Here is a 72,089-nt window from a genome sequence, read left to right as displayed (position 1 = left end):
AGTAGAATAGATACATCGCCACCCGACCCCACCCCCACGCACCATGGCCCCCTCCACTTCTTTCCCCCTTTTCTTCATAATGTAACACTAATGTCTCAACAAATGAAACTGATCTGTAGAAAATGTAACTTGAAAAAAGACATTGCACATACTTTTGTATACCGAGAAATCTTTAATAAAAAAAATATGATTTTTAAAAACAAACAAACTCATTAAAGCTTCAAATGCGAAAGAAGTAATAAATAAATGAAATAATTATAAACAACAAATCTGCAATGGGAAAAAAATGTGTCGGTCGATTTTGGGAAACTCAGGAAAGCGTCGTCATGAGCAGGAAGACATTTCGGAAGCAACATTCATAACTTTTGGCTCAGCTAGCATCCAGCTTTGTTTCTGACACGCAACACATAATCTCCCAAACAGAGCGCTGTGTCTCTTGTCAATAAGCAGTGTCTTATCCTAAACTTATCCTAAACTGTTTAGCTAAGAACTAGACATCACCATATACCAGCCAAAGTTAAAAGCTACCTTATACTCAGTCAGAATATGGGTCCAGTTAACCCAGCCTTGTGTACTCTGTGGTAGTCAACACGGTGCCCTCCATATGTTGCACCTGAACTGCCAACAGCACCAGCCATCATGGCCAGGGATGATTAGAGTTGGAGTCCAACGACAACATCACATTTGCTTTCCCTGATCTCCACTGACTGGTAGTGGCCTTGGGTGTGTGGGTGTGCGTTTTATTGATTTATTGTGCTCAGGGCAAGAGTGTTTTATAACCTACTTTAATCACACAAAACCTAAATTCCCCACTATGCACTTCACTCCCTCCTACAAAATTTTGACAGCCCGGAGGTAACCTAAAACTGACAACTTTTGCTATCTTACAAACCTGATCGAAATCTTGGTCTCCTCCCCCCCCCCCCATCTTGAAGAATGTGGCAATACAGTCAAATTAAATGATTAAATGAGGGGTGGGGGTGGGGAGAATAATGTGTGCCACCACCTTGAGTTCTTTGGAGAAAAATGTAGCATATGCCAAGCTTCGAATATATTGTGCCCTTACACCCGCTTACATCCTTTACTTGAATATTCTGTAAAACAAAAATGGGCCAATCGTGTGTGGGAGGGCTGCTGATGTAGAATCATAGCTGTCAACTTTTCCCTTTTCTTGCGAGGAATCCTATTCAGAATAAGGGAATTTCGCTTAAAAAAAGGGAAACATTGACAGCTATGTGTAGAATGGCAGCCTGGGATCCCCACATGGTAAACAGCATGTGCAGGAAGGGAAACATGGTGGGAAATGAATCGTGACCTTTGTTTTTCATTTACTTTCTATTTTGAGATCTGTAGATGCAGCCAAGATAACTGATCCAAAATAGCAGCTGCTTTTAATTTGGATTACATTATTTTTTTTTACACCTAGCAATTCTTAAAGCGTTGAATAAATTGTGCCTGGAATGTATTAGAAAAGTTTGAGCTCATGACATCCTCAGGTGCTTAACTGGGAACAATAATTTTGAATGGCCAATGAAGAGAGTTTATGGGAAAAGATCTATAAATATTTTGCCATTTGCCTCTATATATTATTTTCTCATACATATATAGTACATGTATAGTGCAATCCTATACTTGCCTACTCAAAAGTAAGCCCCACCAATGGGACTTACTCCCAGGTAAGTGTTCATAGGATTGTAGCATTACTGACCTTTTTAAACTGTTGAGTATCCTTAATTCTACCTGATGCCACTGAAAATTATAGGCACATTTTACTCTTGGTCATGAAACATTTGCATTTTACACCCAGATATACCTTGATACCACAAATTCAACAAATGTTATGACTGGAGAGTTGGAGTTGAAAGCCTGTCCTTGACTCTGTTTCTTCCCTTTAATGCTCTGACTTTTGGTGGTGGTTTACTACAGGAAGTAATAGCCTAATCAGACTATAAAAGCAGCCAGAAGGAGACGGTGATTTCAGCCACAGACTGTAGCCGATAAAGTCCTTTGCCTCACTCGACGTGAGAGATAAAAAAGGCGGCATTTTCTTCCTCATTATTCAACCACTCCTGAAAAGCGTTTGCCTCCACTTTCTTCTTCTCCTTTGCTCTGCTGAAGTTACATAAACAGTGTAAAGTGTCGTGACAAGATGGGGGATGCTGTCAGGGACAACCTATAACTAGAACATTTCCACACCTCAGTCCTAAAAAGGGGAGGGTGGGTGTCCTTATGCAACTGATCTGTCTTTATAAATCAGAAGATCAAGTCAGTTTCACCTGTCATGAGGGCAGGACTGCAGGCACTAAAACAACCGAGGATGTGTTGATGTTTTCCATTGCTACAAAGATGCTCTGCTTCATGTCTAATGTTGTCTCTGGGGCAGCTCCACTAGGGCAAAGGAGGCACTGCCCCAGTTCCCCACCAATACCAGTCTGCACTTAACCAGCCACACCTCCTTACCGTTGAAGCAGTCCAGGTGGTGGCAGTGGCAGTCAGCTTCCTCTTCCCCAAGGTTGCCCCACTGTAGAACTTAGCAGGGAGGAAGATGGGGTCCAAACCAGAATGACATTGGCTCTGTTTGTCATTGGCTTTTGGATCAACCTGTTGCAGATGATTAATATTGCACAGTTTGAAGCAACTGGAAGCATATGAATGGACTCCTTTGGGAAGAAATCATTGCCCAGGCCCATAAAAGTATTATTCAAACTTTTACAGGCTGAGCTCTTCAAAATAAAACAGAACACAGTAAACGATGCATCCAAAAAACCCATACAATGTCTTGTGCTGTTCAGGATCTTAGAAAAGATGAAATAATCCAAGCAGACCTAGAAACAGAGATCTGTCTCTCCCTACAACCTGCTTTCCAGCCTCCGTTGTCCTTCGGTTGTTTACTCTCCCTTCCGGAGAGCTTCCTTTGCATCCTTACTCCACGGAGTTTGGGAGACAAAGACTCAAAGGCAACTCTTTTCAAAATGGAATTTTGCAACTCAATACCTTCATCACATGATCAAAGGTTCGCTCTCAGCACAGAGTAGAAAACAATCGACAGTTATTCATTAACCCATCAAGCAGCTTTGGATCCCTTAGAAAACTGGTTGGGGGCGGAGAAATCCACAATGTTAGCAATACACATTGAGCCAGTTCTCCCCCTTTTAAACCTTCATTAATACACATACGTTTCCCATTTCTGTGTCAATTAAATCAATATTCCTTCTGCTGATCTCCCTGGCTCCTGCCCTGCCAGTCTGAAGAGGCACCAGCCACTCCCCTGTGGCAGATGAGACTATAAATGGCCCCAATGACTAACAGACTATATCCTCCCTCCACTGTGAGAGGCAATATGTCTCTGTATAACAGTTGGTGGGAATCAGAAGTGGGGACAGTGCTGTTTCTCTCAGGTCTTGCTTATGGGCTTCCCGAAAGCATCTGCTTGGCTACTGTGAGAACTGGAGGTTGACCGAATCCATAGGGGTTCCCACTGGTTCTTACATACTGAATTAGCATGCACGCATGATGTCGATGACTAGATGTCATGAACTGGCAAGACGATGGGGAGGAAGAAGAGGAAGAAGAGGATCCCAGCAAGGGGAGTAGCCAGGACTGGGACACACTGGGGCAAGCAGGGGGTGGAGAAGGAAGTACTTGCAGGGTGACGGAGGATGGCGAGGGAATGGGGGGTCAGTGCACAGGAACCAGAGCAGCAGGACCCATCACCAGAGACAGAGGGGCCCCTGTCTCCACGAACAAGATGGCCTCTAAGGTATAGGGAGCAGCAGAAGGCACGCTCTAGGAGGCTGAGGCAGGCAAGGGCCCACAGTCCAGCTCCCTAGTTGGCCAGGTAGGGCTCGCTAGCTCTGGGAGGAGGTGTGTGATTCCTCAGCTGGAGTAGACTTAGAACAGGTAGGGTCACATAACCCATTAAGCCCAGATGCTGCAATCAGCATGCAAAAGGGAAGCAGAGCTGAGGTGCCTTGTCTGCTCAACTGCCCATGTTGATGGACATGGACTTGGTTGTTCCCAGATCTCTGCAGGACTGTGCTTTGGGTTTTACTCTGGACTGACTGCCGGACTTGACTACTGGAATTGATCTTGGACTGCGTTTCCTGAACTTTGGACTTTTCTTGTGCGGATTGCCTTTGGGTTTTGTATAATGACTTTCTGCCAATTAGGCTAGGGGTTCAGAACACTTTTCTTTGCCTACTCTCTAAGAAAGGTTGGCTGCTGCAAGTCTGAAGTTTCAGCTTGTTTTACTCTCGCGCTGTTACAATAATAAATACGTGAGTACAACATGGTGTACCTGGAGAACATCAACTTGTTAAGTGACTAAGAAGGCTGTGTGAAATCTTTGTTTCTTTCTTTAGCTTGGGAACAGATATGGGCTGTAGTCTTTGGGTGGAGGAAATATTGGCTCTGTCTCGCTGAAAACATGAACTCCTTAAGGATGCAAGAACCCTTTCTAATTATGGAAGCCAGAAGCTGAGAGTCTGTGTTTAGTGGAAATGAGCATCTCAGACTTGGCACAAGTGATATGATTCAAAAGATACATGAGGAACTTTGTTGTTGTTTAAATGGGGCTGGGGAAGTAAGGGGGCAGGAGGGGGAGATGGGAGAAGAGAACGTTTGAGGAATGTTGCATTGAGTAAATATAGGGAGACATTTTGAAGTAAATAATAATAATAAATAATAATATTTATACTCTGCCCATCTCGCTGGGTGTTCCCCAGTCACTCTTTAAAAACAAAATTGTGGGCATGAAAAGGCGAATAGAAACTGACAATATATCCACACACCCCAAAACACCAAAACAAATTGTCTGCAACCCACAGGGGGAAAGCATCAAGATTGATGTATTGACTGTGCCAGTTAGATAAGAATGTGAACATTTACAAACTGCAGTAAACCCTAGTGTGGACAAGCCCCCAGTTTATTTGGATTTATTCCATCCATTTCTATGCCCAAGCCTTGATTCATGACATCCACAGTCTCACCCACATCTGATGGAAAAGAGAGAGAGGAGGAGTAAAGGTAAAGGTAAAGGGTCCCCTGACCATTAGGTCCAGTTGTGCACGACTCTGGGGTTGCAGCACTCATCTCGCTTTATTGGCCGAGGGAGCTGGCATACAGCTTCTGGGTCATGTGACCAGCATGACTAAGCCACTTCTGGCAAACCAGAGCAATGGACGAAAGCACTGTTTACCTTCCCGCTGGAGCAGTACCTATTTATCTACTTGCACTGCGTTGGCTTTCGAACTGCTAGGAGGAGTACTAGGTGACAAAGGGAGAAAAGAAGCTGGCAAGAAGCAGATGAAAAGAGACCTGAATAAGTAAATTAATCATTATAGCTGTTAATTAACTGATTGCATCAAGTGCCTTTATGGGTAATAAATGCTCCTACATATAACACAAAAGGGACTTGAGGCTTAAGGTCTTGTGAACTGCTGAAGAAATTGTTACAAGTAGTTTACTATTGCTGCCATAATTTCCAATGGAAGGCATTCCATTTTAGCCTTTGACATTTTCCGGTGTATCTCCCCTGATCCAATGCTTCTGCATATAGAAATATGTCACCCAAACCTTACAGGATATGAAGTAAGAGTTTTGGATGTTTCTCACACAAGCCCTAACTTTCTATATTGTATCCCTAGGATGGAAACTCACAAAGCAATAGTTAGTTCCTTCTCTAGTGCATTCATGTGACCAGGATAAGCAAATTTCTCAGCAAAAAAGAATCCACTATTTCATATTTCTTCTTAAAAATAGGAATAGCTTGTGCTGAAGTATGAATCTGGTCATAAAACTGTGATTATAAAAAGGGTACCAGCCCTAATTTACTTCGAATGGGAAGTCTAAATCCATTTTCCGCAGGTGCATCTCAGAAAGACCAGATTTCAAATAGTATTTCTCTGTGCAACTCTGCCCTGAGAGGCACATTTTAGACATTTTTTTTTTTAAAAAAGATGGTCCTGAATTTTAACTGATTTTGTATCTACTACTTTTTGGATTTTTTATGTTGCTATGATAATTACTTTTGTTTCTGATGTTTTTGATCTGTTTTATATTTGGTTTGTTTTTTTGTTCTCTTTTGTAGACTGCCTTGAAAATCTAGATTAATAAAATTATATTCCAAAAAACAAACAAAAAAACCATTTCTCTAAATAGCCTCTGGCCAATCCACAGTTTGTCTCAAGACAAAAATGTCTCAAAATGATTGCTGTTCAATCTAACCTAACATAGGGGTTGAGCTACCTTGACTCACTGTTTTCCTTAACACACTTTTCTTTGCTGCAAGGCGGTAGGAAAAAGCTACTCTTGGTTGGATAAAAAAACCCAACAGTTTATGCTCTTCTGAAAGTTTTCCTTGATACTGAGGTCCACGCACACAGAAACATAGAGATTTGTGGAAGCTTTCCATGCTATAGCAAACATCCCCGAGTCAACAAAAATTAACCATGCTGCTTTTGAACAACTGATATTCCAACCTTCAAGCGTTCATTTGACGACAAAAGTTCTCTATGGGTTCTGAACATGCTAAAGTGGTTCTTTGATGTATTTTCATCCCTTAGTTCAACACTTCACCCATTGAAATCTATTTTTCTTCTCCTGAAAGTAAACATAACCTTGTTTCCCTGCACTTGGAAAGTCAAGTCTTGTTTTTCTGTGAAGGAATCCTTTTAGAATACTGAAAGAATCAGAGTCACTAAATTCAAATGATAAATATAGGACTTCATTTATAAGTTTCTTTCAGATGAACAAACGTTTACAATTTGTCAAATGATTTGTTGGTTGCAAACGGCTTTGGTGACCTTTCATTCACACAAAGCAAATACTTGTAGGCTACAGAGAACTACAAACAGAACATATATTATAAGTGGAAGAATGTGTTCTACCTTGCCACTTCAGGTTTGTTGTTGTGTTTTTAGCTGTAAAATTTTAGGCAGCTTTTTTCTTTCTTTCTTTTTGCTGGCCTCTGCTCCACTCCCCAATCTGCCAACGAAACGTGTGCCCCATCCCCAACTCCACCCTTTGATCTACTCCGGATCCTAGAATTTCTGGTTTCATGATCTGGAAGACGTAGGATCCACTGGAAACAACAGTTCCACATCCTTAGCACGACACCATGTTGTACTTGGGGCAGGGGGAATTTCATAGCAAAGTTTCCAGATTTTGTTGTGTCTGCAGGGACCTTTTGAAGTTCTACTGCTATGCTCTACTCACTGTTTTCAGCAACTTACCTGTTAAAGTTACCCTGACTCAGACAGCTGGAGTTCAAAATGATTGTGGTCAAAGAGCATCACACAGCACAGGATGACACCTTTAGAGCCAGCTCTCCAGCTGCTGCCCTTGGAAAAAAAGGCCTCCATCAGCTCTTATAAACTTGCTGAGGTTACCGAATTTTCACTCAACAGGACAGGAAACACCCATACCATCCCCTCCTCTTCCTGTGTTCAAATATCTATTCAAAGGCTTCGCTGTGGTTTGGGCAACACTGGCTATTCTCAGTTTCTCAGATTTCTCAGCTCTTCACATCTCCACATCGGTTTGCTTTTTTAAAAAAAGTCCTCATGAATATTCCTCAATATTTTAGTGTGTTCTGATTTGGTGTGTAATTTGCTCTAATATACATGTTTGTCTAAACCAACATATCCTAATACAGTACAGTGGATTTTTGTATGCTGCTTCCTCTTATATATGCATTTCTACACAGAATTTACATGTATGCATTCTTGGAGAACTGCACTGCAAAATTCAGAGAAGTGTGAATTTTGAAGGATGCTTGTTCTTCAGTTCTGACACTGTTTTGCAAAATGTAAAACAGGTGGATTTGCGTTTAAATGAGAACTAAATTCCGTCCCCTGCCCCGGTTTTGTATATTGTATTTCAAATTTCATAGGCAATTCAAGTACAAAAGTCATTCTGATTTTGTGAGTGTGAGAGAATGAGAGTAGCTTGCCAGGTTAAATCCTCATGTAACTTGTATTTGAGCTTTGTTGGGAAACAGAAATGTTCATTTGGGGGGGGGGGTTATTCTTAAATATTTATCTACATTTTCTGCTCGGATTTTTGGAACATACAGATATACTTGCTCTAGCCACAATGATACTGTAGATTGCTTCATAGAGGTGCCTTTTAATGCACCAGCTTTTATCACATTTGAGGTGGTCCCAGGTAAATTTGGGTTGCAGGTGGCACTGTGGGTTAAACCACAGAGCCTAGGACTTGCCGATCAGAAGGTCGGTGGTTCGAATCCCCGTGACGGGGTGAGCTCCCATTGCTTGGTCCCTGCTCCTGCCAACCTAGCAGTTAGAAAGCACGTCAAAGTGCAAGTAGATAAATAGGTACTGCTCTGGCGGGAAGGTAAACGGCGTTTCTGTGTGATGCTCTGGTTCGCCGGAAACAGCTTAGTCATGCTGGCCACATGACCCGGAAGTTGTACGCTGGCTCCCTTGGTCAATAAAGCAAGATGAGTGCTGCAACCCTAGAGTTGGTCACAACTGGACCTAATGATCAGGGGTCCCTTTACCTTTACCTTTTTATATCGCCCTATACTCAGGGGTAAATTTATCTTAACCTGGCGATACTCTAGAGCTGTTAATCTCTTTAGTAACAGATCTGGATAGATTTCTACCTTTATCTCAGTATGGAGAAGTTAAATCAAATATTGTTTCTTTAAAAGATTAAAGACAGAATGCAGTACAAAGTCTGCAGTCAATATGTTTGCAATACTTCTACCTGGGGTGAAAATCTAATAATGGTGTCCAAGAGAATGGGACTGGTTTTCTAATCAATGTTTTTGGTTTTGAAAAAGTACCCTTCCAACATTTCTTTCAATATTAGTTGTTTTCAGTAGCTTCTCGTTAAAGAGGAGGAGGAGAAGGGGAATTCAGGAAACAAAAGTGAAACAGAAATATCTTCAGATAAGCAGAAGGGTTTAAGACTCCTTTGTCACAGGGTTTCTTTTATGCGTTGTGATATATTTATTAGACCTTGCCTGCTCACTGTGTGAAGGAGCCATTTGAATTGGCGCTCCCTTTAGGGAAATGAGAAAGAGGAGGGAAAGTCGTGTTTACAGAGAAAATGGTGCTTAATCTCTAGGAGTGACAGGGAAAGATTATGCAAGCTATAGATAACTCACCTTATCATAAAAAGTAAACATGCTGAACGTAATGTAAAATAAATACACATTTGTCATTTAAACACTTTCTGCATCAAAGTCCCTCGGAATCCCCAGCGACAGGCATACAATTTTAAACTGCATCCTAATTATTCTAGTCAAGGTGTGTGTGTGTGTCACTTACTCAATCGGGTGAATTTGTGTTTTCCTGGATGTTTTCCTGGTATTTTCAGTGTGGTTAAAGCAGAACCTTAAAGATCTCAATCTTCAAAATACTTTTGTGGGTGTTTCTACAATGGAGTTGCGCACATGGGGCTGCCATGTGTAGTAAACTCTCATGCATTGGACAATGTTTGGATATGTTCCCCATATCCAGAGTTCAGCACATATAAGCTTGATCTGTGGAACTGTTGACTATAGTACAGACCGATACTACCATATCTACGTGCATATATATATATGAAACACCATGAAACACCTATCCACCAGCACATCTAATTGAGTTTGTCCTATTCATTGACATTAGACATAAATTTGCACATTCAACGTTCAAACATATTACTTAATGTAACCTCTCCACTGAGAATATTGAGAGGTTGGTATAGCAAGGTCTTGATTTGTGTCCTTAAAATGGTTCAAGTGTGCTGGCTTGTCCCTATGATTCAGGGGCTGGGAGGGGCTGGCACTGTGTGACATGTGTAGCCGTGCATGCACAATGTGCTGATGTCGCATGATGAGAGCACAATGCATGGCGTGTGCAAATGATGCAAGCATGCTACGTAGTGCACACAGAGGGTGCACATGGTCACCACAATTTTTGGGGGGGCAGACCCCTCCTTGAATTTTTTTGGGGAGGCATGGCCCCCATCCCCCTAAATAGCGCCCCTGATGTAGTTAAAGTAAGAGGTCTATGTTTCTTGGAAATTGATCTATTTGTTATGGCTTTATTTGCCCTTCTGTGTCTGGTGAGAAGCTCAGACACCACTGTATCCCAGATACAATTTTCCCATATGTTCATTTCCACACAACCACCCACTTCTTATAAAGCGCCTACTGGTATTCCTTCCTGCAGACATTAGCACATGAGGAAAGAACACTAATGGTTGTTCCACCATTATGCAACTCTTCTCCTGGAGATTCATGGGTTCATAAAGGTAAAGGGACCCCTGACCATTAGGTCCAGCTGTGACTGACTCTGGGTTCGCGGCGCTCATCTCACTTTATTGGCTGAGGAAGCCAGCGTACAGCTTCTGGGTCATCTGGCCAGCATGACTAAACCACTTTTGGCAAACCAGAGCAGCGCATGGAGATGCCGTTTACCTTCCCGCCGGAGTGGTACCTATTTATCTACTTGCACTTTGATGTGCTTTCGAACTGCTAGGTTGGCAGGAGCTGGAACCGAGCAACGGGAGCTCACCCCGTCGTGGGGATTTGAACCGCCCACCTTCTGATTGGCAAGTCCTAGGCTTTGTGGTTTAACCCACAGCGCCTCCCGCATCCCTCATGGGTTCATACCTGACCATATATGCAGTAGCTGTCAGTGGGACAGGGCAGGTGATACCTATATAAAATGGGTAGCTTTGAGCACTATGCACCTTGTGTTTAGGGGTTGTTGTTGTTGTTTTGAAGGAGGGGATTTGTAGTTCAACATAAGGCAAAATATAAAAGGGATGATTCTAAACATGTGCTAGATTTGCTGAGAGAAGATCATTTTATTTCCAGGCTACTGAAAACCCTAATTCAACTACTTTCAGTTTCTGGACCTTCCCCCCCCCCTTTTTTCCCCTGGCTGCTGACCTTCCTATTTTAATGTGTTTTTTCCCCCATTTCAACTATGAAGGCTAAATGTCTGCTGTTTCTGGGGGTGGGGGGGTGGGGAGAAACTAAAACAAGGCACAAGATGCTGAAAAAGTCTACCAGATGCTGTGCTATAAAGTGCAAGCGTATGATTTGTGACGTGCCCATAGACCTAGACCTGCAGATTACAGCTAATCCACTATCTGGCTGTCTTATCTTAAACCTCTACTTTCTGCTACTGCTCTCCCTCTATGTAAACACAATTAGGGTTTTACAGATTATATAGTTATAAATAAATAAATAAATAAATAAATAAATGTTTTTTGGGGTTTTTTTTTTACTGCAGAGCTGGTGCGCGCTTGACGTAGAGGACATCCTTGGACCATACGCCATGTCTGGCCAACCTAATCAGAATGGGCTTCCACCTATCGAGCTGTGCACATTGTACTTGGAAAGCAATAAATCAGTGTCAGTCTTCAAACAGGGGGTTTATTACAATTTCAGGGGATTTGTCATTTGCAGGCTAAGGAGTCGTGAGCATTAGGGTCTGCTGGGTGGCGGGAGACAGGCTTCTTCCACCAGATATGCATCCTCGCCACAGCTAGCAGGCTGTGTCCGAGCTTTGTCTGGGATCCAGTTCTCACATACAATGGCTTGCATGATAACGGGTTTCCCTCTGCAATACAGTGGACGCTGGCCCGACCTGTGTCTCCGCACATGCAAAAGCGTTTGTGTGCAAGAAAGCGCACAATTATAGCTCAGCCGTTGTGTGCCCAGATTGTACACTCATTGAAGGTTATGAGTATGAGCTTGCAGCTCAATGACGTGTGTGCACAGGCACAAAGATCCCGCACTCACAGAATGTAATGTTGAATGAACTGAGTTGCGCTTGGGAAAATAAGGCAATGGGTGGAGGACGTTTCACACAGAGGCATAGCATGGAGTGGAGGCTGCTGGGGCAATGGCCCCGGGAGCATTTTTGGGGAGGGGAGGCGCTGCTCGTACTGCCAGCCCTGTGCAGCTGGCATCTGACTAGATCCCTCACAAAGTAGTTTGAGGAGGGTAGTGTAAGAAGGATGCCATACGCCCTTTGACCCCAACCTTGTCCTCGATGGGCTGAGGTCAAAGGGCACATGGCTGTTGCGTGCTTCTCACGCCACCCTCCACGAGCTGCTTTGCAAGGCTGGGATCTGATCAGATGCCCGCCTTGCAAAGGGGCTCAGGGCTGGCGTCTCTCCGGTGGCAATGGCAGCACCGAAGGATGGGCTGTGTTTGTCCTCTGCACCCAGCACCTTGTGCCCCCTCTGGTGCATGTGTGTGTGCCCCAGGCACTATGAAAACTCACTCCACTGCTGGTTTCACATCTTACACCAGGGTGGAGAACCTCAGTCTGGGGTAGGGGGCTAATTCCTCTCTATCTGGCTCTCAGAAGTCTTCCCCTCTCGGTCCCTGCTTCACAGCTCAAGTGTTTTTACCTAGCTGGAATGTGTCCTTGAACTCTGACCCTGACCCTTGCTTCCCTGGATGGAAGACAGAGAGGGGTGTGCAACTGTGTATAGATACTAAAATAGGGACGTGGGTGGCGCTGTGGTCTGAGGCTCTTGGGTTAGTGGTTCGAAACCCCGCAATGGAGTGAGCTCCTGTTGCTCTGTCCTAGCTCCTGCCAGCTTAGCAGTTTGAAAGCACACCAGTGCAAGTAGATAAATAGGTACCGCTGCGGCGGGAAGGGAAACGGAATTTCCGTGGGCTCTGGTTTCCATCACAGTGTCCCGTTGCACCAGTAGTGGTTTAGTCATGCTGGCCACATTACTTGGAAAGCTGTCTGCAGAGAAACGCCGGCTCCCTTGGCCTGAAAGCGAGATGAGTGCTTAACCCTCCAGGAGTCCTTTACCTTTTTACCTAGAAATTATCCTACTGCAGAAAGGTAAAATGCCAATTTTTTTGCTCCTCCCCCCCTTTCCCCCTCTGGTCTCACCCACCACTTGAAAGGCTGTCAAGAAGGGAATGTGGTCTTCTGGGTGGAAAAGGTCTCCCACCTCTGTGCCAAGCCATTTGCATGAGAAGTTGCTTCGCAGGAAAAGTCTGCCATGTGAGACTGCCTTCTTTACAGTTCAGGTACCTGCCGCATCATTATTCACTTACATGAACGGACCTTAACTTTATTGTCACTTGACCTGCCCAGCTTTCCCTAGTTATGGCACAGACTTCACCTTTTGCCTGAGCCATGTCCTATTGGTGCCAATGTTACTAGTCAGTGTGCTAAAAATTATTATGCAAATCAAGCCCCAGAGCTCAATTTCACAGGGGCAATGAAAATTTGCACATACGAATGGAGACTGAAATAAAAATGTCCCTGGGTTGAAAAACAAGACCAGTCTGAAACTGCTGGATTCATTTTTTTATTCCTAAAACGCGAAAGCAAACTCATTTTTTGGCCCAGATATTTAGTTCATTTGCATGGGAAGGGCACCACGAGCATCAAGCCCAAGGTGAAGGAACCAGAAATCCAATAAATGCCTGCCTGCTGAATAACCAGAGTAGTCCTGTGTGGTCATTTTTGTTGAAATAACAATTTCTGGACCTGTGACAGGTACAGGACGTTGTAGTGTTGACAGATCTGAAGCGCAGGTGGCAAGCTTCCCTGCTGAAAAAGCCAGCAGGTCAGGAAACATGTGGATCTAATGGGGAGGAAGTGAAAGGAGGGATTCCCAGCTCATTTTCCTGATGACAGGCCTGTTTAAAAAGAAGGCAAGGGGCATTGGAAAACGACTTTCACTGGTTCTGGACATTACACAGTCATGATGGAACTTTAGTTCATTCATGTCTCGGCAGCGGTGGTCTAACCTCAGTTTTCTTCTGTGGTTTATTTCTTTCCTCTCCTTTCCTCTAGAAATCCCGCAAGCCACTAATACATGTTAAATTTACAAAGCAAGGGAGTATACTCATGATCATTTAATTGTTAAAGCATAAGTAATCACTATTAAGTGATCCTATATAATCTTAAGAGTACATAAGCGGCAAGACGCTTGGGGAAATGGCTAAATTTACTTCATACAGTGTAATTCTATACATGTTTACTCAGATGTAAGTCGTACTGTATTGAAAGGGGCTTACATTCAGGTCTGTGCATATAGAATTGTAGCCCCAATTGCCCCATAGCAAACAAACTGCTATCACATCCAAAGGTTACTTGCTATTATGTGAAACCCACCTGCTATATTTCCATTTAATAAACCTGTTTATCCATAGCAGTACAGAAATAACATTCCCCAAACCTTTTTTAGGGCCCATTCCCTTGGGTTGCATAGATTTGTTTTTATTTTTTGCACCATCCTCCAAAGTCAAAATATTTTTGCTGGTTGGACCAGGGGAAAAATAATTACATTATCTCCCTTGAATATTATCGCTGCAGGTTGCAAAGCAGCAGTAAAAATATGCATATCTATACTTTAACCTAAGAGCAGCACAGATGTAAATCCAGGTGGAAGATATGTCAGCACCCGGATAGCGTATGAATCAAACATGTTTCATGTCCTTTTGCAACACCACTTCTCCCTGTATGAAGTTATATGGAAGTCCTCTGGAAGCTGAAGCAAGCAAGCCAAAGTCTTCAAGGCAAAGGGGGGAGGGGGAATCCTATTTTCTGGGGTGAGGGGATGACTAGTATGACCAAAAGCAAATCTCAAAGTCCAAGCAAAACTCAAGCCCTATTGAGTTCCATGGGTTTTACTCCCAAGGAAATGTAAGATGCCAGCTTCAGTGGCTTTCACATTCCTCATGCCTCAACAGTTCTGTAACTTCATTAAGTAGGACAGTTATAAGCACAGTACAGAGGAAAGGGAATGGCTCTACCTTCTTTTCTGAGTTCAGAGGGCTAAACAGGAAGCTGTTCATGTTGCCCACAGATGCCAGAAATGATAACGCAGACGGCAAGCTAGGATCTTCTCTGCCTGGATCTCACTTCTGAACTTGTTGTTTTCAACAATCAAGGAAACAAAAGGCAGCTTGTTGTCCTGGGCTCCTGCTGCCTCCTGTCCTGTCCAGACTCCTTCAACCAGACTCTCCTGCCTGTCTGCACGAGGTGTTTGTGGCAGGTCTGAGGAAGAGAAATCGTGACTGATGCAGAGGAAGGGCACTGGGAATGGCTGGGAGGGGTCCGCTCTCCCCTCATTCCCTGCAGAGCCTTCAGAGCAGAGCTTTTGCAAGTTGCGTCTAATGAGATTTGGGCCACCAGAGTAGCAGAGATTGAGTTTCCAGTGTTAATGGGAGAGGTGCAGGTCTTTCATTTCTTTTTTTTAAACAGACTTAAGTCAAGCTAGAGATCTTGGAAATGAGTCTTAAGTAACAAATCTTAACACACAGGAAGTCACTCCTGATTCCGAGAGCAGGATTAAGATGGTCTCCTCATGCTCAACCAGAGTACAATGCTTCATGCATTTGATGAGCTGGGCTCTAGTCCAAAAAACATTATTTATTATTTTTATTTACAGTGGTACCTTGGGTTACATACGCTTCAGGTTACATACGCTTCAGGTTACAGACTCCGCTAACCCAGAAATAGTGCTTCAGGTTAAGAACTTTGCTTCAGGATGAGAACAGAAATGGTGCTCCGGCGGCACGGCAGCAGCAGGAGGTCCCATTAGCTAAAATGGTGCTTCAGGTTAAGAACAGTTTCAGGTTAAGAACGGACCTCTGGAACGAATTAAGTACTTAACCCGAGGTACCACTGTATTCATTAAAATATTTGTATGCCACAATTTCATTTAAAATATCAAAGCAGGTTACAAGAACCCATACATATATGCAATAAAAAGCAGGCAAAACATTTAAACCAGATATCACCCACTGACTAATGTGCCACAATAATTCTGTTGGGCTTCACTAGATGAGGAATGTTTATTTAGCATTCATCCTAATTCTCTTGCATAAAATGCGCTGGTTAGACTATGTCCGGTCTATATGGAACATTTGTTTTGATTTGCTTTTAGGGTGTTTATACATCTTCCCATGAATTCATCCCATATTTTCAGAATGATTCCCCATCACTTTCTTAACTGCAAAGAGTCCCTTTTTTTAAAATGTGCGCTTTGTAGGGTTACCGTATTTCAAAAGTGAATATCTGGACACACAAAAGTTGTTGCAGGTTCCACTTGTAGTCATTCATATATAGAAATATGCTTTTACTGAAACTAGTTTTAGTCTTTCTCAGGAAGGTATCAAAACTGCCAGGGTACAACCCATCAACCGGACTTTGGCCACACAGTTGCTTGAAAACTTTAAAAATAGGTCAGTTTCACACCTCTCTATCCATCACAACGGGGAAGATGTTTGCAGAAACATGTGGTTGAACTGCAAGCCAGTAACTTTCGATTTAGTTAGAAAGCAGAACTTTGACACACGTGTAGTCCCAGAGGGAGCTAGAAAAGCGTGGAAATGAATCTCAGAAGTACACCTCCCAAAAAGGATTTTTATTTTATTTTATTTTTGCCTCTGGGTCTTGTGACTGAAGCGCCAAGAAATGCACCCCAGAAGAAGAGGGGCGGCATTGGGGAGAAACATTAGGGTCGGAGGCGGGGCTAGCTTGTCAAGCCCCTCCTCCGAAGGAGCGCTGGGCCCGGGGATTGGTCAGCACGGATTTGCAAAACCCCGCCTGGCGGGGAAGATTCTGGCCAGGCTGCTTGGGCATCGGAGCGCCTCGAAGAGAATCCGCAGAAATATTGTTTCTCTGCCCCGCCTAAGGAAGTGCGCTTGTCGCGCCTGCTCCGCGGATCTTCTGGCTAGCTGAAGCGGTCGGATCGAAGGCAAAGCGGCCGAGGCTTTGGCCCCGCAGCTGATGTCTGGGCTATAATAGAGATCACCCGGGGTTGGGTAGCTTCCCCTGGACTTGACCTGCTCTGCCACCCGCGTTTTGTTGTGGTTCTTGTTGCTCCGAGGAGACATGGAGCTGGCGGCGGGACTGGGACTGATCCTGGCGCTGTGGGCTGTCGCGGAGCCCGGGCTGGTTGAGGCGGGTAAGAGGAGCGCATGAGTGTGTGTGTGTGTGTGTGTGTGTGTTGTTGTTGTTGTTGTTTTGTTTTGTTTTGTTTTTATTGTTGGGTTGGTTGGTGGATAACTTAGCCGATCTCCTAGGGGCTCCCCTTCCCCAGGATCCAGGGAATAAGTTCAGCCAAGGTAGATTGGCACAGATCACACTCACCCCACCCGCCGCCTCCCCAGGTGCCGAGGATTTCCCTGGGTTTGGGGGAAGAAATAGCCTGTCGAAGGATAGATGAATTTGGCGCGCGCGGGGGTGGGGTGGGGGGCTTTTTGCACAAAGAAGGGTGGAAAGAACCAGCTGCAAGCGTAGCTCCTTCTACTGGAACTAAGCCCCACCGACTTCAGCTGCACTTACTTCCGAGTAGACGTGGCCGGGATTGCTCTGCTGAGCGCCGATGTTCCGCCTTGTCTTGCGCAGCGCCTGGCGCACGGAGCGAGCCGAATCCAAAATGAGCAGGTGATCTTGGCGACACGCGACCCTTCCGCAACATGTTGGCTTCTCTGGTCATAGGTAAAGGTAAAGGTACCCCTGCCCGTACGGGCCAGTCTTGACAGACTCTGGGGTTGTGCGCCCATCTCACTTAAGAGGCCAGGGGCCAGCGCTGTCCGGAGTCACTTCTGGGTCACGTGGCCAGCGTGACATCGCTGCTCTGGCGAGCCAGAGCCGCACACGGAAACGCCGTTTACCTTCCCGCTGGTAAGCGGTCCCTATTTATCTACTTGCACCCGGAGGTGCTTTCGAACTGCTAGGTTGGCAGGCGCTGGGACCGAGCAGCGGGAGCGCACCCCGCCGCAGGGATTCGAACCGCCGACCTTTCGATCGGCAAGTCCTAGGCGCTGAGGCTTTACCCACAGCGCCACATGCGTCCCTTCTCTGGTCATAGAATCATAGAATTGGAAGGGGTCCCGAGGATCATCTAGTCCAACCCCCTGCTGACCCTGACTCGGGGATCGAACCTGCAACCTTGGCGTTGTCAGCACCGCGCTCTAGCCAACGACGGCCAAGGCGGCGACGCCCCGTACCTGGGAATAAGCCCCATTGAATTCAGGACGAGTGATTTCCGAACAGGCAACGCTTAGCCCTGTGCTGTATGCACCGGGCTGAGAGAGCTGACTTGAAGCTACTTTGGTTATCTGGATGAGCTGGAGTGGCCCTGCCTTGGGGGCTTTCTCTGTCTCGTTCTCTCCCGCCTCCCCTCCGTATTTCAGCTGAGCAAGGATGTGGCTGGCTGAAAGGCTCAAACTTCTTGTTGGGTCTTTTTTAGCAGCAGGGAGAGAGGCTGAGAGTAAGGAAGAGAGGATTTAGGGCCCTGGCTCCAAATCTCCTCCTGCCCCTCCAGAAGGATCACCATGGCTTCTCCAAGAAACCCACTTTCAGGTCCATTTCACACAAGTGTCCCCCTCCCAATCCTTTTTTGTGTAAGGGTTAAAAAAATTGTAATCGATGTTTAGATTCTGTGAACCGCCCTGAGACCTGCAGGTATAGGCCAGTATATAAATTCAACAGATAAATATATCTATTTTAAAATTTTAAATAGATTTTAACTTTTCTGGGACAGGAGCCCGCCCTCTTTGGCCTCCCTAAAGTACCACTCACACTGATGGTGCAATATTGACCATGGCACTACGCCATCATTTGCAAATAATGTGCATGTCTGCACCTGTTCATGTTGGTATGTTAAAAAACAACAACGGACCACAGGGAACCACTGTCAATTACAGGGGCAGGGATGGGCATGCATGCAGTCTTCACACCATCCTTAATAATTGATGCTATTATCACAGGGTTGCCATATTTCAAAAAGTGAAAATCCAGACACAAAAGCTGTTGACCGTTTTTTGGCTAAGTTGGTGAGCTTTTTTCGGAAGGAGGGGGACTAAGTTGGTGAACTTTATCGTTGTTGTTGTTGTTATTATCATCAGTGTGTGTGACGTGCTGCTTTTTATACATCTTTTCCCTGGCTCAGAGGTGACATTCATTTTGTGAAATACCTCCCAAAGTCCTTGCCAGTCTTGCTTTACCTAACCCTTTGGGATTATTAACCCATTGACACTGCAACCAGTGATACCAGTAGTGATACCACTGGGACCGGGGGCGGGGAGCGTGCAAAAGGCAGGGAGCCCACCAGTAGTACAGCAAACGATGCAATGATAAATGGAGCCGGAACCAACGACAGGCTGAGACAATAAATTCTAGATTCACCACCATCCATCTCCCATCTTTAGTTCCACAAAGGGCATCACTGAGACTAAGGATGACAGCAACTAAAACTGATGGACTACGCAGAGATGGCGAAACTTACCAGACGAATAAGTGATCAAGTTCAGAGACTTTTTTTAAAAAAAACAGAAAATGTGTTGAATATATGAAGACAATTAAAAGCATTAGCAGGATTGACATAAACCCAAGCAGTAAGAAATAACTTAAAGGAAGTATAAAGGATACATTTATGAACAGGTTTGAATTGGTGATGCAGTACAAAATATGATATACAGTAAAATAAGAAAAGGGAGGGAGGGAGGTCTCAGAAAAGGTAAGGGAATAATTTCTATTGTTGAAACATTGTAAAATGCAAAAATGCAAAATAAAATTTAAGAAGAGACTTAAGGATGAGGATGCTGACAGGTTGTGCCAATCTCTGGGCTGGTAAGAAGGCAGACAGGTGGGGCAGGCTCAGGGCAGGCTGAGGTTTGTGGCACAACATCCCATTTGCCCTAATGGGCCAGCCTTCACTGAGCGCTACGTCCTATGGCAGCAAAGTCCATGACAAAGGGCATGCACTTGCATATTCTAAACCATTAGCGCCATGCACATGCAAAGGTGACAGTGGTGTGAGTTAAAAGAGAACGCAACAAGGGAAAATTCAGCCAAACAGCAGTATGCTACCTGGGATAGCTCAGTCGGCAGAGCATGAGACTTGTAATTTGAAGGTTGTGGGTTCGAGCCCCATGTTGGGTGAAAGATTCCTGCACTGCAAGGGGGGTTGACTATAGAAGACCCTTGTGGTCAGGGCTGGATTTAGGTTTGATGAGGCCCTAAGCTACTGAAGGTAACGGAGCCCTTTATATAGCAGGGGGGGCCCATTACTTACATCAGAGGAGCCTACACAATACAAAACACTGTTGCTCTATGTAGGTTTTATTTTATTTGTTTTTTATCTTATATTTTGGAAATGTACATCCAGGTTTTTTCCCCTTTAAATTTGTTGGGGGCCCCCAAGAGAGCGGGGCCCTAAGCTATAGCTTGTTTAGCTTATACATAAATTGGGCACTGCTTGTGGTCCCTTCCAATTCTACAATACCAATGACCAAATGCTAATCCAGCAAGTTGGGTTGGCGGAAGGAGATTCTTGGGAGATTTGAACTAATCGTTCGAACTGCAATGAGGTTTGTACAATGACAAAGGAAAGCAGCAGCAAAACAGAAGGACCGTGATTATTTGAAGGAGGTCCCCAAGACACAGCGTCTGTGGCCATAGGTAGATTGAGGTCTACCAAGTGGCATCTAGTTTTAGGTTGTTGGTGCTAATGGTGAGGTGGTGAGCATTGCAGGTAAGGAGCAAACCACTCGTGCTGCTAATGGTCTGAAGGGCTAAAGGCAGTGGCAGACCTTGGCTCCTCAAATGTCAGTGACACCTTGTGCAACACCAAAATCCAGCACCCCTGCCTCTCACCTTCCTTAGGGTGTCATAGTTGCGGTGTCTGCTGCAAAGCCCCAAGAGTTCAGCACTCGGTGCGAACCGACCAATCACGCTCCCCTTGATCTGCCTTTGCTAAAGGACTCTTTTGGCTTGCTTATGGTGCTTTCTTATTGAAAGCTGGATAACTGGAGTGTTATTGTTGCAGTGCTGTTCTATGTGCTGCATAAAGTATGGTATGTGCTGTGCATGAAATAGGTGCTTTCTCATATTGGTGAGCAGAGGATCAAGGCTCTGGGAATATCACCCCCTAATTTTCCCATTAAGCCTGTTTTAAGAAGTTAAGAAAAGACCTGCAGGATCATACCAAAGGTCTATCTCAGGCATAGGCAAACTCGGCCCTCCAGATGTTTTGGGACTACAATTCCCACCATCCCTGCCCACTGGTCCTGTTAGCTAGGGATCATGGGAATTGTAGTCCCAAAACAGCTGGAGGGCCGAGTTTGCCTATGCCTGGTCTATCTAGTCCAGGCTTCTGTTTCACACAGGAACTGATCAGATGCCTTTCAGAAGGCCACAAGCAAAACCATTGGGTCTCTCCTCATGGTTATTCACCAGTGACTGGTATTCAGAGTAAGATCAGAAAGGAAGAGCTAGACTTCTTGACTACTTTGAACAACTTTAGGTTTCATATAATTTACTTTTTCTTTTCAAAGTCCCCCTCCTCCTCCTCCTCCTCCCACACCCATTATTGTTTGTTTGGCTTTCACTGGTGATACCCAACTGGGAAGATAAATCTATGCTTGGCACCATTCCTGTCTTCTCTGAGCTTCTGTGACCCACATAAATATGTGAATTTGGCAGGTTTGCTCCAAGGTTACCTGAGTTGAGGGATACACTTTGAGCACAATCTTAGCAAATGTTTTGTGGAAATCAATGGCAGATAACAGTGCAGAGTCCTATGCCTGTTTACTCAGAAGTAAATCACAGTAAGTGGGCCTAGGGCTGCAGCTGTACAGTTCTTGCTGGATGGCTGCTGAGTTTTAGGGATCAGTGAAACAACAATTAAATAGTTAAGATGATAGATGTAGTGCCAGCAGTCACATGGCTTGGAGAAGAGAAATGCAAGCAGACTTCACCACAGAGCTGATAATTTAGAATGTTTATTAATATATTTACTTTAATGCTAGCAAAAAATAAGTTAATATGAGAGAAGTAATTTCATATTAATAATAAATTTAGGATGAAAGGACAATGTGAGGTTGCAATCTTAGTCGTACACTTACCTGGGAGTAAGTCTTTCTGTGTAGACATGCTAACAATCCTATAGCTGTTTTCTAGCATTCATTTTCCCCTTTGAGCCAGTGGCTGCCAAAACGGATTGTAAAATCTGTCCGAGTGACATACATTCAGATGAAAAGCAACTCATGATTGAAATATTACTGCCATAGCCTAATAATGATAGAATAATGGTTTGCCAGTGGACCTTATGACATTCCATTTTGTCTTTGAATTACAGTCTTTCATAGCAGCGTATTTACATTGCATTTCCCCCTTCCTCTCCTTGTGTTTGAGTGTTTCTTTGGTATTGCTCATGGAACAGAGCTCCTGTTTCAAGTGACATATCAGATATGAATTACTAAAAGCATCGTTTTGGAATCTCAAGCGTATTTAGAAACCAGGGCGTCAGTTCTGGAAAGCCGTATTCTCGACTTCCATATGTAAGAATGTGACTTCCATTATAGGAAGCTGTCTCATCCCTGAGTCAGAAAATTGGCCCGCCTAACTCAGTATTGTTTACAATGACTGGCAGTGCTCACCAGAGACTCAGGCAGGAGTCTTTCCTGGACCTACCTGGAGATGTTGAGGATTGAACTGGAGCAAATGAGGTCCTTGACCACTGAGCTATGGCCATCATTGAACTATGGATGCACTTTCATTCTTGTGGGGCACTAATCTGGCTTGCCATGAGAGCTGACTGCGTGCCCTAGAATGTGCCCAGTTATTTTCCACTTTATTGAATATTGTGGGAGAAGGATCAATAGTTGCCTTTTAAAAAAAGCTTGCCTGCCATTCCATTGAGGGGGCATCATTTGAAAACCACTTGTTATCTTAACCCACACAATTAGTGCAGCGAATGCTTGGAACATCTTACCTAAACGCTTAGAACATCTTCCTTGAAATAGGTTTTATAGTAAGGTTGCCATATTTCCCAGACATAACCAAAATACAGCATTCGGAACCAGTGACTGGGTGAAAATTGCTTCAGTGTGTGGGAAAATCCAGACATATGGCAACACATGTCGGAAGTCTAGCTCAAAAAATGTCATTTGTTTTAGAGTTTTTGCAAAAAAATAAAAGGAAAAAAAAGCTCAACTTTTGTGTATGGATTTTCACTTTTTGAAAGATGGCAACCCTATTTTATAGGAACAGATGAATTTTAAGCTCCATGTAATTCTCAGCTCTTGGGTAGCAAAAGAAGCATCCTCTAAAAATCTGAGCAATAGGATTAAGTTAACTTCGAGAGGAGTTACTACAGCTTCCATCAACTTCTGTTCTGTACTGCAACCCCTACCAGCCCCCTGCCCATGCTAGCTGGGGCTGATAGAAGTTGCAATCCAAACCACATTCATATACAGTGGTACCTCGGGTTACATACGCTTCAGGTTACAGACTCCGCTAACCCAGAACGGTTAAGAACTTTGCTTCAGGATGAGAACAGAAATTGTGCTCTGGCAGCGTGGCAGCAGCAGGAGGCCCCATTAGCTAAAGTGGTGCTTCAGGTTAAGAACAGTTTCAGGTTAAGTACGGACCTCCGGAATGAATTAAGTACTTAACCCGAGGTACCACTGTATGTTCATCTTCACATACACAAACTTTGCTGTTAATAGCTGCAGTGGGATCAGCCAGCTATTTTGCACACCAGACTCTCCCAGTTTAAAGACCCCTTCTTTAAGTCTAACGTTTATATTGATGTGTTCCTCAGAATAATGTCGAATGAGGCTAATTAATTGGAAGCACTAGCAAATGATGAATTTATAATTAATTGGTTGTTGTTGTTGTTTTAAAAAAGTAAGAAAAGAATTAAGTTGTTCCTGAGAGAATGAGATCATCATGTAGAGTCAAGTTCACTTCGTTTCAATGCTCCACATCCTTTAGTTAGACCTTGAAGTTAGCAGTGCAACAAAACAGGAACTCCACCCTTGCTGTATGAATTGCAGAGCTGAGTTGCTAGCCTCTGACCATCTGCCCATTCTTCCTGTTATGACAGAGCTCATGAATTTCTGTATGATGTGTGAAATCCTTCCTAATTTAACTCTTCAAATGCACAACCCCTATCCCATTGACCTGCGTGGATCAGGCATGGGAGCAAAATTTTCATACGAGTGAGTTATGTATGACACATATAATCACATTTTTGTTGAGTGTGTGTAATTTGGCATGTTTTTTGGTCTGGGGCTGGGGCAACCCAGTCAGATGGGCAGGGTACAAATAATAAAATTGTTACTTTTATTGTTGTTATTTTGCAGGCTCATCTGTTTCATTGGATCCACCATCCCTTAGCATCCAAAAATCTGTTATCACTGTAACAGCCAATGATACGCTACAAATTAATTGCAGGTAAGGATGAGGCATCACATTGATGGTTGTGTTTATAAAGTGTGTGTTTTTCTGAATCACCTTTCCCCCCTTTTTACTGTGACTTTCTTTGCTATCTTTGCATAATAGATGATAACCGAAAGAGAAAAATGTAAACAAGGAACCAAGGAAAATCCAAGTTTGTCTAAGCATTCCTGGTTCACCTGTTTAAAGCTTTAGGACAGAGATGGAGAACCAGAGGCCTGGGGGCTACATGTAGCCCTCTAGGCATCTCCTTGCAGGCTCTCAAGATTTTCACTTAGCCACACCCTTCCTTGGCCCTGGTCTACCCCTTCCTTGAGCACTTTTGCATGGCTGGAATGTGTCTTTTAAATGATAATGTCTCTTGCTGATCCCCATATTGAGTAGGTCAACACAGCTCCCTGCAGTTTGGGACTCTTCTTTAGGGTGCATGACTATGGACTCCCTTGGAGGCATTGCTATGGGGTCTGCCATGATAAATTCCTCATCATGTCAGAGTCTACCATTACTCATACCTCTCATTTTTTCCACCTTAGTGGTGAAAGAGCTTTGGAATGGCTTTGGCCTAACAACCAGACCAGTGCTGAAAATCGAGTGACGGTGACAGACTGTATAGACAATGTCTACTGTAAGATGCTCACTCTTACAAAAGTAACAGGCAATGACACGGGAGCCTACAAGTGCCTTTACCAAGACAACCATACAATGTCAAGTGTGTATGTTTATGTACAAGGTAGGTGCTGACCGGAGTGGTGTTTTCGCCCCCTATTTAACTGTTTGGGAAATTGAAGATTAAAGCTGCAGTTCTATACCTTTGCTTGTCCTGTTGGAGAAATGGGACTTATATCTGAGTAAACATGCATAAAGTTTTAAGGGGCTTCATAGAGCCTCACATACCCACACTCTCTTGTGAGCAAAGAAACTTCTTTGTTGACCCTGGCATTTCCTATAGAGAGGACTACAGCTTCCATTCTCCAGGCAGATAAAGGGTGCTTGGGGCTTTCTATATTTATGTTTATAGTTGATGATCATAGAATTGTAGAGTTGGAAGGAGATCATCCTTTCCAATGCCCTGCAAGGCAGAAATAGGCAGCCATCCCATACAGGGACCAAACCTTGGTGGTTCCAGCACTATACTCTAACCAACTGAGCTATTGAGGCTCACTAAATTTATTAAAAGTTTCTATATATTAAAATAATACCAAGATGGTGTACAATAAAACCACTCAGTAGAAAGCAACGATTCAAAAACAATTCCATACCCAATAAAAACAATTCAGTAAAAGCTACATATCCCAATCGCAGGAATTATTCGGTATCAAAATAAATTGTTTCCTTGGTGCTCGTAATCAGCAGTTAACACAGTAAGCTGGAAGAGCCATAGCCGACCAAAATACTGTAGCTGGGTTTAGCAGCAGTGGGTAAACATTCTGGACCTGAAGGCTGCACCACCAGGTGGTAGATGTGACCAAGATGAGGCCACACACATCACATGCACACACCAGAGCACGCAAACATGCTGGTGTCTGCATCAACCACACATGGACATAGGCCAGACACAAGGCCTACCTAGGAGTTGTGCAGGCCCAGTGGGGCACAAAAATCACGCCTCTCCACTCTGGCTCAGCTCCTCTGGCAAGAGAGCAAGGATGCCTCTGGCCAGACAGGATGTAGATCACTCTTTCTCCCATCCTCAGATCAATCATCCGGTTAGCAGGGGAATGAGGTAATCACAGTCCTAATCATTGTGTTCAGCTGGGCAGAGAGTTTGAAACATGCCCATCTGCCCCTGTGCTATGATCAGGATACAGATCTGTTGGGGGTTCCACCTGCCATTAGTTCCACTGTATTAGGACTCCAGCTTCCTAACATGGAATCACTCATTTACACTGTTGTATATCATTTTGCTTTTCAAATTAAGAAGTATTTGCAAACTGCTTGTACTGTATTTATTTGATCCCCACCCCTGCTCCCCTGCAGATGTTACAGACCTCCCCGATGGCCGGTCTCCGTTTGTGACTTCCGTTAGTGATCAGATTGGTGTGGTATATTTAACTGGAAACAAAACTGTGGTGGTACCGTGCCTTGGCTCCACGTCAAATCTGAACGTATCTCTGTATGCGGTAAGACAAAGGAATGGCTGCCTTTTGTCCATTATTTTAGTAGTTCTCACTCATGGCATCATGAAGGGTGCCAGAGCCATTACCATCCTCCCAGTGATGCTGAGCTCATTGGAGTGGGGATGGAGTAGGGCATCCTAGAGCTTTCCTGACCTAACCCCTTCCTCCTTGACCTGTCCCATCCTTCTTCCAACAAATGCAGTGCTGCCACCAGAAAAGCATCTGCCGTCCCCATGACTAATTGATGCTGACACCTTCACACTTGCTTTACATTTGGAGGAGGGGTTGATGGCAAGAGACTATGTTGGGGGGTGGGATGAGAATGTGGTGGACAACTTGGACATCCTTTCAATCCTCTGAGATAGTTTAACCGATTGATATATCCTGGTGTCCATGCAGAAGTACCCGGAGAAAATATTTATCCCTGATGGCAAATCGATTACATGGGACAGTCAGAAAGGCTTCACTATTCCCACCAACTTGATCAACGACGTGAGCATGGTCTACTGCAAAGCGAAGATAGATGGCAAAAGTTACCAATCTGTGATGTACATTGTGGTAGTTGTAGGTAAGCCGTTCTGTGGCCATCTTATTTGTTACTTACATTTTGTTTAGCTTAATGGAAGGGGGTTCAGCAGAACAGTATGAAGTTGTGTTGCTTAACATAACCATAATCTTTCTAAAACTAAAATGGTATGGATTTTAACTAACGTGGCTGTCCGATACTGTCTGGGTGAGAGTCAGAGGAAGAAACATGTCAGGGTACTGCCATTGGAACAGGGTAGGGAAGCAGAGGGGCAGTTGGGTTACAGGGAACTTCTGAAAATCTTACAAAGCAGTTCCTCTTCCTGTGGTAAGGAAAGCCACACCTCCAGTGGGGAAGAGGGGAAAGGACCAGAGGATGCTACTAGGAGCCTCAGCACCGCTCCTGGTCAAGCTGGCCAGGAGGGAAGCACGTCCCTTCCGTCACCCACCCTGCACAGAGGTAAAACGCAAAGAAGGAAGGAAAAGCTGGGGGTGACGAAGCTCTTATGTTGGGGGAGGTCCCGGAAACAACCACTCCCGGATTCTGCTGGCGACTGAGGCAGACATGAACTTGTGGCTCGGCACTGTAAATAGTTCTGCACCAAAATAAAACCTGTAAAAGACAGGTCTGAGTCCCAACTAATTACTCATGAGCAACCACCTCTGCCATCTGACAAAACCCAACCAGTGGTGTGCAGTCAGTGGCCTAGGCTAGTCCCCTAAATGTTCCTCTGGCACCTCATTCCCAAAGCTTGGGAAACTTCTGCCCAGCTTAGGGAGGGAGGTGCAATGCTCGCATGTGAAACATTCCCCGCCCCATCACACTCTCAAGCTGGTGCCTCTAGCCCTAACTATTCCCCTACAAAAAATTCACCGCATGTCACTGAATCCAACCACATTCCTTAAATTAATGTGAAAGCCAGCAGAGGAGAATCTCTGGTCTGCCAGGCCTCCCGATTTGGCTGAGGCTGGTTTTTTCCAAGTGATGACCACCTGCTGTATGCCTGAGGATCAGTTGGTTGTCAGGGCTTGCAAAGGCCTAGGCACTGTTTGAGTGCCACACTTGTAGTTCTATAAATCATTTAATGTGTTAACATGAATAGAAGTTATTAATGTTGCAGTTGTTGTATAAGGGATTATGTAATATGTTGTATAAGGGAATGTAATTGAAATTAATAAGATTTTGGAACGCAGAAATAAAGAAAATCATCAAACCATCAATTCGGTATTTGAATGATTGGTATTAGTAATTGTATTATAATTTGGTACTGTTATAATGAGGCTATTATTGGATGGTAATTGAAAATTAATAAAAATTATTATCAAAGCAAAGGCCTATGCACTCTGCTTTGCAAGTGCTCTGTCAGGGCACATGGTTTTAAACCATGGAGGCAAAAATGAGTTCCTGGTGTAATTATGACACCAGGTGTGTGGCAGGTAGGCAGAGTGGTAGCTTTGGGAAGTGAGCCATTTTATAGCTGATTATTTTCATTTGATTTGTTGGGTTATATCAAACTTAGCCAAACTCAAAGAAGACCCACTGAAATCCACAAACTTAGTCAAGTGCATTTATTTCAGTGTGTCCTCTCTGAAAATAACTGAAAATAATCAGCAGTAAGATCATTCCAGGCCCCACTTCCCAAACCCCCTCATTTATCTGAAATTTCACTGTTTTGGTTGCCTCCAGGAATGGAGATAATTTTACTATGTGTCTTTCGTTCAACTTGTTCTTCCTTCATTTTTCCCTTTTCTACCCAGGATATAAAATTCATGACCTTATTATGAGCCCTCCTCACCAGGTTGAGCTGGCTGCAGGGGAGAAGTTAACGCTAAACTGTACCGCAAGGACCGAGCTGAACGTGGCAATTGTGTTTGAATGGGCCTACCCATCAAGCAAGACGACAGCAAGCAAGGTAGCTTCCCTTTAAAGATAAAACTCATGGATTGAAGCCCAAAGGGTTGCCAGTCCTTTGCGTTGTTGCTGTCTAGCTCTCAGAAATGCACGGATAAGAATGATTAGAGCTCCCAACTTTGGGGTGATTTGTATGTAACTTAGCGGCAGTCATTGAATCATTTTCTAGTAGGAATTGCCTTAGGATCGTGGTGGGAGGAATGACTGCCCTCCTCAATGGAAGCTGCGGAGCACCTCACCCAGCCCCGTGCAAGTGTGCAGTTGGTAACTGGCTAGCTGCTCTGTTGACATCATCAGCTGCTCTGTTGACATCATCAATCTGCACCCATGCCAGAGACAGCTAGACAGTCGGCAACCACCACACACTCATACAGGGATGACTGATTTGTGTCCTTCCTCCATTGCTGCCTTCTCAGCGGCACCAGTAATGCTAGGAATTCCTTTCCTTCCTGAGGGTAGCCACTAATCCATACTAACATAGTGCCCCATCATAGTGCTGGAGAAGATATATTCAGAAAAGCACATGGTGCTAAGAATAAGGGCAACCAAATGCGAAAGAGGACATGTTTCATAGTTGTTTAATAGCTGTTGAGGCCATTTTTCCCCCACAAGTGCAGATGTTCAAACATAGTACCTTCTGCAGAAATCTGATCTTCCTACACAGTTGTCAAATGGTGGTAGCAGTAAGTTCACAAAAGTTACTGGTGTTGCAAATCCACCTGGATGTGCATTTCCAATATAAATCATTAGTGGCATGCCAACAGGAAACCCATTTTTATCCAGATTGCAAAAGCTTCCGTACCTACTCCCCTGGGAACAATCTTTGTTCACCTGGGTGAGTAGGTGTTTACAGATCTGTCTATCTGTAGACACTGTCGTCCACCCCGTCTGTCCAAAGTAGAAAAAGTCCTCTACATTTTATGTTACATGGGTGAGAGGAAGCTAAAGAGGTGATGTTGAAATCAATCCCTTTGCACTCCGTTACAGAAAAGCCATGTTGTAATCAGGGATGCAAAGACTTCATCTGGTAGCGAAGTGAAGAAGACGTTTGTGAGCACTCTCACCATAGACCACGTGACCGTAAATGATGGCGGTCAATACAGCTGCACCGCCTCCAGCAGCAGTATGACTAAGGAAAACAGTATTTATGTCATCGTCCACGGTAAGGCATCCCCCTGGATTTGATACTTGTGCAAAGAAGATTCTGAGGGAGAAGAGACTCTGATTTAAATACAGTGGTGCCTCGCAAGACGAAATTAAGCCGTTCCGCGAGTCTCTTCGTCTTGCGGTTTTTTCATCTTGCGAAGCACGGCTATTAGCGGCTTAGCGGCTATTAACGGCTTAGCGGCTTAGCGGCTATTAACGGCTTAGCGGCTTAAAGAAAAAGGAAACAAACTCGCAAGAACTCGCAAGACATTTCGTCTTGCGAAGCAAGCCCATAGGGAAATTCGTCTTGCAAAGCACCTCAAAAAACGGAAAACTCTTTCGTCTAGCGAGTTTTTCGTCTTGTGAGGCATTCGTCTTGCGGGGCACCACTGTAAACCACAGTAAAATCAAGACCAGTAAAAACCGACATGTTGGGGTGACAACACTTGCCTGATCTCTAGCTGGTTGAGTCGCTGCTGGCAGGTAGAAGAGGAGGGGATGAGTTGACAGCAAGGTTGATGCGGTGCAAACACGTTGGCGGGAGCACCAGATTGGCTCTGCTAGCGTGTTTGCACTGTGCTGAAATTGCTAGCCTCCCCTTCTGCCTCTTGGTAAACAGTAGGTGACACAGCTGACCTGAGGTGAGCAGGACCACTATGCTGATTGAGATAGCTATTAAACCAAAGTCCAAGGATTTCCTCAATCTTTTATAATTACGCTGCTTTGTTTTTGGAGGAGAATGAGCTGGAAACAATGGAGATGTAAAGTACAATCCTATAGGCTCAGCAGGGAGAACCCCTGTCCATTGGGTCAAGTTAGTCCACCAGACCATCCCACTGACAGCCAAGCACACCTAATGTGTGGCAGGCAAGGCCATAGTTGCAAAGGAACAATCGGTGGTCGTTTTCCGTTTGAAGCCAATCCCTGTTTATTCACCTTTATTCAGCCAACTATTGTTTTCACTGCTGCCACGCATGGTTGAAATGAACAGGAGAAGCAGACCCAAATTTCTGTACTCTGGCTTCCAGAGTACAGAAGGTTCCTCTTGTTCAATAGATGTTGCCATTAGTCTCAATTTTTTTTTAAAAAAAAAAATCTACATACAATAAGAAAACCTCTACTTCTGGAAAAGAAGAAATCTGCTATCTAAAAACTCTTGCTGCCTTCTTAAATTCCGACAGAAAAACCTTTCATTGTTACGGGCAGAATGCAATCTTTGGTGGAGACAAGACTGAACAAGCCGGCTAAGATTCCTGTGATATTCAAAGGGTACCCACCTCCAGATGCAAAATGGTAAGAATTGGAGCAGGTTTATCTATAACAAGAGAGCCAAAATTGTATAATGCCTCTGGATATACATTGTCCAGAAGAAGACACTGCTTTGCAGAATGCTACTTATACAACTGCTTTGAAGGTTTTTTGTTTGTTTTTACAATCAAGCAGTATATAAATTTTTATGCAATCATTCACTCACTCAATCAATCAATCAATAAATCTACTGTAAATGTAAAGCTATCCAAATAGAGGACTGTCTTCTATAAAGTAGGGCACATGGATGTGAGAATCCCCATTGAGCTATAATGAATAATCCTACCTTGCAGGATTACTATAAGAATAAAGAGTTTCTTTGATACTTTATCCCTGAGATCTCCAGAAAAAAATGTAGGATATCGACAGAGGCTTTTAACCTGACCTTTGATAGTTAAGATATTTAGCTTTCTGGGATCCACCTCCTTTTGATGACTCTATACTGTTTGCTTATTATAATGGTTTTATGCAGCTTACTGGTTTTTATAATTGTAATTGTTTTGTATGTTTTTGTAACCCTATTTAATAATTCTGTAACTCATGCCTGGAAGTATTCTTACGATGAAATAATTCAGTAAATCTATTCTGCCTAATTGCATTCTATTTTTTAAAGCCCGCCAAGTAAACACTTACGTCTTTGCTTGTTTGTTTGTTTGCAGGTATAAAAACGGAAAACCCATAGCTGCAAATCGAACTCTTAAACTTGGTTACTCCTTGACAATCACCGAAGTGAGCGAGAGAGATGCTGGGAATTATACCATCATTCTGACCAATCCCATTAACAAAGAGCAAGAGAAGCACACCTTTCATCTAGTTGTGAATGGTAAATTCATCTCTCCTAAATCCTTGTTTTCTTCAGAGGGAAAGTCTTCGTCCACTGAAGTCAGTGACAAGCTGCCAATGTGGGGGCCTGCACTGTTTATATCAGGTGCTGTGGGGAGTGGCTTTTATGTGCATGTCTTGATAGGTCAAAAAGTTGGAATGGTGCCCCTCAGAATACAGAGCTGTGGCTGCCAATCATTATTACCCTAAGGCAGAGATGGATGCAGCTCTTAATTTTGATTTCTCTCTGTTTCTCCCCCACCCCCAATCATTTGTTTGGCATGCATTTCCCTTAATATACAATTTTTGCATGCAATTTTTTTCTAATTCATTTTTCCCTAAGCAATTTCCTCTAATGCAAAGAATTTTTGTATGCTATTTTTCCTAGTAAATACATTTTTTGTGCATTAGTAATCCTAATAGGATTTTCCTACCTTTTGGGGTGTGGTGTGGTGTGGAGAAGTGTGAATTTCAAAGAATAGTGGCGCTTTGGTTCACACATTGTTTGGGGAAGTGGGAATTAGGTAGATTTTCTTCCCCGCCTGGGGGAGGGGGAACAGCAACATACATATATATTAAAATAACCATCCCATTAACACATTTTCTAGAGTGGTTCTAAACACACCAATCCAGTTTCATTTATTTCTTAAACACATTTATAGCCCCCCTTCACAGGCCAAATCTACCAAAGCAGTATACGTGGTATACGGAACGGAATAAAAACCCAGAAACTTAAACTCTAATCTGTTAAACAAACTCTGAAAGCAACAATTTTTTTTTGTCAGATATAAAATTGATCTTCTAGAAACTACACAGTTTGCACCTCAGAGAAAGCTCTTCTGAACAACAACAAAAAAGTCATCAATTTGGGTGCCTAAACATCGTGCTAGGCACCTGTCTAATTTTGGCTGGTAACTGATTTCTGAGAGCTGGAACTGCTACACAAAATCCCAGTTTCTAGTACAAGCTAAAGCACACTTCTGGGGCATCTGGTACTCTCAGCAGTGCCCCATCTGATGAGCACAGTTGCCAGAGATACAGTGGGCAAGTTGGGTTCCAAGTTGCTAAAAGCAGAACCTTGAACTGTGCCCAGTAGCACATTGGCAGTAGTGTTGGGTGCCAAATCATTGACTCAGTAAGCCTTCTGTTATTCTATTTTTTCACCACACCTCTCTTTGTGTTGCCTCAGACAGGCAACAAAAGCTGTTGGTCTCTCAAACCCCAGGTGGGCTGCCATCCATTGCGCTTATTTTGCTTGACTCCAACATCCACCTCAGTTTATTTATTTGGAAGACTTTTGATTATCCAGTTGTTTCACAAAAAGATTATATTTTCCATCGCACTCTGTGTGTATGTAGGAGTTGTCTTTGTGTCCTGCTCTTTTCCTGTCTTCGTTGCTCTCCCTGACTTCCGCACATCGCGTGTCCTTCCCCTGCTGTCCTCCTGCGTCTCGCCCATCCTTCCTGACACCCCCCAACTGCCCCATTCAGCTTCACCTCCTCAAATTCCCCCTTCATTTGGCTGCTCAGGAAATATTTCTGCCTGCTGCATCAAAAGTATCCATTTTTTTTTTTTAGCACAATAGTATCCCTTGGGTTATAGGCACGTGGGTGGTGATGTGGTCTAAACCACAGAGCCTAGGGCTTGCCAATCAGAAGGTTGGTGGTTTGAATCCCTGTGACGGAGTGAGCTCCCGTTGCTCGTCCCTGCTCCTGCCAACCTAGCAGTCCGAAAGCACGCCAAAGTGCAAGTAGATAAATAGGTACAGCTCCGTCGGGAAGGTACCCCTCCGCCAATAAAGTGAGATGAGTGCTGCAACCCCAGAATTGGTCACGACTGGCCCTAATAGTCAGGTGTCCCTTTACCTTTATCCCTTGGGTTATTGTCAAACAGTGATGGTAGTTTTGTGTCCTGTGTTTTGAAGAATACCCTTCCCTTCTTTCGTAACTGCTCGCTGCGAATCACTGGTGATTGCTGGAACCCACAAATGTAATTGCCTATCCTTTCCTCCTGCAGTTCCACCTCAAATTGGAGAGAATGCCCTTCTAGCCCCTGTGGATTCATATAAGTATGGTTCCACCCAAGCCATAACATGTACAGTCTACGCTGTTCCAGCCGTGGCCAGGATTCAGTGGTACTGGCAGTTTGAGGAAGAATGTACTTTCAACCCACAGTAAGTACAACACGACTTGCCATTGATTCAACCCTAAAGTTGGTATTGCTTGGAGACTCTCTAAAACGGGTCCAACTACTTTAGTATCTAAGGGACGCAGGTGGCGCTGTGGGTTAAACCACAGAGCCTAGGACTTGCCAATCAGAAGGTTGGTGGTTCGAATCCCCGCGACGGGGTGAGCTCCCGTTGTTTGGTCCCTTCTCCTGCCAACCTAGCAGTTCGAAAGTACGTCAAAGTTCAAGTAGATAAATAGGTACTGCTCCGGCGGGAAGGTAAACAGCGTTTCTGTGTGCTGCTCTGGTTCGCCAGAAGCGGCTTAGTCATGCTGGCCACATGACCCAGAAGCTGTACGCCAGCTCCCTCGGCCAATAAAGCAAGATGAGCGCCGCAACCCCAGAGTTGGCCACGGCTGGACCTAGTGGTCAGGGGTCCCTTTACCTTACTTTAGTATCTATTTTTCCTGGTTTGGATCCAGTGTGCCAAAGAGGCTGCCTTATCCCTTTATAACAATCCATAAGATCAGCTGGGAGTGTTCTCTCTTGTAATGCTATCTGTATGCCAAATCAGAAATCTCTGAGAAGCACTGGCAGTGTTATCAGACCCATCTCTGGCTTCCCAAATTTCATTGGGCATTGTTACCTGCATCAGCAGCCTAATTCAGACATGAAAGGATATCATGGTTTCTAGCTAGGTAAGCAAGTCACAGTGAGTGTTGGATTGGTGCATTCTTCATTTCCCTTCTTTAGTGAGCCTCTTCTTTCATCTGCTTCAGGTTTCACCCTAACCACAGTGTCTGGTGAAATCCAAACTCTCACCTCCTATTTATCCTCATCCCTAGAATGCACACAGCCCTGACTTCTGGCCAAAGATTATTTCTTTCAATTTATTTTGCTGTACCTTATTCACTGAAATAGCTCTTTGGTGCAGTGAAGTGGGAAAGTAAAACCTAACTTTGGGCTAGACTGGAGGAAGAACAGAGGCTGTATAAAAATATTCATTTCCACCCCTTCCTGGCAGTCGACACAACTTCCTCCAGCTCTGTTATGACTCTGTGAATGTGAAGCACTTGGGAATTGGTTCCAGCAACACAGGCAGCTAAACACCCAAATATTTTCACTCTCAAGGGCAAAACATGCATCATAGGAGTCTCTAAATGTGTATCTATCTATCACACACTTCTCTGTTAAGTTTGGGAAGTATTATTTTTAACGAATGGCTTAGTGCACTGTTAGGATTATTTGTTTGCTTGTTTTAAGCTGAGCTATATATATATATATATATCCCAGCCTTCTGTACAAAGTTGCTCAAGATGGCTGACAGTATAAAACCCACAAAACAATTGTTTTAAAAAGATAAAAAGCTACTAAATATTTAGGAAAGTTGTTTGTTCCCTGAGTATTTGGACACTTCTTATGATGTCATAACCAAATTTTGCATGATGGTTCCTGAGATCAAGGAGTGGATTGTTGTCTGTTTGGACACAATGGGAAACCATTTTGAATCAAGATGGCACGCTGAACCTTTCAAAACTCTACTATTGTTAAGCATTTATTTCTACACTGATTTTTGTGTGTGGCTTCTTAGAGTTCCTGAGCAATGCTGTTAGCATTTAATAAGCAGAACTCTTACGCTTTTACCCACAGTCCTCCTAGGCTATGGCAAACCCTCCAACATTTCTCCGATGAAAATAGGGATGTCCCATTCTATAATTAAGATTTTACTATTTATACCCCACACATCTTACTGGGTTTCCCCAGCCACTCTGGGCCGCTTCCAACATATATACAAACATTTTAACAAACCTTCCCTATACAGGATTGCCTTCAGACGGCTCAGAGGTTGGATAACTCCATATCCTCCAACATTTCTCCATTGAAAATTGGGACATCTTAAGGAAAAGTGGGACATTCTGGGATCAAATCATAAACCGGGACGGCTTCTGTAAATCTGGGACATCCCTGGAAAATAGGGACACTTGGAGGGTCTGGCTACAATAATGCATTCTAGTTAATAGTGTAATCATATATATATGTGTACTCTGAAGTAATTAAGCTCCCTGGGACTTAGTCCCAGGTAAGTGTCTATAGGATTACTGTCAATTGTATTTATGCAGTATAGGGTTTTAACTCTGGACAACAGCTAACTCGCAATTTTGTTGTTGTTGTTTGTACTCATGACAAATCTGTCTGTTTTCTTTCTCTGATTTCCCTTATGGCGACCCACTGCTGAATTTGACACTGTGCCTTATCTCTGTGAAAGGGCATCTCAGAGGAAGTGCCTTGATTGATGTTGGGGATGATAGAAAGAGCTTCTGACCAAGGGCCACTCCACTTCCCTTATCTGAGCTTCACACAAGGCCAGACTTCCTTTCGGATTATTATTATTTTTTCAAGAAAGAAAGAAAAAGGAGTCAGCTTTCCTGTTGTTGTTTTAAAAAACGACTTCCACTATCTTCTTCCTTTGGTGCTAGTTATTTCCTGCACAAGGCCCAGAATCCTAAAGAAATACTTTAAGGAATCCAGTAATTTCTCTGCTGCTCTCTGTCTGCCTTTAGAACGGAATCAACTCAAATGGTCAAAGTTATGAATCGACGTTTGTTTCCAGAATAGCTTCTTGCCCTCCCATCAGTATCCTGATTGAGTTGACCTAGTTAGTGGTCTCATGTGGGACTTTACCTCTAGTCTAGGCACTGGGAATTTCTATTCTTATGCCAGCAGCAACATCTTGGGAGGCTGAGTATATATGTAGTTTGATATCTTCTTTATTACAAATAGGATCTGCAACAAAAAGTTGCGGTGTATCCTCTCCTCCTGAGTAGAAGAACTTCTGTTCAGGAGTCTGGCCAGCCAGCCTGGGCCCTCCTTCAAGACATTGTAAGCAGGTAGCTTCAACCTTTTAAGACCCAGGATGCACTTTTAACCCAAACATGCATTTGGGGACCCATTTCTTAATATTCTTCCATAGTAAACTAATGTTCCTGCATCACGCTGTGACTGGCTAATGGGTCCCGACCCACCACTTGAAGCTAGATGGGAATCACCCTTCCTCCAGTTGGGGGGTTTTCTTTTCAAATGGACACTCAACAGTCCATGGTCCTAGGAAGCCACTGGTCTAGCTAAGGCCTCAATTCGCTGTTCTTTTTGAGTATGGTACTCCCTTTGTTGCTTACTCCAGAGTTCACCTGACCATGCTGATCTACCCCTCTTATTTCTTATCAGCTCCGTTATGGCTCCTGTCTTGTTGACAGTCAGCCACCTGAGTTCAATATAACTCAGGGACTGATGTTCATTTCTCACTCCTCCTTCACAGCTTTCATAGGGCGTCTAGTGGCCTGTAATCCAAGCCTGCAGTATCAGAAAGTTCTGTCCTGGTGCCCGATGTACCTGTCTCTACCTTATGGGCATACATCTTGGGCATTTGTCGATATGAACGAACGGAAACTTGAAGGGTCGTGTTTGTTTATGTGTTCTTTTCCACTCAGCCAAGCTGGACTGGGGAACAATCCTTATGCCTGTAAGAAGTGGAAAGACATAAACGACAGAAGAGGTGGAAATCGAATTGAAACAGAAAAAACACAGTTTGTCGCTATTGCAGGGAAAATGAAGGTGAGGCAGTCATTATCTAGCTCGTGTCTGAAATACAGAATATGAAGGAGTGTGGTCATGAAACTGAGAGCCGTGTGGTCCAGTGAGGGAGACTTGGACAATGGAGACTTGGTGTAAATCCCAGCCCTGTTATATGTCAAGGTGGCCTCAGGTTCTCTCTTTCAGCCTCAATTTTTCACCTGTAAAATGGGACTGATAGTGGCATACCTCGTGATCTTGTGTGTATTTACTCCGAAGTACATCCCATTAAGTTCAGTGGAACTTGTTCACAAGTAAGCATGCAGAGGATTGCACCTGTAATATTTTAATATAAATCCCTAAAATGTGTCGACACAGACAGATGCTTTGAAATGCACGATAAAAATGAGCAAACAAATTGGGGGAAGACAAGGTAAACACAATTACAAATTAGAATTAGAATTGCAAATTATAAAAGCCTTCGGAGGTGGAAATGTTTAAATCATGGCAGGAGGGATTTCAAAGTGATTTAACTGCAGCTTACTGCATGCAGAACTATGATAAACGGCATCTGACCCTTCCTTGGAAGACTTAACAGCACAATCCTAGGCCTCTTCCCATTGACCAGGCTCACACATGTAATGCTAAGACAAAGTATGACAGTGTGAAAGTGGTGGTTCCTGAATAGGAGATTGCAGCTGCTTTGCTCCTTTTCTTTTCCTGCTCTGTCTGTGCTCCTGTGAGTGAATTAAGAACCCTCAAGGAACATAGGAAGCTGCCATATACTGAGTTAGACCATTGGTCTACCTAGCTCAGTATTGTCCACATTGATTGGCAGTGGCTCTCCAGGACTTCCCTGTCCTATCTGAAGATGCCTGGGATTCACCCTGGGACCTTTTTCATGCAAAGCAGATCCTCTACCAGTGAACTTACAGACCTCCCCCTAAGTGTGATTAGGGTTGACGTTTATGGCTGAAATCCTAAGAAGGCAGTACATTTTGTTGAAGACTTTGGTATAAATAAGCTTAGTGATGACCATCATATCACAGAAAGAATGCTGGAGAAAGTTGTCTATTTTCAGTTTTACTTGGTTCAATATCTGTACTGACAACAATATCTGTGTTGGCCATTGTAGGAAGATGGTTTAGGAAGGTTAAACAGTTTCATTTTTGTTTGCCAAAATGGGTAACCAGCTGGGCAAGGAAGCTTCAGATACCTAAAACAATGGTTTGGCTGTGTTGCCTTGGGATTTACGATAGCCTATAGCTCCATGGTGATATATTCGGCTGACTTACTGTGTGAGATTTAACCAAATCCTTTATTGCCTGTGAGGTATGTAACGGCTCGACTTGTTCTCTTGTAGACTGTAAGCACCCTCACAATTCAAGCAGCAAATGTATCTGCTTTGTACAGATGTGTGGCTAGTAACACAGTTGGAGAAGGCGAGAGGGTCATTTCCTTTCATGTTACCAGTAAGTATAGCTCAATGAATGTGTTGCCGTTTGCAAAATGGATATGTGTTTCATTAATGCTGCAGGAAAATAAAAATGTCTCCTAAATATATGTAAGACGGCTAGGATATGTGCAGGGATGTTCAACGTTTGCACTAGATTTTCTTTTGAAACTTGTGCTATTTACGATTTCCTTTAAAAATAATGATATCCTAGAATGGTTCTGTGGAAGTGCTCTTTGTCTTTAGGATCATTTTTACTCTTTTAAGATGGAAACCGAACTTTGAGCACTCACTTCCTATTCTGATTGTGAAATGTGAAACATCAACTAAAATTATGATTTTGATGTGGCAAAACAGAAAACGGTGCTTTTATATGAGCCATCATGTTAAAGCTGGCGTAACTTCAGTGAGAGTAATCCAGGATTGGAAACCGATTTTTACTCCTAAATTATCCATGGTACAGATGCAGAGAACAGGATTGGATCTAACCCAACCAGTATCTCTGATATACTGTCAAGTCCAGGAATGCTATAGTCAGTGCTGACCCTGGATCCAGTTGCCCCTTTCTCCCCAGAGAGGAATTCAGTCACTCACTGCCTACTTTGGACAGAATGATAAGTCATAGTTTATTGTTATGGAAACGATCAGCAGCAAAACTCATGCTCATGCAATCCCCTTCTCCCCTTTACTCCTCTGGTGTGGCCAGGAAAAGGAGTTTGGAAGCTTTCACATCTGTTTTAAAACAGCCACAGTTAGGTATCATATCCTAACTCAGACAAACTAACTCATATCCAAACTCAGACAGTTAGTCTTAACTAACCATAGTTAAGGTTTAACACAGTTTAGAGTTCAGAGGTAGAGTGCTGTTAACTGTGGTTCATTGAAATGAGAATCAAAAGCTTCTCATCTCCTCATGGGTTAAAGGAGGAGAGCAGGATGGACGATCCCCAGACATTGCTTATTGTTGCATTCATTCACCAGGCCTTTGTGTGAGGTAGGAAAGATCTGATGATTGGAGTTACCAAGGGGTGGAGCCTGATTAGAAGTATGTGGTTGTCTGTCTTTACATGTAGTCTTCTCACAAACACTTGGTGGAAGGGCAAATCCATTTCGACTGTTTTGGGTACTACACTATTCATTAATGAGTACAGAGGAGAATGTTAGATTTCCTGAGCATTTGATTCAATCAATCAGTCTTTTCCAAATGACAATCAGTGGGCATTCTGTTAGCAGGTATTTTTTGTTTTGAGTTTGGATTGCTTTGTGTCAGCACCAATACAAACCAATCATATTAGGCAATTCATATTGTGAAGATTCATTCACTGTATTGTTTTCATTGATTGCCATTTTTTTTATTATGCATATCCTTTAAAAACGGTTGATTTTACTTATATTTGGATTATTATTTTTTAGCTCATCTTCTTTTTAGCATCTGATTTTATTGGTAGTTTAATGTCTATTTTATATTGCTTTAAGAAAACCGCTTAGGGGTTTTGATGATTAAACAGTATAGACACAATTAAAATAAATATAGTAATGAGCTGGAAATTGAAGTCTAGCCGCTTCCAGAATGAAAGTGTTAGCTGCACATCTCAATACAAAATGTTTCTTAGCATGACTGATCCCAGTTCCTCCATTTGTGTTTGCAGGAGGACTTGAAATTAACCTTCAGCCTAAGAGTCAGCCAACTGAGAAGCACAATGTCTCCTTGCAGTGTATGGCAGACAAGTTCACTTTTGAAAACCTGACTTGGTTTAAACTGAGTCCTCGCGCTTCCATGGTGCGGCTCGGCAGGCTTCCTTTGCCTGTCTGCAAGAACCTGGACGCTCTTCAGAAGCTGAATGCCACAGTTGCGAGAGCCAATGGAGAGAACATCACCATGGAACTCATGCTCCGCAATGTTTCCCTCCAGGACAGCGGGGATTATGTGTGCATAGCCCAGGACAAAAAGACCAAAACACGGCACTGCCTTGTCAAACACCTCGCTATTCAAGGTAACCCATGGAAACTCTCTTGTGTCATGATTGTGACTAAACTCATAAAAAACTCATTTTTATGAGTTTAGTCATAATAGCTCAATTCCAGATTAATCTATAGGTTTAGAAATCCGCATAAAAATGTTAGTTTAAACATTCAAATGTATTTCCTCCCCCTCAAAATAATTCATTTTAAAATGTATTTTGATAATAGTTGGGAAGTGCAAAAGTCCAATCTGCTATAGATGTTCATTTTGTAGCTCATGCTCCAACAGCACCATGACTTACCAGCTGCTTCAGAATTGTAATTCATAAGCTGCATTTTTAAATCCTGAATTTTTTATCCCCCACCACCGCAACAGAACCAGTGGCACCTGCAATCACCCGAAACCCTGAGAATCAAACAACAAATATTGGTGAAACTATAGAAGTATCTTGTGTAGCAAATGGAATTCCTTCTCCACTCATCACATGGTTTAAAAACAACGTAACCCTTGTTGAAGATTCAGGTGAGGCTGAGTGTTCTGTTCTGTGGCTAACCCTTGTTGCTTAGTTTTACATTTCTCTATTGATTTTGTAATTCCTAATTTATTCCTTGACCAAGAAGTACATTTTGCATAATGTGCTTTCTGTGCTCCTCATATTTGGTGGGACACACTATTACTTTTATCAGCCTTTATTTTTACCATACCTGTTGCTTTGGTGAATGAGCATTGGCGTGGCTTTAGGCTCTGCCCCCAATCTACACATATGCGCTGAACGCCTGGGCAAGATCTCCATGCATACAGTTATGTGCACAGAGGGCTCTGTCTGTGTGCTCAGAGCCCAGCAGAGGAAGGGTTTCTGATTCTGCCAACAGACCCTTCAGTCTGTACAGTGGAGGACCCTGTACATGCATTCAACTAACCTGCTTAGATTGGTTTTGAAACATCCTGCTTCAATCTGTGCACATTCGTTTCAATATTAGCCGCCCTGGCCCTATACTGTTTTGAGGATCAGATGCATCATGCCTCTGCATCCCAGAATAACAGTGGGAGAAGACCATTGCCCTCCTATTCTGATTTTGGGTTTCCCATGGTCATTTGGTTGGCCATCATAAGAAACAGCTGGGTTTGGTAGGTCCGGCAAGGCTTTTCTTTGGTTCTTAGAGAGCTTTATAAGTGCACTGGATATGAGGAATTCTGCAGGTAGATCAGGGCTGGCACAATACATTTGGCTGCCTGAGGCAGCCACCCCATTTCAGCTGCCTGGACTGTCAGTGGGATAATGCAATGGCATAATGTCCTCCAGTGCACTTGAGGACAGCAGGCTACTTTAGGGGCTGAATGCCTCTGATCAGGGGAATTCGGGAAAGCGGGGAGCTGCCACTGCTGGCCCCCAGCATCTGTCACCTGATGCAGTTGTCTCACCGTCTAATGGTAGGGCCGGCCTTGATAATCAAATTCCATCCAGCCATTGTAAAATTAACCAAAGGGAATATATAGAGAGATAGCTTTTGCCTGTGCTGAAGACATGCCCTTTGATCTGAAAGCCCTTTCCTAATGCAAAATGTGTGCTTAGGCTTTCCTTGCTCACATTGTCAGAGGAACTCCCCTCTTTATCATTGGGGTGTTTGGCTAATCCTTATCACTGAAAGCAGGTTCTGGGCTTAATCCTGGTGAGCTCTGGTTGAGATTAAACCAGGCTCATGGCTGGATGGAAGAGTCAAAGTGGGGGTTTGGAGTGTATAAAATACAGAGCTTCTGTACAAGCCTCATGAAAGATAAGAAAACCCTTACAAAATTCCACATTTATCGGCGTCTTTGTCTGAACAACAAAGACCAAGTCAAATTAACAAAGGCAATGAAAGAAACATTTGTATCTGTGTCTTTTTTTTATATAAGGTATTGTTTTGAAAGATGGGAACAGAACTCTCACTATACGGAGGGTGAGGAAGGAAGATGAAGGTCTCTACACTTGCCATGCTTGTAATATCCTGGGCTGTTCAAAAGCAGCTGCGTTTTTTGAAGTAGAAGGTTGGTATGAACCACGGGTCTCTGGGTTTTGCAAAGTGTTACTTTCTGCTCCATTTATATTTTATTCTCATAGAAGCATAAAATTTGATAGTACCTCAGAGATCATCTAGTTGATGCAGAAAATCAATTACTGCAGGGTCTTGATAGTCCTTTCCCTCCCGGTTTAAATGTAAATATATGTTGCAAGCTCTTCTTGCAGAAAACCATTGAGCTCACTGAGACCTACATGGTTTGTTGAGTGGAATCAGGGCTGAAGGCAAATAAGTTTGTAAGAACTGTAGACCAGTCAGGGAGACTAGAAACTGTGTGGTAGCCAAGAAACAAATAAGATGAAGTGTCAAAATCCAAATAGAAAAGACTAGGAGGGTGCTAGGTAGACTGAATGGACCGCAACAAGATATCTGAGTGGCTCCTTTGACTACATTGAAGTAAATTGTGGGAGCAGTCATATGTGTAAGTGGTCCCCCTAAAATAAATATTTCCACTGAATCACATTCACTCATCAAAGATCTCACCCTTCTGTTAAAATCTCTGATCAAATTTCTTGTTTTGCATATTAACAAGCCACCCCTAGACACATTTTTTTTAAGAAAAAGAGTTGTCAGCTAGTGAAAGAAACCTTGCCCCAGCGTGATGACCTGCTGAGGGTTTTGCTTTTGTTTTTATTTTAACCAAGCAATCCAAAGCTATATCCTGTTATTCTTACAGTCCGCAGCAGGATATTGAAGTGATGTGCCATGTGACTTTTTTTTTTTGTGGGATGGAAAGTGCCTGTAAATAGGCCTCCATGTAAATACGTTCTTTCGGTTATCCAACAAACATGACTTGCTGGAGCGTAGCCTACTTTGGCTTGTAGAAATTGAAACGTGATTGTGAGAGAGTGATTCGAATGAGGGAATTTATTACCCACCTCATTGCAGGCTGTCGATTGATGTTAAAACAATAAACCAACGTGAGGCACAGATTGCGTGATGGAAGAGCTGAAATATACAGCCATGGGGTGAAGAGTGAACTTCATGGTAGAAATGAGTTCTTTTGATGTTGATTGCAGAACTGTTTTTGGTGCTGATAAGCTTAATCAGTGTTTTCCAGGGTAAACTGCCCATAAGAAGCTGACTTAAATAAGACTGCTGGGCCATCTATCTTAGTTTTGTGTACATTGATAGACACCAGTTTTTAGGTATTGCAGGCAGGAATCTTCTCAGCTCTACCTGAGGATGGTGGGAATTGGACCTACATCACCTTCCCTGAGCTATAGCACCTTGTCTATAACAAAATCAAGTTTAGGCACTTTGGCATCCTAAGAAAATATTAAGATGGAGTCTCACACTATATCAGATACTGAAACTCTTGGGCATTCTAATCTTTACACCTGGTCAAGTTCCTTTGTATAGATCCTCCTACATCTGTTTCCTATGCTGGTGAGGTCAGCCATCAACCTTCTGGGATCTTGATTCATTTACTCCCAAGGAGCGCTGTCTTCCTCTAGCAATTGAGTCCTCATTTAACAAAATCTCATGCCCAGCCGGGATTACCTTTCCCATTTGCTTCCACTGATCGCTTACTAGTAGGGATGGGAGATAAATTCACTTCAGTTTGCATTTAAAAAAGCAAACTTAGCCAATTTACACTTTCCAAAACACAGCGGTCCTTCAATATTTGCATGTTTCTGAATTTTGCCATGCAGTTCTCTAGCCAAGTAATGCTGACAAAAACCACATGTATAAAGTATACACTTAAATGCATATGTTGGTGAAAGCAAATGCATTTTATTGCAAGAGATTCCTTGCAGAAATGTGTGTATAATTGTCAGAAATGTGTTGGGAGAATTCACACTGAAATGTTGAGAAATTCATGGAGAATTTTTCAAAAAAAGAAAATCAAATTGATGTAGAAGTGTGGAAAACTAAATTTTAAGATAATAAAAATGAGAAACTGAGAGACCTAAAATAAACAGATTTGTTCCTCCCTCCTTATTAGTTACCCAACCTTTCTTGATATAATACTGCTTGTTGGCTTCTATCCATTCAGAGCAGTATAAATAAGTAATATTTTGGAAAATTTATCTGGAGACAAAAGGCACAACCCAACAAAATTAAAACACTTTTAAAATCCCAGGGCTTTCTGTGGGAACATATGATTACGTCTAAAAGTGCTTAACTTTGACTGGATCTGCTCAGTTCTTTACTCCCTGCTGGGAGACCAATATTACCACATACCAGTGTGCACAACTTGGTTTATTTCATAGAGTGAGGAGATGAATCAGAGAATGCCGTGACTGACCAGTATTATGGACTGCTCTTGGGCCAATTCACCTCGAATTCCAGTGGAGGGATTTGTGCTGTGTACTGAAGTGTCCTACATACACTTTCCCTTTAACACATTTTTGTCTTCATTGACTTGCTACGTGTTGGACTCCTAACATTTTTGTTCTCAGACAAGGAACCTCTTTCAGTACTTCAGCTGATGACCTGCCCCAATAAGCTCTGGGCTACTATCAATGAACTGTTCGATTGTCTCTTCCCAGGCACTGATGAGAAAACGAACCTCGAGCTCATTATTCTGGTTGGAACGGCGGTAATTGCCATGTTCTTCTGGTTGCTCCTCGTAATCATTCTCCGGACCGTTAAGCGGGTAATGAAACCATTCTCCCACTGTCCCATCGGCATCAATCTTGCATGGCAAATGAAAACTGATGGGGACTCTTTTGTGTTGTTTCTTGCATTGTCTTTAAATCAACAGCCGCATTTTTTCCTCTTGTTACCATCACATTCTTTCCCGGAATTTGAGGGCACATAAATTGTGCTTTTTAATTGACCAGGCATTTGGTGGAGGGAAAAAAGAAGAAGAAGACCTTTTCCAGAAATTAATAAAGCAAGTAATTAACAATGATTTGTGGGCACATGTCCTGCAATGTTTCTGGGGCAAAACTGCATACTTGCATTCCTGTGGACAAAAAAAACAAAAAAAGTTCCAGACTTCCATAATGCCAGTAAATGTGACCCACCGTTCATTGCCCAAGCATAAGGATAATTGTATTTAATTTGCACTATTACTGCTTTTATTTTTTCAGGCCAATGGAGGAGAACTAAAGACTGGCTACCTATCTATCATCATGGATCCTGATGAAGTCCCTATGGATGAACAATGTGAACGTCTCCCTTACGATGCCAACACATGGGAATTCCCCAGAGATAGGCTAAAGCTAGGTGGGTCTCCTTATGAATGAACAAGTGAAATGTCCCTTCAAACTTGAAATCAGAGACTGCTTTAATTACCATATTTTTCGCTCTATAGGACGCACCTTTTCCCCTCCAAAAATGAAGGGGAAATGTTTGTGCGTCCTATGGAGTGAATGCAGGCTCCTTGGCTTCAGCGAAAGCAACACAAAGCCTCCAAAGTTGAGAGGCAGCGCTCCCTCCGTGCTCTGGAGGCTACACGTCGCTCTCCAGGCTTCAGGGATAGCCGCCTGAAGCCTTTGGACTGCAGCGGGACCTCGCGCTGCACTCCAAAGGCTTCGGGGTTAGCTGCGCAAAGCCTCCGCAGGGCAGTGAGGCTTGAAAGGCTGTCCCCGAAGCCAGAACAGAGAGACGGAGTGCTGTGCAGTGTCTTGCTGTTCTAGCTTGGGGGTGCCAGGGCTTTATGGGGAAACCCTGGGCTTTCCCCTTCAGCCCTGACACTGATTTGATTCAGAATATTTTTTACTTGTTTTCCTCCTCTAAAAACTAGGTGCGTCCTTTGCTCGGGTGCGTCCTATAGACGCTGGTTTTGGAAATGTGTGATAGAATCATAGAATTGTATAGGAAGAGACCCTGAGGATCATTTAGTCCATCCTCCTGCAATGCAGGAATACAGAACTTGTCCTATACAGGGATCGAACCTGCAACATTGGCACCACACTCTAACCCATCCGAGCTATCCTAATATCTAATATGGAGGTCATTGTGTGCTCTGATTGGAGCTTGGAACTCCTGGTTCACTATCCACTGGAGAGCACCATGTATGCGCTGAAACTTTCAGGTTTGCAAGAAATACCTAGAGTGGAGTTGGAATTTCCCAGGAGATTCCTTAGGCTTTAATTTCATAACCAGACCTCTGCACTGGATTCCAACCAGGTCTTGGGAACACAAGATTTTTTGTAATTTTTTTAAAAGGAGTAATCATAAGTGTATGCAAAGTAACATTCCATTGTCTCAGAGCGTCTACATCATAGTGGCACACTTCTGGGGCGATGAAGCAGTGCTTACAAATTGGAGGGCCTAGTTTCCCTGATTCTGTTGAACTGTGCTGCCTACTGTTCCCCAGTTCAACAGCCTAGAGACAAAATCACTTGAGCCCAGTGGTGCCCAAACTTTTTTTTTTTAAAAAACAACAACATAGTCTTGGCAGACCATATAATGATTTTTCTGCCTTTTGTAGCAGTTGCAATGCAATGCTGTTTGATTTTTTTAAAAATTGCATTTTTATGTAGCTGCTTTTATGTACTGGATGTTTTGTATTATAATTTGAATTCCATGGATTTCAAGTTGTGTGCATTAAAATTCAAGAAATAAAAGAAGCAATAAAAAGACAATTAAAAATCAATAGGAGCAGTGCTCCCCCCCCCCAGGGGTACTCAAGGGTACGCAGTCTCTCTTTTCGATTAAAAAGTGTGACATTTACTGTAACAACTTCACAGTGAGTACCGGCACCTCCTTTTCTAGGAAGCAAAGAACTGAATATGAGCATTTAATTTACTAGGTGTGCCATCGTCTCTCTATTACTGCAAAATCCTAGACAGGTCAAGGGCCTAAATGAAGCTTGCAGACCATTGGTGGTGTAGTGGTTAAGAGTGGTAGACTCGTAATCTGGTGAACCGGGTTCGCGTCTCCGCTCCTCCACATGCAGCTGCTGGGTGACCTTGGGCTAGTCACACTTCTCTGAAGTCTCTCAGCCCCACTCACCTCACAGAGTGTTTGTTGTGGGGGAGGAAGAGAAAGGAGAATGTTAACCGCTTTGAGACTCCTTCGGGTAGTGATAAAGCGGGATATCAAATCCAAACTCTTCTTGGTGGACCACAGACCACAATTAGGAACCCTGTGCTCTAGACTTCTTGTTTTGATGCCATTTCCAGAAACGTTGGTTGACACTGAGGTGTATGTTTTGCTGTAACACAACATGTGAGGAGGCAGGATTCTGCTTTTATGATTGCTCCCTTTATAGCTGTGGTGCTCTCTGCCTTCATTGCAGCGCGATCCACCAGCCTTGTTTGCTAAATATGTAGCCAGCTCCCTTCGATTGCTTGGAGAGTAGAAATATTCAAAAAGTTTATCTTTTTGTTTAATTTTGTCTCCAGGTAAGCCGCTTGGTCGGGGAGCCTTTGGCCAAGTGATTGAAGCAGATGCATTTGGAATCGATAAAATGACTACCTGCCGGACTGTTGCAGTCAAAATGCTTAAAGGTGAGGCTCGAGAACTAAAATTCACCTGTGAAGGATATTCTGGGCAATCAGCATTTGTTGACGACATTGTAAGACCTCAAATGGTTGTAGCTATTGGATATAGCTACAAGATATAAACTTGCCAATCTTTTCTCACTTAATTCAACCGAGGGGGTGAGAAACTTTCATAACAGTAATAGAATAGAGTACAGTGGTACCTTGGGTTAAGAACTTAACTCGTTCTGGAGGTCCGTTCTTAAACTGAAACTCTTCTTAACCTGAGGTACCACTTTAGCTAATGGGGCCTCCTGCTGCTGCTGTGCCACCGCCGTGCAATTTCTGTTCTCATCCTGAAGCAAAGTTCTTAACCCAAGGTACTATTTCTGGGTTAGCAGAGTCTGCGACCTGAAGTGTCTGTAACCTGAAGCGTGTGTAACCTGAGGTACCACTGTATATTCATTTTATTGTATCAATTAAGCAATGAGTTTCTTTTCCCAGTTCATTAGATTGTTTTGAACTTGGTTAGATATTTTTAACTCCACACATGCTTTCTGCCCACTGTTTATGCCAGGCTTCCTCAACCTCGGCCCTCCAGATGTTTTTGGCCCACAACTCCCATGATCCCTAGCTAGGAGGACCAGTGGCCAGGGATGATGGGAATTGTAGTCTCCAAACATCTGGAGGGCTGAGGTTGAGGAAGCCTGGTTTATGCCTATTCTCTGTTAAATTTCCATTAAGCACATTAAATTCACTATGCTTTCTTTGTTAAACTAAGATAAAATACCATCTTGCTCCCTCTTGTGGTTGCCTTCAAGCAAGGAGCTGACCCTCACAGTAGCTCTGTGGAAGAGTTTTGCATTCAGAAACAGTGGCATAGCACGAGAGAGGGGTGGGGAGGGTCATGGGCCCAGGTGCAAATTTCCGAGGGGGTTCAACCAGGTGCCCCCATGACAGGGTCCTTCACTGAGACTGGAACTGCCAGGAGGCAAGCTGTGCCTGGGCTGGGTCTTTGGGGCTGGGTTGTCTCCTCCTCCTTCTCCTTGTGGCCAGAAAAGGGACGCCTGCATGTGACCCGCCCCTTGGCTGGCTGAGAGGGAGAGAGGGAGGAAGAGGAAAGCAGGAAAGCACTGCCAGAGCCACATGCATTGCCCAGAGCACCTTATGGCAAGGACAGGAATGTGAGGCAACACAGCAGCGCTCTTGGCTTCGCATTTCTTTGCCTTATCTCTGCTCCCAGGTTGGGGCTAGTTTGCAAGGAGAAACTCACTTGATTAGATGCTGGCTGGCGAAGGGACTGGCCACTGCCTGGTCCACTGGGGGTGCAACACTTTCCCTGCCCTGAGGCTCCAGTAACCTACGCTATGCCCCTGATCAGAAAGTCCCAGGTTCGATCCCCTACATCTCCAGGTTGGGCTCTGAAAGACTTCTCTCTAAAATTATAGAGCCATTGTTATTGTTGTTGTTGTTGTTTAGTCGTTTAGTCATATCCGACTCTTCGTGTCCCCATGGACCAGAGCACGCCAGGCACTCCTGTCTTCCACTGCCTCCCACAGTTTGGTCAGACTCATGTTTGTAGCTTCAAGAACACTGTCCAACCATCTCGTCCTCTGTCGTCCCCTTCTCCTTGTGCCCTCCATCTTTCCCAACATCAGGGTCTTTTCCAGGGAAAAGAGGGAATAGAGCCACTATTTTCCAGGGAAATAGAGCCACTAGCAGTCAATATATAAACAACACTGAGCTACATGGACCAGTGGTCTGATTTGATATAAAGCACCTTCTTAGGTTCATAAAAAGGCTTTAATGAACATAGGCTTTAAGTTCGATCACGCAAGATTTTGCTCTTTAGTTAATAAAGAAGCCACATGGACCTGTTGGATTGTGTGGTCCCTTCCCATCCTACTTGGAAGGAAGATGGCAAGCGGACCTTTATTGCTACTCTATAGACAGGACAATATCTATCTTTCTTTTTCATTTATAGAGGGTGCAACACACAGTGAACATAGGGCATTGATGTCGGAGCTCAAAATCCTCATTCATATTGGTCATCATCTCAATGTGGTCAATTTACTTGGGGCCTGTACAAAACCGGGAGGTAAGTGTTGCTTTTCGCTGCTTTGTGGAGAGGGCATAGCTCAGTGGTGCTCACTGCTTTACCCCCCAGAGTCTGCCATTAACGGGTTTCAAGCAGCTAGGCCTGCAGAGACTTCTGTCAACAACCTGGAGGTCAGCAATCAAGGGGGGGGGAGCCACAAAAATTGGTGTAACAACAATAGACACAACGTGGCTGAGATGACTGGCAGAATCCGGGACCAAGGAGAAGAGTCGGTGGAAGAAGATTGGAAAAAATTTAAAGCATATCTTCAAAAATATTGTAAAATTAAGGACTGTTAGAAAGATGTTGGAAAAAGAAAATTAGGTGGTTTTGGTAGAAATGACATAAAGGAATAAGCAAAAATGAGTTGATGAAATTGACGAAAGAGAAGACGTTAAAGACACAACGTTTCGTAAAACAGCAGTGCAAATAACAACAAATCAGAGCTTTCCTTCCTTGGTTTCAATGTGTATGTGGGGTAGCGTTATTTGTTCCTTTCTGTGCATCCTTAGAAAGCCACTTCCGGCTGGGGGGGGGGGAATGCATTCACCCTGCCCATTCCTGGCCTGTTTTATGGCAAAGCTAGGCCTTATTGCAGCAAATGCATGAACCCAGTTTCTCATTGGCTGAAATAATGGTGAAAGGTGGAAGCCAAGTTTCAGGTTCAGGAGGGGAAGTTTCACTAGGCAAAGAACCTATTGATTCTTTGTGCCTTTGAGGTATTTAACTTTAAAAAGAAGCTCTAGGTTGAGAAAGATACAATGGAGATTTATAGAATCCCGCAGAATTATGCTGGGTCTATTAATTTGCCCTCCCATTTTAATGCTGAATATTTTGCCACTGGGTTCCCCCCCGCCTTTTATACATTTTCTCACTGTTTTATTATTATTATTAATTTCTGGTAAGCTAATCAGTCTCTTTCCGGTGGGGATCAAATATTTAAAATACTTACAAAAATGTTGTATGGGAAAGTGAGAGCAACTATATAATAAAACATGTACAGAGGAGGCCTGCACAATTTGACACCTACCAAACAAAACGAAAGGCAAGAACAGATATTTTCATTCATCCCTGGTGCGTTTTCAGTGATGGTAAGGAGGGCTTCATTCTGCTTGCTGGACCACACATTTTCCAGGCGTGATATGGAGCAGGGGTGAGGAACTCCAGATGTTGCAGGACTCCAGCTCCCGTCTCTCTGAACATTGACCATCCTGCTTGGAGCCAATGGGATTTAGAGTTCAGCAACATCTGGAGGGCTACAGGTTAGGCACACCTGATATAGGCAATTGCTAGAGGAAAGGCTGTGAGAAAGTCCTCTAAATCTTGTTCCCATTTTGTTCCTTTAGGGCCACTCATGGTGATTGTTGAGTACTGCAAGTTTGGAAATCTGTCGGTGTACTTGAGAAGCAAGCGGAGTGATTTTGTTCCATACAAGGTGAGGCCTGCATGAAATGTAGGGGGAAGGATGCTCTGCTTTTCAGTTTTAAGATCCTTTTGACTTCTCTACTGTGAGATCTTTTGGATGTGAATAGGAGTTAAAATAACTGGATAAATACAATGATATTTGGAATGCAGCTATCAAAAGGCAGTTATAAAAATTATAATGTCTCATTAGTAATTTTTCATTAGTTGGAAAAACTATTACTTATATATCTATATTTTGTATTGTGTCACAATTTCAAGTATTCTTTTTGTTTGGTTTTGGGTTTTTTGCTTTCATTTTTGTCTGTGGCTTTATTTTCTCACTGAAAATTTTCAATGAAATATAAATATTTTAAAAATAGGAGTTAAAATAACGATTTAACATTTCTAAGTGAAACCTACACTTCTGTAGGCTGTATCATGGCCGACATGGGTTTATACCTTCCTTAACACTTTACATTTGCAATTACTGTGTGGACATTTCCATTATTCTCATGGTAGATTACTAAATTATACTCTATCATTAGGAAACCCTGATGTATACAGTGTTCTAGGAGGCTTAGTTTGGTCAGAATCGAGTATACAGTTCCAGAGTTAACACTCAATACACTACTTCTGGTAAATGAGCTGCCATAGCTGCTAGAGGGCCTTGAAAATTTGTGCCTTGGGTTTTTAAGACTCGTCTACCCATGTACTATCTGAAGCCAAAAGGGCACGTTGGTTGCCAGATGTGAAATATATTGGTATTGTTTTCAGCTCTCCTACCCCACTGCTCATCCATAAAAGGTAAGGGGACCCCTGACCATTAGGTCCAGTCGTGGCCGACTCTGGGGTTGGGGCGCTCATCTCGCTTTATTGGCCAAGGGAGCCTGTGTACAGCTTCCGGGTCATATGGCCAGCATGACTAAGTCGCTTCTGGCAAACCAGGGCAGCGCACAGAAACGCTGTTTACCTTTCCGCCGGAGTGGTATCTATTTATTTACTTGCACTTTGACATGCTTTCAAACTGCTAGGTTGGCAGGAGCAGGGACCGAGCAACGGGAGCTCACCCCGTCGCGGGGATTCGAACCGCCGACCTTCTGATTGGCAAGTTCTAGGCTCTGTGGTTTAACGCACAGCGCCACCTGCGTCCCTTCTGCTCATCCATATTCCCTTTCTAATAAGGTGTGAGTTTTCACCCCTTTATTTTCTGTCATGATAGAATAATGCAAGTTCTGTTATCTCCCTCCTTTCTTCTTTCTTTCTTTCTTTCTTTCTTTCTTTCTTTCTTTCTTAAAACTTTGTAGGCCAATCATGCTCGGTACAGGCAAGGAAATGGTGAAGTCTCTGCAGACCTGAAGAAACGCCTGGACAGCATTGCAAGCAGCCAGAGCTCAGCCAGTTCCGGCTTTGGAGAGGAGCGATCTCTCTGCGATTTAGAAGAGGGGGATGGTGGGTTTTTATCTTACATCATTATCCATGGCTTCAGAATATTGAGATCAAAGTGTGTTTCCTTGGTTTCCCCATTCTTATAGGATTAGGTGTTCCTGTACCATTCGCTGATAAAATGCACAATTTATGAATGTATTTTAAAATAAAATATGTATTTTGTATCTAAAATACACATGTTATATCCTTCATTGTGCAGCTATTGGTGCAGTATGGAAGTTTCCTCTAACAATATGACATTCTGACTTGCTTTTCCATGCTGAATCACTGAGGGTAACTCCCGCTGCACAGCTCCAAGCCTCCCTATACCTAGAAGCCAGAAATGAAGGAAGGAATCTGAAGGATAGGGTTTCTGTATACTAAGTGTTACCTGGTGCTAATCAGGATGTGCAGTGTATTACGCATTTATATACATTGACCTTTCTCTTTGCAGCAACATCTGAAGATCCTTGCAAGAACCCACTAAGCCTGGAGGACCTCATCTGCTATAGCTTCCAGGTGGCCCGGGGGATGGAATTCCTGGCCTCGCGGAAAGTAAGGCATTCCTCTTGGGGGGAAATGACATTTGTCGGATGACTGCATGTCACTGGAAATGATTGTGATAAGGATAGTGCCAGAGTGCTGTACACTCTGATTTAAAGCAGTTGATATTGTAAAGTTCTTTGGTAAAGATGTCAGCACGTGTAAATTCACCTGTCACCAGGCATACACTGGCCTTTAATTCAGAGTTTTTTAAGTGCCTTACTTACAACAGGGGTTTCCAAACTGTTGTCTGAGGACGTGGTCCATGAGCTTCATTCGTCAGCTCTGCAGCATGTCTGTGGATTTACGGTTAAAGATGGGGAGATGGCAAATCCCTCACTTCAAATACTCATATTAATTTTTGTTGTTGCTGCTGCTTTTATTTCTTTATGTTTTATTGTATTGTGGTTTGAATCCTACGGAATTCAAATTGTAATACAATAAAATACAGTATATAAGAAATAAAAGAAGCTATAAAATTCAATTTTTAAAAAATCGTACAGCATCTAATGCAGAACATTACAATTGCTAAAACAGTCAGAAAAATCATTAAGTTGGACCACCAAGACTCTCAACAATTTTCAAGTGGTCGGTGGGGTGATGGTTCTCAAACTCACATCATCTGTAAAATACAGTGGTACCTTGGTTTAAGAACAGCTTAGTTTATGAACAACTTGGATGAAGAATGCTGCAAACCCGGTGTTTTGGTTTGTGAACTTTGCCTTGGAAGCAGAACACGTTCCACTTCCTGTTGTAAATTGAGTCCCCCACTGCTATGGGAAAGCACGCCTTGGTTTAAGAACGCTTTGGTTTAAGAATGGACTTCCGGAACAGATTAAGTTTGTAAACCAAGGTACCACTGTATACTGGATTCACCAAGAAACACACCTTCAAAACAAAACAATTGGCCCCACTGCAGTGAGAGCCAGCATCTAATGTTCTACTCCACAGAGAAGTTGGTAGAGGTCTCTGTATGTGTGGAGAGAAGGGAAAATCCAGGTGGCGCAGGCTCTGAAGTCTTCTTTGTCCGTCTCTCTTGCCATGCCTACCCCATAATTTTGACCTGTTCGTGTTGCATGTACTATACCTCCACAGTTGGTACTGCTTGTTTGAAATCATTCTCATGTCAAGTCTTCCCACACATGGAAGGTCTATGGATGTGTTTTCAACTATTTATCTTCTCTCATTTATCTTCTAAGGCAGTGCAAAAGACTGTGTCTCAACATGAACTCTGAGTTTCATTTAAGCCTTATTGGGACATTCATTTTAATAACCCACAAAGTGCTGAGCCTTGCAAGGAAGATACCAATTAAGACAAGGTTAACAAAGCTCTTTGGAACAACCCAAATAACAGGCCCATTGTTCCTCTCCTTGCAGTGTATCCACAGAGATCTGGCAGCTCGCAATATCCTCTTATCGGAGAACAACGTGGTCAAAATTTGTGATTTTGGATTGGCCCGAGATATCTACAAAGATCCAGATTATGTCAGGAAGGGAGATGTAAGTTTCCGAAGTCTCCGAAATAGTGGGACGTTTACTTGGAAAAGATATTAACAATGACATTGTGGCATATATTTAATGCTTCCTTTTGTCTATTGCTTTGCTAATAAACATTTAGGCTAGACTACCCCTAAAGTGGATGGCACCGGAAACCATTTTTGACAGAGTATACACCATTCAAAGTGATGTTTGGTCCTTTGGTGTACTGCTGTGGGAGATATTTTCCTTAGGTAAGTCACATTACTTTGGGTACCCAGGGTGAAATCCCATGGGCCCTTGGAGGGCATCTCATGGGCCATAGGATGTCCCCAACATCAGAGGCAGAACCCTGACTTCTGAGAGGGAGATCCTGCAAACCAGGTGTCAGAACTCCATTGTTGGAAGTGCCAAAAAATGTTTGTTGAGGTGGTTCAGGGTCATTTGAAGGAGAGCACATGAAAATGCTTGGATTCAGAGCCATTTCAGTTCCCCAACAGGCCAGGGAGACATTTAAACCAGCTCAGCAGCTAAGTCTTTTCTGGTAGTTTTTCTACCATTGTTCCCAGCGGAAGAGAAACTGCTTAGAGAAAAACAAGGCAAAAACAGAGCAACATTGGCAAGGCTTTAGATGGCTGGTTAAACGACCTTTGCATCCCCTCCCTCCATGCCATAGGATTTCATGGTATACTTCTCACATTTTGCTAACAGAGTTAATGAATGCAATCTCCTTTAGATGCCTACCCATGTCTCCATAAGTTGCAGGCAAACTAGTTCATGTTTTTCAGTTACAGAGTAGAAAATGTATTTGTAGTCTGCACTCTGTTAGTCCTCAGTGAGAAAGCAAGATGGGGATATAGAGTGGGCTTTAAATGAGCGTTACCAATATTCCATATTCTTTTTAATCAAGATAAAGAATTGCTTATAATCTTGCTCTAATAAAACATACTGATATTCTCTATGGATAAGCAGTTGTATAATTTTCTTGATGTGCCCAATCTAACTCAAGGAGACTTTGCCACTGCAGCTCTCAACAGTTCTCACTTCTGGCAATAAGCATCCTTTTCCTGGTTGGAAATTGGATAGTTTTCATTGATGGTGATTTACTGTTGTTATTAGTAATATGATGATGATTGTTTGAATTTATATACCACTCTATACCCGGAAGTCTCGGGACGGTTCTCTGTTTGATGATGATAAGGATGGTGACACTCCTCAAATTTTACTTAATCTCACCCCCCTTCTTTTCCTTGCAAATTAAAATTTACAAATTAATAATAATAATAATGAAAAATCAGAGCTTGGCAATATGAAACTCAGATCAAATATCTGCACATCTCAGGAACATTCTATGACTGTTGCTCATGCAAACAGTCATTTTATTTCCCTGTCCAATGTAAGTGAGTCTCTCTAGATCCAGTCTAATTGAACTTCTATCATTTTAGTTAGCTCTTATTTCAGTGAATTGACATATATTCAGCTGAAAATCAACAGCAGCATCTTAAGTACCTTACTAAGGGAAATCTGTCATTTCAGGAGCCTCGCCATACCCTGGTGTCAAGATTGATGAGGAGTTCTGTAGAAGACTGAAAGAGGGAACGAGGATGAGGGCACCAGACTATACAACACCTGAAATGTAAGAATTTTTACTGGTGCAAACATGCCTTGTCTTAGAAATGGATAATTTACTTAGGTCAGAAAAAAATCTCACTCTAATTCAGCCACTGGTGGCCAGTGGACTCTTTTACTAATGGCAGGAAGGGCAAGAAGTCAAATCTTTGGTCGCAGTCAGCTCATACATTTAAAGAACATTCAGGGCATATTTATAGCACATGTCTTTGCCCAAAGCATCCTGGCAACTGCAGTTTACTCCTCACAGACCTACAATTCCTAGCACCCTCAACAAACTACAGTTCCCAGGATTCTTTGTGGGAGGCCATGTCCTTTAAGAGAGGGATGCGGGTGGCGCTGTGGGTTAAACCACAGAGCCTAGGGCTTGCCGATCAGAAGGTCGGCGGTTCGAATCCCCGTGACGGGGTGAGCTCCTGTTGCTCGGTCCCTGCTCCTGCCAACCTAGCAGTTCGAAAGCACCTCAAAGTGCAAGTAGATAAATAGGTACTGCTCCAGCAGGAAGGCAAATGGCGTTTCTATGCGCTGCTCTGGTTCGCCAGAAATGGCTTAGTCATGCTGGCCACATGACCTGGAAGCTGTACGCCGGCTCCCTCGGCCTATAGAGCGAGATGAGCGCCACAACCCTAGAGTTGGCCACGACTGGACCTAATGGTCAGGGTTCCCCTTACCTTTACCTGTGTCCTTTAAATGTGCTTTAATGGTGTAAATATGACTTTTCTCTTGTTCTGGCAGTACAGTATTGACCAACTTGTTGCTCTTAGCTATTACCCACCACTAATTAGCAGAATATGATCTTGTCCTGGGGCATATTTTGCTTTGTAACACTGCTACCATTCTCTTATATCTCCCAGGTATCAGACAATGTTGGACTGCTGGCATGGGGAACCCAAACAAAGGCCCACTTTTTCAGATTTGGTGGAACATCTGGGAAACGTATTGCAAGCAAATGTCCGCCAGGTAAAGTCATGCTCTAAAAACTACTGTAAACTCCCTGGGGGGGGGGTGTGTGTGCCTGCAGCCACAAATCTTATATATATATTAAAAAACCCTATTTTTGTCTGTCTTTCTACATTAGGATGGTAAGGACTATATTGTCCTCCCGCAAACTCCCCTGCTGAACATAGAAGAGGATTCTGGGTTGTCCCTGCCAACCTCACCTGTTTCCTGCAGGGAAGAAGAGGAAGTGTGCGATTCTCAATTCCATTATGACAGCACGTTAGAACTGAGGTTTGTAGCCTAGTGAGAATCCCATAGGGACTGCTAGGCATTTCCCTCTCTGCCAGATTTTTCTTTGAAAGTGGGGATCGTGGTGAGAAAGAGGAAGGAGTTTGTGCTGCTGTGTCTTTATATTTAGCCACGTTCACTAGGCTGCAATATTTGTAGAGCAATTCCATACTCTGATTTTGCTGGGACCAGAGGGGTGTGTTGCCGCTATGCCAACGGGGAGTGGTCACTGGATCCAGCTCAGGAGGTGAGGAAGGAAGCACCCAAATTGAAAATGTCAAAAAGACAGGCATCCACAGAAATGCTGCCCACGGTTCACCAATGATCCCAGGCAGAGGTTCAGATCCCTTAATGCATCTCGCAAGGGAAGCTTTTGGAGCAAAACTCGGAAGGAAGAAGGGACACAACAAGGGAGCCATATAGCTCCCCGAGTCTTGCAGCCTCCACAGGCAGTCGTCATGCTCAGCGTGGTAGGTGTCTGGAAGAGTATATGTTCTACAAAATGGACGCCCCTGGCTCAAACCCCATACTAGAAAAAAGGGGAAGTTCTACACCTGTGTACCATGCACAGCCTGAGCTAATCAGGATGAGTGCTGCATAGACCTGGTGCTTGTACTGGGCAATCAGATCTTTGGGTCCATCTTCTTGCCCTCATGTGGGATCTAGGGTGGGCCAGTCCCATGCTGCTATTATTATTATTATTATTATTATTAACAATTATGCAAAAATAGCATGAATATTTATTATTACGGCTAAACAACCAGCATACAAAAATTTCAGCGTAAATTTCACATAAACATTAAAATGGTCAATGTGGAATTTAACAATCAACATACTACAGTGATGCCCCGCAAGACGAATGCCTCGCGAGACGGAAAACCCGCTAGATGAAAGGGTTTTCCGTTTTGGAGGTGCTTCGCAAAACGAATTTCCTATGGGTTTGCTTTGCAAGACGAAAATGTCTTGCGAGTTCCTGCGGGGTCCCCCCCCTTTTTCTAAGCCGCTAAGCCGCTTATCTGCTTATCCGCTAAGCCGCTAAAAGCCGCTAATAGCGCTAATAGTGCTAATCCGCTCGCAAGACGAAAAAGCCGCTAGACGAAGAGACTCGCGGAACAGATTAATTTCGTCTTGCGAGGCACCACTGTAATTCAATAGACTTAAAATATGTACCCAAGGAAATGTAAACTCCATTAAAAGTTTTCAGAAATGAAAGAATTTGGCCCTGCTGCATAAGATCCCAGCAAGCCAAAATAGTCCCTTTAAACAAACAAACAAACAAACAAACAAACAAACAAACAAACACAAACAAACAAGGAACTTCAGGATGCTTTTTTATTCAGGTGAGAGAAATAATCAGTAAGCATTTGCAAGACTTACTATTCATCTGTAAAGCACCAAAAATTGGCCACACGCTGTACCAACTATTGCCTTAAGTGATGTCCGGTAGAGTATATCAAACATCCTTGCTTTTGAAGGCATTTATTCCCCCCCACCCTGCCATCAAGGCCCCAAGATAATATTTTAGCAACGTAAATATGCCATTTGTTCAAATCTTCTGCCTCCTAGAAAGAGCTTTTCTGGTTTATCTGTCAGAGGTGCCATTCTCAGATCACCACCAAATCTGCCGTGGGCAACTTCCATTTTAGGCTACCTTTCAGCGTTCAATTTAAGTGCCTTGCTTTGGCGATGGAGGTAGCTGTTGAGGCCCTCTGCAAGGAGAATATGGAGTGCTGATTGTCAGAGCATTGGGAATGCTTCCAGCTCAGATGGTTTTCTTTGGTGAAGGGGAGTTGTGGAATGTTCGGTGCCAACTTCAACAATTCGCTTGGAGGGCGGAGGGTGTGTGCGTGAGTTTGCTGAGTCAGCTGCTGCTGCCGTCTCCAGCAGAGTCAGTCCAAATGAAAAGAATTATGAGCGTGACCCAGACTTCTTTGTTAGTTTGCATCTTGAAAAAGAGAAAAGATGCCGAAAAACAGTAAGCCACTGAAGTTTATTTTTTATTTTTAGAAAAGATTGTCTCTTGGGTTTTCTTCAGAAGAACTGCTTTCAGAATCAAAAGTAAAAAAAGAGACTGTTTCATATAGACACTTTGTCCTGTAATCAGCCATGGTTCCTCCCCCCCCCCCCGCCTGGATTTGCACATGATTGTGGCAGATGGATCACCTGAAATTATTACAGTGGTACCTCTGGTTACGAACGCTTCTGTTTACAAATTCCGCTAACTAGCTGTTCCTGGTTGCGAACTTTGCCCCAGGATGCGAATGGAAATCGTGCGCCAGTGGCTCACTCGCAGTGGGAGTCCCCATTAACAAAAGTGCGCCTCAGGATAAGAACAGTTTCAGCTTAAGAACGGACCTCCGGAATGAATTAAGTTTGTAACCCGAGGTACCACTGTATGATTATGATGAAGTGTCTGCCATAAACGCAAACCAGAACCCTGCCAGCCTCTGCTCAAACCTTACTTACGGACTTGAAGTGGGATGAAAAAAGTTCGCTACAAATGACTCCTGATCAGTTCAGGTTACCAAAAGCATGGTCAAAGCTACGGGTTGGAGAGAAATACCTCATCAGAACCAAATGCATATTGCTTTCCCTGAACTCATGGATACAGTGAGGGGGGAAAAGTATTTGATCCCCTGCTAAATTTGCCCGTTTGCCCTCTGACGAAGAAATGACCAGTCCATAATTTGAATGGTAGGTTTATTGTAGCTGTGAGAGACAGTATAACAACAGGAAAACCCCCAGAAACCCAGAAGACAAAAGTCAGAGATTGATGTGCATTATAATGAGTGAAATAAGTATTTGATCCCTTTTACAAAAGATGACTAAGTACTTGGTGGCAAAACCCTTGCTGGCAATTACAGAGGTCAGACGTTTCTTGTAGGGGGTCACCAGGTTTGCACACATCTCAGGAGGTATTTTGACCCACTCCTCTTTGCAGATCCTCTCCAAGTCAGATTTCGAGGCTGATGTGTAGCTACTCGAACCTTCAGCTCCCTCCACAGATTTTTGATGGGATTAAGGTCTGGAGACTGGTTAGGCCACTCCAGGACATTAATGTGCTTCTTCTTGAGCCACTCCTTTGTTGCCTTGGCCATGTGTTTTGGGTCATTGTCATGCTGGAATACCCATCCTTGACCTATTTTCAATGTCCTGGCTGAGGGAAGGAGGTGCTCACCCAAGATTTGATGATACATGGTCCCGTCCATCGTTCTTGCTGTTATCACTGTGTCTTGCCTCATGGGAACCCACCTATACTTCAGTGCCTGCAAGGGTCTCAGTAAATAATAATAATAATAATAATAATAATAATAATAATAATAATAAATTTTATTTATATCCCGCCCTCCCCAGCCGAAGCCGGGCTCAGGGCGGCTAACAACATTAAAACAGTGTGACATTATAAAACATTATAAAAATGAATTAAAATCAAAATTGATGGCAACCATAAACTAAAGCTTTGTAAAGATTGCCAGAGGAGGGGGTCAGGCTGCGCCCTGACCAAATGCCAGGTGGAACAGCTCTGTCTTGCAGGCCCTGCGGAAAGATGTCAAGTCCTGCAGGGCCCTTGTCTCTTGTGACAGAGCGTTCCACCAGGAACCCCTTAGAATCCACAATGTGTGAGATATTGTTTGCTCTTCCTCCTCAGTTCCTGTTTGCATTGGTTGGGCCTATGCTCCACCGAGCACCCCTTCTTAAACATGCCCACATTTCATTAGATTGCAGGAATGGGCACCCTCCCTTCTATTCTGAACAGAACAGAAGTGCCAAGAGTTGCTTCCTGGGAATGAATGTGATGGTGGCTGATGTCAGTGCCTTTTTCCTGTTGATGGGCAAGTGGGGAGGGATGTCTCTCTCATTTTGTGATTGGTGGAGGTTGGTTGGTCTACTCGGGTGAATGGGGTAGTGCCCCACCAACTTCTGTCTGCCCTCAGTTGGCCTCCAACTTACCACCATCTTCTTTACAGCAACGCAGGGGATGACTCTGCCTATTATTCACTCTGGCTCCACCTGGTACTAATCTCCCTGCCTTCCACTCTACCAGGGCCTTTGGCCACCAGCCAACACTGTTTGTGATACTCTTAGGCATGGCAGCCATTTTGTGTTACTTCATGCCCCATGGCAGCTGTTCCGTTATGCCACTCCACCATGGCAGCCATTTTGTAATATGTTCTCATAATTACAAAAAGTGCCCATTGGTGCCCGCCTAAACATTAGCAACCCCTGAACTTACAGGAACACTGACAAAGGCAATATATTTGTTTTCCAGTCAGCACCGCAAAGGAAGTAAAAGAAAAAGCCGTCCTGTGAGTGTAAAGACCTTTGAAGACGTGCCTGTAGAACCAACAGTAACAACAGTGGTTCATGACGTAAGTCTTTGAATTTGCTTGTGCTCTTCAGTCCTCATTGCACTTTGCCATTGATTGATCAATTTGACACATGTCTTTCAGGATAACCAGACAGACAGTGGGATGATTCTTGCCTCAGAAGAGCTAAAGGCACTAGAAGATAAATCTAAACAGCTGATGTTGCCCTTTAGGTAAGAAGGGGCAAGTGAGCAATAATGTATGTGTTTGTTTCAGAATGGTTTAGAACAGAAGTGGCCACCTGAAGATTTTATTTTTTTTAAGACTGAAGACAGTACCTACCCACAGACTTACAATCCAAAAGACATGGCCCAGAAGGAAAGAGGGATGGGTAGGGAGGAGGTAACAAGGGAACCCAGGCACCTATACTTAAAAGTTACATATAGTGACAAACTTCATGTTGGGGAGAAGAGGAGCCAACTGGGAACAGGTATCTCAGCAGGGTCAGTGGAGCCTCCCACCCCTCCCAGTGCCTGATGCAATGGTGGTGGGACGCGGGTGGCACTGTGGTCTAAGCCACTGAGCCTCTTGGGCTTGCAGATCCGAAGGTTGGTTGTTTGAATCCCCACAGCAGGGTGAGCTCCTGTTGCTCTGTCCCAACTCCTGCCAACCTAGCAGTTTGAAAGCACACCAGTGCAAGTAGAGAAATAGGTACCACTGTAGTGGGAAGGTAAATGGTGTTTCAGTGTGCTCTGGCTTCCGTCATGGTGTTCCGCTGCACCAGAAGCGGTTTAGTCATGCTCGCCACATGACCCAGAAAGCTGTCTGTGGACAAACGCTGGCTACCTCGGCCTGAAAGCGAGATGAGCCCCGCAACCCCATAGTCGCCTTTGTCTGGATTTAACTGTCCAGGGGTCCTTTACCATTACCATTGGTGGTATATGCTTATTTGCAAAACAAAACAAAAATTGAACTGGGAAAAAAATTGCAGAGCGTGTTGTGCAGTTGCTAATTCTGTATTTTTATTTTGCAGTAGCCTGGTCTCCAGTAAAAGTAACGAGTCTGTTATGTCTGAAGCTTCAGATCCAACAAGTGGCTACCAGTCAGGATATCATTCAGACGATACAGACACTACGGCGTACTGTGGTGAAGAAACAGAACTTTTAACTCTCAGGAAAGATGCTTCTCAGACTTGCAGTGCACTGGCCTATGGCGCTGGGATGCCTCTTAGCTCACCTCCCGCTTAAGAAACCCTCCAAAAGAAGGAATAACTGGAACTTGCACCAAACATGGCCTTTTTCTTGAGCCAGTGGCATGTGACACCCAAAACATCTACATTCACTGGACTGGAAAGTGTATGTGTTCTTTTACTGCATCTTATTTGATGAGAAGGACCCAAAGTGCTCTGTGGAATACTGGATCCAAACTTATTCTTCAAGAAGCCCATCAGTCACTACCAAGCACTGCCAGGGCTATGCCTCTTTTAGAGTACCTGGTGACAGTGTTGTGAACTGTGAGGTGTACATGAAGTGGAATATTGATACACTACATTTCTATGCAGTGATATGAACATGGAATAGTGTTTGGCCAGAACCATTTGGATTTTCCATTTCGCCAGTGCCTTTCTTGTCTTTGGGCATCTGTCTTCAGGAAGGTGCTATTGCTACTTTGCTGGGCTCGTTGAACTATTTTCATTTATTTCTCTTCAATTAAAGCGGCCTTCAGTCTAAATCTTCCTGGTGGATACTGGCAAAAAGCAGAGGGACTATCCCTCTTACTGAAAGAGGTCATGTTTTGCTGTGTGGTCCTTGATCAGCTGAGGTTCTATCAGTGAATATTTCACACTGAAACAGACAATTCTGTCTTAGCTTGGTCAGTACATATAGGCTCAGCTAAATGATCCTGGAGTTTTACCTTATATTTTTGTGATCCTTGTTTATTTGGTCGCTCTGGATTTACAGAACCGTGATTCTTGCTGGGGAGAGGGGAAGTCCTGATGTAGTGCCAATGTAGCCCAGCAAAAAGCATTATCAGTAAGCTCACATGTATCGCAGACATGTTGCATAACTAGCTGCTCAGATTTTGACTGATGCTTTTCAATCTAGGAGTTGTTAGAAAGTTTTCTGTGTGTTTGTATGCCAGAGTTTTTAACACGTGCTGTAAATTACAATATTTCCTTTTTTTAAAAAAAAGACATTGTGAAACTATTTTGACTGCTCTTACCTTTTGTATTTTTTTAATTCAATACTTGTATAAAATTTCAAAACTTGGGAAGCTATGAGTTATCATAAGTGGCACATAGAGTATTTATAGCCTGGTTGCGTAGAAAGAAATGTAATATATTGTTGAAATAAATATATGTTATATATAATGAAAAATGTGCTGTTGGCTTCAAGCATATTCTGAAAACTTGTCGTGAATATATATGTGTTAGGGCTGATTCCCAGGTTTCTGTTTGTCCTGCCTCATGTTCTTGGTAAATGCTGTAAAATTTGAGAAGACCTGAATTAAAATGTGTGAGAGGCTCACTTTTACATCAGAATCATGGCTGCCTCCATGGAGGATAACCATAGAAATATAGAGTTATATATATTTATACAGTTATATAACCTTATACAGAGTTAGAATATTGGTCCATCTTGCTCTCTACAATGACTGGTATTGGCTCTTCAGGGTTTCAAGATGGAGACATCTACCTGGAGACGCCAGGAAATGAAAAAAAAGACCTTCTACATGCAAACAAGTGTTCTACCACTGAGTTATAGTCCTTCTGCAAGTTTGGGCGTGTGCCAAGGGCCCACTGCTGTAACGGTGCTGTCATTCTCGTTTTGGGCAGAGTATTCAGTAAGATTAGATACAGCCTGAAGAGTCTCAGTTTGATTGTCCATCTTCTTCCACTGAAGGTGCTGTAGCTGAGAACCAGCACTGAAATAACCTAACACCTGGTTTTGAAAGGAAGTTGGTCTTACTTCCGGTCTGACATGTAATCCACATCAGGAACAAGTCAGAAAATGTGTTGATCTATTTAGCACTCATCTGCAGTTCTTTTCTTAGGCATTTTCATGGAAAGGCACCTGGTCTTTCAATAAAAACATATATATTCTCAATGCAATATTTTTGGCAAAGCATCTGTTGGGTCACATCTGGCTCAGCAGGTGTCAGATTATACAATATTTTATTATGAAATGTAAAGCAACTTCAACTCAGTCCAAAGAATTTTGACTCATGATAGACTAGCCCTCTGTCACGTAATTTAAACATTTAACTATGGAGATTTAGGTCATATGATACACTCTTTTGGAGCTTTGGGAGGGGGGGATTGTTGACTCTCACAGCTCTAGTTTACGTATGTTTACTTAGGTGTGTAATATGATATAATCAGTTCGAAATGTACCTTTCCAACCGTAGCTTGGGAAATGGAAGTGTGCATCATGTGGTACTATAGCCATGCACACACATTTACATTTGTGTGCATTACAGTATAGACAAAATGCAGATACTCACACCTAGTTAGAGATTTTACTTCTAGAGCAGGGGTAACTAATGTGGTAGCCTCCAGATGTGTTCAGCCACAACCACTGTTATCCCCTGACCATTGGTCATGGTTGTAGGAGTTGATAAGAGTTGTAGACTAATGTCAACAGGAGGCAACTATGGTATTTATTCCTGTTCTAGATCGGCACATAAGAACATAGGAAAGTGTCTCATATGGAGTCCATGTAGCCCAGTATTAATACAGGCAAGAACCGATTTATGCGTGTCCGATAGACAGCAATCATGCACGTGCACACAGTGCCAAATCTGGAAGTGACCCCAAAATGTCACCAAATCATCACTAAAAGAGTGAAATAGGGGCTGCCCTATTTATTTGTTAGCTGATGTATTGCATTCATTGACCTGCTATTGATTGTTATTGACTCAAAAATGACAAATACCTCTACTGCTGAGGACATTTTTATTCTTCTGTAGCTAGATATTATTCTTGACGATAAATAAAAATATACAAAAAGGAAAAACAGCCCCCTCCCCCAACAACTTAAACAAAGTGCTGAACATGGACACTTTGCCCAGTTGGTTAGAGAAAACCTCTGACAGAACACCCTCATAATATTATTCTCAGTTTTAGGGCTGGGTTTTTGCTGGGCTGGGAGCTGTGATTTAAATCTCACAGCATCCAGCATCTTAGGCTGATTGAGTCCTGGGAATACCTCCATGGGGTCATTTTGGAAACTAGCAGGAGCTCCTTAACAAATGGTTCTGATAAACATCTCAGCATCTCTGAGATAAGAAGTTGTTTAATGGGATTATGGGAAGTTTGGCTTTTGTAACCACAAAGCTGTGCAGTGTAAAGCATAATCCTCACACAGATGTAATGAGTTGTTAACCCTATCAGGATCACAATGAGATATATTCTGCTAACTCACAAGTTACAGGTCAGATGGGCCCCAAACATAAAGGATTACAACCTAGCATCTTATTTAGACAGTCATGTGACACACAATGCAAAGTGGAATACTTGAAAGCGTTTTGTTTGCTTTTTAAAATATTATTTTATTGTGTTTTACATTGCAAATTTGAATTCAAACATTAAACATCAACACAATCCTCTAGGATTCTCTGAACCCTTTGACTCCCCTCCATCCTTCCATGGTTACCATTTTTAATCTTTTTCAACTGCTTCACTTATTTTCTCTATTTTTCTTAAATAATCCATTTCCCCCCTTTATTTTTAGTACATTACAAGCGTTACTCAAATCCTGCCAAAGTTTTTACTTGTTTACAGTGTTCTCTTAAATACATTGTAAATTTTCCCCATTCCTTGTTAAAGTTCTTCTCTTCCTGGTTTCTGATTTTCCTGGTCAATTTTCTTTGGTATCTCTGCACCTAAAATTCCCAATTAAAAAGCCTCTGGTTTTTCCACAAACGATATTTTAAACATTTTTTTCAACTCATTATATATCATTTCCCAGAATGCTTTTGTTATCTTGCACGTCCACCACATGTGGTAGAATGTGCCTTCCTTCTCCTTACATTTCCATTTGAAGCAGTTATATACATCTTTGCTAATTTTATAGGTATTAAATACCACTGATACATCATTTTCATACTTGAAAATGTTTTGAACCATGAACATTGACTGATGAGTTATCTCAAGAAGTCCAGGCTTATCAGCCACTGTTCTTAAATGGCAATGCAAAGTTATACCTCTGGTTTATGTCAGTTTTGTCTGTGTTTTGTCATAACCCCATTTCCATACCCTCCGATTAAAACAGGGGTGTCTTCTTCTTCTTCTTCTTCTTCTTCTTCTTCTTCTTCTTCTTCTTCTTCTTCTTCTTCTTACCTCATCCACTATGGGCTGCTTACAACATATACAAAAAGATAATAAAACATTTAACATTTAAAAACTTCCCAATACAGGGCAACCTTCAGGTGTCTTCTAAAGGTTGTATAGTTGAACTTTACTTGCAGAGAAAGGCACAGGTGGGATTTTCTGCCTCAGGTGCCAAAATAAGTTATGTAGCTTTGAGAACAATGCACCTAGAGGGTCGTCCCCCCCATCCCTTGGAGTTGGGGGATTTTCATTTCTGCCTTAGGCAGCAAAATGTCTTGGCCCAGTTCTGGTAAGAAATGCTCACCTAGCAGATAACACCGATCAATGGCAGAAAATAGAACTGACTTATTGTTGATGTTGCAGTGATGAGTTCTTGGTTGCTCCTTGACTTAATTTTGCTTAGTCAAATCAGACTAAAGCCACAGCACTCTGTTGCAGACTTTTTTTGGAGCAAGACTTGGGAAGCTGGGAAGAGAGACATGCCCACAAATCATCAATTTATTTCCAGCTTACATAATTCCACTGGCTGTTTTAAAACAACAGAAAAGCACATGTTTCTTAGTTTCACAGGGTAGCAATGGGTGGTCAGATGTAGTTGAATCACTAGGTTAAGGTTACCAGATTTTTTCCAAAGAATCTGGGGACACTTTTTTTTTTTTTTAAAAAAAGAGAGAGACATCAGGACATCATTCTTTCCCAACATCAGGGTCTTTTCCAGGGAGTCTTCTCATGAGGTGGCCAAAGTATTGGAGCCTCAGTTTCACGATCTGTCCTTCCAGTGAGCACTCAGGGCTGATTTCCTTAAGAATGGAGAGGTTTGATCTTCTTGCAGTCCATGGGACTCTCAAGAGTCTCCTCCAGCACCATAATTCAAAAGCACAGCATAATTCAAAAGCACTAATAAATCTACACCACTTAAAATAAAAATCTGGGGACATTAAATGAAATCTGGGGACATTCCCAGGATGGATTTTGTCTGGGGACAAATTTGTAAATCCAGGCACCGTCCCTGGGAAAGGGGGACGTCTGGTAACCATACACTAGGTAGCTCTGGACTTGTTGTGTCTGGGTGGAGCCAGGAGTCTTCTGTCACTCTTCAGTACTTGTTTCAAGAGAGACAATAAAAGTTCTTCTCTGGTTTCCTGACTGGTAAGTCGTTTCAACATTCCATGATAATAGGATAAAGCACAAACCACCCGAATGCTAGCAGGCCTTGATAAATCCCCACCTTACCATGGGCCAAAGTGGGAAGCACAAACCATTAGGATGGGGCAATGCAGCTATTAGTCTGCACTAAAGCTTGTTCAATGAGCTTTGCTTTGCGGCATAAAACTTAATGCACTGGCTACATGGGAGCCTTCAGGAGATAATTTTACAATAACAGCTCTTGGGGAGCACTTAAATGTTTAGTTTTAAATTACAGTCGCCAAGATTCCTATACATTTTCTGATAAAACTATTAAACTGCCAGTGACTGTTTAGTGTCACAGCTTGGTTAAGTACTAAACCAGCATGGCTTATGCAGATAAGGCAAATGCAATTATAAACACAAAGACCAGTCATATTATTAAATCAATGGCCTTTCCAACCACCTCCTCACATTAACTCTGCTATTTCCTTGATGAAGATAATTAGGTCTTATTAGCAATTTGCAGCTCACATTAATTTTATGGATATTGCAGATAGTGCAGCTGTATAATAACGTTGATTTGCCACAATGATTATAACCTGGCCGACGCCATCTTAAACGTGAAGATTTACGCTGAGAAATACTGACGCTCTGGAAGAGAAGAGGTGGAACTGCAGGCTGAATAGCCATTTCAAAAAGTTATGGATCACTTCAAAAATAGATGCTTCTTCCCAATTTCCTTTGGTCCCATCATGTTGTGATGCTCTGCTGCACTTCATAGCGTGATGTACTTAATGATATGTACAATGTTATGTTATGTACTTAACTGATAGGCATGAAGGGCCATTGCTCAGTAGCAGGGCAGCTGCTTTGAATGCAAAAGGTCCCAACTTCAATTCCCAGCATCTCAAAGTAGGGCTGGAAATATCCCTGCCTGAAACCCTGAAGACCGGCTTCTAGTCAGTGTTGACATTGCTGAACTAGAAGGACCAAAGGTCTGACTCAGTTTTGGGAAGCCTCCTCTGTTCCAATAATAATAATAATAATAATAATAATAATAATAATAATAATAATAATTTATACCCTGCCCATATGGCAGTTGGACTGGAAGTTTAATCTGACTTCAACACTGGAAGCAACCTGCTTCCAGTAAACCTGAAGGAGCATCTCCACCCCCATTGTTCTGCCCGGACACTAAGGTCCAGCTTCGAGGGCCTTCTGGCGGTTCCCTCACTGTGAGAAGTGAGGTTACAGGGAACCAGGCAGAGGGCCTTCTTGATAGTGGCAACCGCCCTGTGGAACACCGTCCCATCAGATGTCAAGGAAATAAACAACCACCTGACTTTTAGAAGACATCTGAAGGCAGACCTGTTTAGGGAAGTTTTTAATGTTTGATAATAAATTATTATTATTATTACTGCTGTGTCTGAGATCTACAAAACCTACAGAGCTGCATGGCAGGGAGTCATGGCTAATCCCCACTCTTAGCTGCATGAAGTTCTGAGTGCGGATTCTGGTTGCCACATGCAGTGCCTTGCCATTTTAGAGGCACACATCAAAGCCTTTGCTGCTGGTGGAGACAGCAGTATGAAGAAAACAAACTGTAGTAAAAGGGTAAAAGAAAATGGGGAAATAATCCATAATGAATTGAAAAAATGTTGAAAAGTACTTTTCCAAAAAAACAACCAGAGTCTTTTTTGTTGGTGATAATTCAGACAGAAATTCCCAGGTGTTAAAAAAGGTTATTTATGTATGCCACTATTGAGGCCCATGTTTTGTTTGCCCCAAAATGGAAAACGAGCGAGGTCCCAACTAAAGAAGAATGGCAACTTAAGCTGACAGAATATGTGCAGCTTGCAGACTTAACATATAGAATAAGAGAACAAGAAGAACATACATTTAGAGAAGAGTGGGAAACGTTTATTGAATATATGGGAAAAAATTGTGTACATTTGAAAATGTTGGCAGCATTAAGACAAATTCAGCAGTGTAAATAAATTTTGATGGATGTAATAATGGAATGCTGAATGGTTTAGTTTCTATAAAATATGCAAGGATTTATGATATGCAAAACGAACCATGGAAAGAGAAGAAGGGAAGTCATTGATATTTTAAAAATGAGTATTCTAAAATGTAAAACAGAAAACCTTGGAACTGGATACAGAAATGAAAAAATGTCTACAAGATTCCATTAGGTGGCTACCAAGTACCCAATGATTTCTTTCTCTTTCTTTGACTGGGGTGTATCTAGTACATCTGGAAAAGAATTTAGCCCATGGTTTTCAATCTTTTATTTGTGAATGAACAATGCATTTTTAACATTTCAGAGATATGGCAAGGACATCAGGACATCAACAACCTTCAACAACTGATGTAAAAGGAAACCTACTACAGATACAGGAACCACTAAGTTTCCCATGCATTCTAAACAGATCGGGAAGAAAGCAATTGTTCTAACTATAGATATCCTGTAAATTTCTACTGTCTTGGCAATGCTATTATATATATAGATATATATATTAAGAGGTTGGAGAGGGAGCAACAAAACTATTATTTAATGAATTTGGTAGACAAATTGCTCTGCTACCCATTCCACATTTTCATTTGTAGATTTTAAACACCAGAAATATTGGCACAATTCTTTGTGTGAAGTACAGTATTGCTAGAAAATGTACAATTCTGTTGCATGACATAAAATTCTAGTTCCCCAAAGGTGAATAACACAGATGCATTCTAACTCCGGCAAACTCCCATTTCTTTCAAAGAGTCTCATTCCTTGCAACTAATTAATATAAGAATTAGCATTTATAGAATGTTTTTCCTGGGTGCTCAAGATTACCCGAGTGCACTTACCTCAATAAGCCTATAATGCAGACTGTATCATCATAATC

General features: G+C 43.0%; 1 protein-coding gene across 1 annotated transcript; it reads left to right on the top strand.

The window, feature by feature from the left end:
- Positions 1 to 16,579: 16,579 nt before the first annotated feature.
- Positions 16,580 to 65,280, top strand: KDR (kinase insert domain receptor). Its single transcript, XM_079989983.1, has 30 exons — positions 16,580 to 16,920; positions 24,113 to 24,203; positions 24,740 to 24,936; positions 26,184 to 26,326; positions 26,723 to 26,891; positions 28,607 to 28,761; positions 29,748 to 29,922; positions 31,088 to 31,199; positions 31,874 to 32,037; positions 34,053 to 34,209; positions 37,691 to 37,814; positions 39,136 to 39,244; positions 40,875 to 41,219; positions 41,564 to 41,710; positions 43,085 to 43,216; positions 45,744 to 45,850; positions 46,290 to 46,425; positions 48,552 to 48,656; positions 50,614 to 50,727; positions 52,074 to 52,162; positions 53,436 to 53,580; positions 54,011 to 54,111; positions 55,477 to 55,599; positions 55,718 to 55,829; positions 57,112 to 57,211; positions 58,059 to 58,164; positions 58,283 to 58,434; positions 62,702 to 62,801; positions 62,883 to 62,971; positions 63,772 to 65,280. Exons 1-30 carry the CDS (start codon positions 16,848 to 16,850, stop codon positions 63,983 to 63,985), a joined length of 4,086 nt encoding a protein of 1,361 aa, XP_079846109.1. The 5' UTR covers positions 16,580 to 16,847; the 3' UTR covers positions 63,986 to 65,280.
- The last annotated feature ends 6,809 nt before the right edge of the window (positions 65,281 to 72,089 follow it).

This window comes from Podarcis cretensis (genome assembly GCF_951804945.1).
Source record: "Podarcis cretensis genome assembly, chromosome: 9".
NCBI lineage: Eukaryota > Metazoa > Chordata > Lepidosauria > Squamata > Lacertidae > Podarcis > Podarcis cretensis.
This window is presented reverse-complemented; position numbering and strand designations above follow the sequence as displayed.

Coding starts and splice junctions, on each gene's coding strand:
- KDR (XM_079989983.1), top strand. CDS start 16,848: ATGGAGCTGGCGGCGGGACTGGGACTGATCCTGGCGCTGTGGGCTGTC. Junction 29,923..31,087: donor TATTTATGTCATCGTCCACG/GTAAGGCATCCC, acceptor AAATTCCGACAG/AAAAACCTTTCATTGTTACG. Junction 55,600..55,717: donor ATTATGTCAGGAAGGGAGAT/GTAAGTTTCCGA, acceptor ATAAACATTTAG/GCTAGACTACCCCTAAAGTG.